This window comes from Anser anser (assembly GCF_964211835.1).
Source record: "Anser anser genome assembly, chromosome: 6".
Lineage (NCBI taxonomy): Eukaryota > Metazoa > Chordata > Aves > Anseriformes > Anatidae > Anser > Anser anser.
The window spans coordinates 35,308,173-35,373,476 of record NC_139726.1 but is presented as its reverse complement, the minus strand read 5'-3'; the positions used below and the strand labels follow the sequence as shown (position 1 = coordinate 35,373,476).

The window sequence follows — 65,304 nt, the reverse complement described above, 5'->3', positions numbered from 1 at the left end:
ATTTTATGATCACATCTAACGCTGGGAAGCGCTAATAAAGGAAAATTTGATGTGCTTATATTAGTCAGAATCACATAATTTACAGAGGCAGGCATGGCAATTCTGGTGGGCTGAAAAACAATATATTCTCTGTAGAAAGTACATAGATTAAAACACTGAACACTTCCCACAACTTTTCATATCACTAGGCAGAGGTCTGACTTTGTGATTTGAGGACTAAGCAGCAAACCCCCCAAATCTGTTCATTCCTACTTATTTCCCAACACTGCGTTTAAACAGAGTACGCTAAACTGGTAAGAAACCACACAAAATCATTTAGTTTATTGTTGGCTGGCCATGAGAAACTGTATAAGTGACTGGATTTTAAAAGTAGTCATTAGTTTCACCAAAATGCTGCAGCTTAACATTCTGTCCCTGGGAAAATGGGAAAACAGGCACTCTAGGACTGAAAAAAAAAATAATAATAATGTTGCTTTCTATGTACTTCTAATGCATTCTTTCAACTGTCATCTTGGCCATTTAATTCTTTCCTCAACTGTTTGTGTGTCCACTGTCTTTTCTTACTTGTAGATTACAAACTTTGTAACACAGGGCTAGTCATTCTGTGGTGTGTGCTCCTGTGGCACAATGGATGCGGGGCCCGAGAACAGAGTTCCTAAACACCACAGTGCCATGAAATCCCACTGACAGTAAGTAGCTAAGCTGTGTCTCACTGATGAACACCATATAGTAACTGGGCTTTTAGTGAGCAACAGAACAGAGTTAAACTGAAGACTACAGCTCATCTTCAGTGTATTGCTTTGGGCTTTGATTTAGGTGTGTTGGGTTCCAGTGTTTTAATGAAGCAGAGCAACTGCATACAAGTTCTAGCAGCTTTGCTTTTACTGAAAATACAGACAGAGTAGCCATGTTGCATTGTGCGGTTCCCCATGAAAAAAGCACATATTTCAGCTGCTTCCTGAGACAGATTTACAGACTAGCATCAAGTATCCTACAATTGGAGCATTAGGCAGGAAGGAAAAAGCTCTTTCCGTTCTGCATGGTAATTAAAACTTAAGGTCTTCAGAGCCAGCCCAGCCTTTTCTGTGTGTTTTCTACAGTGCCAAGCACAATGAGCCCCACAGTCTTCAGTTAAAGTGCCTATGCTCCATCACAACAGGAATGAACATATATTGAATATATTCTATAGACATTCATTTATCAAGTAGCTTAGGGTAATGTTTCTGTTCCCTAAAGAAGGAGGCGGCTTGAAAGGAAGTCACAGCCTGTAAACAGGAGTTTATCATATCCCACTTCCTTCTGAATTGTGTAATGATTTTTCTTTTTATGGCTACCTGATTTATGGTGCCATACAAAGCTCAGCTGCAAACTAAAACTGAATCTCAGGAGCAGCAGAGGCTCCTCTCCTAGATTTTATCTCCATTTTCATTAATGGCCCCAAGCATCCATATAGAAAACATTTGAAAAAAAACAAAACAAAATGAAACAAGAACAAAATAACAAACAAAAAACTGTTCTATAGATTAAATAAAGATAATAACAGCACTCAAGTATGCTTTCAGGAGAAAGACATTGACTTCCCACATTCTGAGGGTGTGCCTTCGCAATGAAACAGGAACACACCACAGAAGGAGCACCTCTAATTCTTTTCTCACTCAAATTCTATGGTAGGAAGGAAGATATGGCTTATGCCAGTGTATCTAACATCTGAACTTTAAACTCACACCAACGTTAAGGCACCTCTAGCCTGATCATCTGTATTTCTGTCAGATAATAAGAACAGATGGTGATATTTGATACAAAATATTCAGCTAACTTAGCAAAGAGTTGGGTGTACATTTTCATAACAAGGCATCTGATGAGTCTGATAAATAAAATTTCCCATGGGAACAGAAGACTAAAACTAACACCATCATAACAGAAAAATTATATCCAATCCAAAAAGAGCAAGTGAAGATATGTTTAATGATTGAATCCAGAGAGCCTGCATCCTTCATGCTACTATATTTGCACAATATAATTGCAAAATGATGACTTTCTCACAGCTAGTATATCCCAGCAGACAAACTGTTCTTGACTGTCCTGTTCTTTACCCAAAGCATCATTTTGCAGTAATATAAGTATTATCAAATAGTTGGACCTAAATCTGAATTTTTTAAAAAAGTCATCTTCTTCAGAAAATATGAATTTGTATTGGTATTAATACTGAATTTTTGGCAAAAAAACACTTGATTTCCTGGAGTGCACAAATTCTAATACATTTTTCACCAAGAATATTAACCCTTTTATCACTAATTTTAAATCTAAGGTAAATAATAATATAGAAAGTTTTGTGCTAACAGTAGTGAGTTTTACTTGTTGATTTTTTTTTTTAAACATAAAGAATTATTTCTCCTAAACTAATTTTTTTAAAATCATATTATAACCATTACACTGGCATATTAACTGTGCTGAAAATTAGGAATTAAGTTTATATAACAGAACAGGATATAATAAAACTTCTTTTGTTTTGTCTGATATGGAGTTCAGCTATACATCAAGTTAGCTGTTAGCTGTGTACATCTCAGGAAAATAAGCTTTTCTCCATAGTCTTTAAATGGACTTTCTCAAATACTCTTCAGTTTTCTGGACATGTTTTTTGTTTGATTTTTGTTTTAACTTTAAGTTAAATTATTTGCAATGAAACTTATGATTTGGAATAACTATCAGCAGTGGTTATTTTTTCTAACACTGGTTTTCTTGCAAATGTCCTTTTGGAAAGGGATATCCTGTATGCACAACTGTCTATTTTTGTAAAATATTTCAGTACATAACAAAATACTATCTTAATACTTGAAGAAGGTTCAAACCAGTAGAACTTCAACTCAGACCAACCTTCAGTATGTGTTGTGAATGTGACCTGAATAAGTTCTGAATCCACCTTATTCATCTACATACAAGCTACTTATTAATGCTCAGTACAAAAGAGTTTAAAGTACTGTGCATTCACTGACATGGTAAACTGTACTTCATTAGATATTATCACTTCAAAAACCTGAACAGCACACCGGATTTGGTTAATAACACAAAATCTTTATGAAATAATTCACATTAGTGTGTATCTCTATGTCTAGGTACCTGTCATCATTTGGCAAAGTAAAGCAGGCAGAATCTTTAAATCTTTATGACATTTTTTATAATACATTTCTAAGATATTTTGGAACTAAATGTTTGCTTGAGCTGAGGGAAAATGCACAGGACAAGAATAGATGTGAAGAAATACAGAATAATTATTAGCAAGGCCAAGTTATCAAAGGATTTATGAAGGCCTAACAGGAAGAAGATTAATGGAGAGACAAGAAAGCTTTTGGAGGAAAAACAAATGAGCAGGTTTTAGTAGCAAGGAGTACTTAATCAAGAGATATTACATATAGTGCAAACCATAGTCGGGAAAGGCAAGCTAGCTTGAACAGATATGACAGTAAAGCAATTTATGTCCTTTAGCCCAAGGAATGCACTAATGTGTTGATGCAGCTGAAGAACGGTTCTGAAATGTATAACCTTAAGAGGCTAAGAGCAAAGTGAGCCTTAAGTATTATTGGGCTGAGTCCAGCAAAGGGAATGTTGAAGGTGTAGTACAAATCTGACCAGCTATTATTTGATGACAGTGACAAGCCTTCAGGATCTACCTCTTATGAGGATCCTCTTAAAAGTGTGATGGAGAGTTAGCTCTAAATTCAGAAAATGTAGCCAAAGATGGAACTGTTTGAGCTAAGAAAGTGAGACGAAACCCTCCTAAAATGTAGAAGGAAAAGCGTAACTTTAACATTGAGGAGAACATTGTTTTTTCTTCTTTTTACTGGTATGTATTTTTTTTTCATTAAAGCAATGGCAGTAGAAGCATCCTGTTTTACTTTTATGCCTTACATCTGTGTTATTCGTATTACATTCTAAACCAGCATCTTTCCACACAATAACACAGCTTTGGTGTCAGTGCAAATTCCTTCGGTATTGGTATTCCAAACCTACAATTTCATTGTGCCACTTTGAATCTATTTGGTTCATTTCTCAGACTATAACGCAAACAAATTTCACCTGAGAATAACAAGACTCCATGTTGCAAGAGGTGCTCAGTTTGTACAGAGACCACCAAATGGCAACCTGAAAACAGTAACTATATAAGAGCAACAGTTGATGCCCCCATCTAGTCTCTTATCGGCCTTACCTGTCTAGGATAAATGGACAACTCATATCATAAAATAACTGCCTCCAACATAGAACAATCAAGTCACTCAGGCTGCAAGGGACTTGCAGATGTCATGTGGACCAACCTCCTGCTCAAAGAAGGGTCATCAGAGAAATGATTATATAGGTCAAACATACATTTGCCTTAAAAGATGTACTTAGTTCCCTGTTAACTTGCATGTTTGTTAGTATTTTAAAAATTGATATCTTGAAAGACAATAAGTAAAACTAACTGCTACAGTAGAAAGGTTTTCCAAACAAAAGTCTATTCTGCTCAGGCTTGGTAGTGTAGTATGACACCTGTTTCTTTAGGCTTATGATCTAATTTCTCAGCAAGAAGACAAGAAGCAGAGGTATGTTATTTGAACAGCTGAAGAACAGTGCAAAGAGTTTACGATGGGAAGACCATGACCTACAAGAACTTTCTGTATTACCAGCTGTTTTTAAGACCTGTTAACTCTGAACAGCAACTTCAAACTCTCCCACACATATAACAAAGAACTAGGGATTTCCTATATAGTAAAGCAAAAGATACAAAATCTCTACCTGATGTTCCAAACTGAAGTTTAAAATCAGAGTTATATCTTTTTGTCTCTCCGTGTCCTGTTCGTAGAGATAGTAACCCCTGTCGAGATAACAGGGTTCTGTTTTTGTTCTTCACATCTTTTGGACTGGGACCAAAATCAGAGAAAATAAGTAAGCTAAGAGGCAGTAAATGGGATTGCAGCATACAGTTCTTGGGGAAAAGGCTCTGCGAGTACCCTCACATTTCGAACTGCTAGTCACAAAAAAAGTAGTGTTGAAGAAAATGTGCATGTTCAGGCTGCATTCCTAAGCAAAACTATTGTTGAGAAAAAAAAAAAAAAAAAACAGTGGGTAAATTAAATGTAAAGAAAAATTGTAAATAAATGTACTTCTGACTTGAACAAGAGGAGAAAAGAGAATTTCCTCAGTTTACTGACAAACAGAATTAATGACTATCTTATACAACACCAGTTACAAGTCTACATCATATTCAAGTTCAAAAATACATGCCATTTTAAATATGAAACACCATGATGGTCATAAGCAACTACTATATTGATTCATTCAAGTGTTGGAAAAAGAAAAGTGTGGGAAAATGCAAATGGGAAGTGTAATGCAACTTGTGTTGACCTTTGTTCAAAGTTCCCAAGAGTAAATACAAAGTGAATTGTAGCTCACACTGTGACAAGTTTTTATGATGCTCTACATTTGATTTGTGCACTCTGCTATACTCAATAACAACAGTAGAAAAGAGTGAGGATACAATCTCTCTTTAATTCTTCAGTAATTGTAAGACAAAATCCACTTATGTGTAAGCTATTTTTTCAGCAGTGCAAAGCCCATGAGATTTTTTCTTTTATTGATCTTTTCTTTTCTTTTCTTTTCTTTTCTTTTCTTTTCTTTTCTTTTCTTTTCTTTTCTTTTCTTTTCTTTTCTTTTCTTTTCTTTTCTTTTCTTTTCTTTTCTTTTCTTTTCTTTTCTTTTTTCCCTTTTTTTGGTTGGGATTTTCAACAGAATATTGAAGTAAACTAAAGAAAACTAAGAAGAAAAAGCTGGGTCCTTTCCAGGGAAAGGGAAAAACTGGGCCTCCATAATGCTATTCTTCACAAAGAACGCATATAGTCTTCTGGTGTTTTTATACATGTTAGCAACATCTTAAAATTGTTTTTTCACTGAGTTTACATTTATTAAAGTAGTATTCCTGAAAGCATATGTGCTGTTGGCTTGAAAACCACTTTTTCCTAAAAATATAGCATTTTTATGTATTCTATTATTTTAATTCTAAGAAAAATCATGTAATCAATTTTCTTAGGGACTGAAAACACCGAAGGCATGAAATGAAAAAGCCATTGCCACCGCTCTGCAAAGCCATCAGTTGTGTGCTGAAGTTTTAAAAATCTTCAGTTGCTGCCAGACTTACAAGACTTGAAATCAGTTTATTGCTGCAAGGTGAGATTTTCTAGGGAAAGGTCCAACCCTCACGGATGCCTACAGGTAGATAATATAGACTATACAACACAATAGAAACACAAAAAGTGGTTAATGTACAAACGAGTGAAAGAGTGTTTCTAAGAATTACGGGTTTACAAACAAAATTTCAAAGAGAAATGACTAAGTTCTTCCCAGAATATGAAAGAACAAGGAGGTTTAGAGTTCCCCACAAGACAGAAAGAGGCTTTCTCTATTATTTCTTGCACAATAACAATTCACCAGTAATTGAAACAAAGTCTTTGCAGTCATTTAACATTTGAAAAATCTCTTTTCTTCTACAAACCTGAAGAAGCTTTTCCAAACCTCTTCTTCACCAGACATGAAAGACATCATCTGCCCAGTTACATCACCCTATTCCAATATGAAAAGTGGAGGCTTAGCCATTTCAAGGCGTGTTAACCTCCTATGCTTTTTCTCAAGCCTTTCCAAGAATGAAAAACTAATCTTGGATCTGCATGCTCAGAAGTTAATAAATGAGACAGGGATGTACAGAATCCCTTAACCTGTAACGTTAAATGTTACAGATACTTAAAGATACTTAAAATGTATCTTTAAAGATAATATAGAAAAAAGAAATGGACAAACAATGGAGTTGTTTGATCACTTTTTCCAAAACTTGTTTCCAGTGAGGATTCTGAAACAGGGTAATGATATTTGTCACTCTTTCACAAAATAAGAGAACAGCATGTACAGAGCATGCTGACATCCTACAAATACCAGCATAAATAGGGATAACGTCTCAGTTGTACAAAGCATCATTTCATTTTCTTTAACCTAGTTAGCTGATGACTTAGATTCACCTTGTGATGATGGTTCTCTAAAGGTATGAAATTTCTCATAGAGATTTCCACCTGACTCACATTCTACAAATTTCACTGCTTAACAGCATGACCATGCTCAAAAACCAATCTACCAATAAACATTTTACATCATGAGTTTTCCAATTACATATTTGCCGTCGAAGTACAAAATAAAAAAAACACTATGAAAATTGTTTTCATACTCACTGTTTTGACCTAAGCACTTCAACAATTTTACAAACTATTAATTAAAAACAGTAGAATAAGCCTATAACGAGAAAGACTTCTTTTACCCTCACACAGACACACAACCCCTTTCCTTCTTAAAGTGGAACATCAGCTTTTAAAAATTGCAAAGAACTGCAGCCCCCTCTTGTGACAAATGGTCAGAAACACACCCAGTTTCACAATGGAAGCTGCTTCCAACCGTGCAGTATCACATTCAAACAAAATTCCTTTAGAAAGATAATGGGTTTGGAATGAAATAACTTCGATTGAATTATTTATTGCTGATTTCTCCCCAACATTACAGTAGGTGCCACATAACGAGAAGCCTCATAGTACAGTGACACATTCTGTTCCTCCTTGCTCTCTGGGTAATAGTTATTCAAATTCCCTTAGTCATGATTCTCTGACTTACACAGGAAAGTAGCCAACAGATAAAAGTATACAAGATAACAAGTCTCAATTCATCCCACCCCTGTCACTGAAGGTGACAGGTGATTAGCAGGCATACAAACACAAGGAGAGGATGGCTTTATGCCATCTAGAAATTTTTCCATGCCATGGAAATCCTCAAATATAATGCTAATGACTTGTGACAAATTTATGATGTTCAACACTATCATTTTTTGACCAAAATATGAAATATTCATTTACTTTTATGGGAGTACTTGATGACATACTACATTAAACATGTTGATAAATTTAAAATGAAAATAGATAAATTTAATATTCAGTTCTGTAGAAGATTAAAAGGCATCTGATGGGAATTTTAAATTATTTTTGATCTTTTAAATAGGGTTCAATTTTTTTTTGCATTGGGTATTATCATCCAGAAAATCTAATCCTGCATTTTTCTGGAAAATGCTCTGATAAATACATAGCCTGTCACACAATATAAGCAGTCAATCCACCTGAAAAAAATCATCTCAGAGATCAGAGGTCCTCATCCCTGCCACAATATCCTTCGATATGTGCTGGAGCTGACAACATCTGACCAGAGAAGTAACTTCATGGGATTTCTGATATTAAAAGTCCTAAGTTATCCCTGTATCAATATTATTTACGTCAAGACAAGGTGGACTTAATGGCACTGTGGCCTCACAGTGTAGGCTTTAGCAAAGGAATCGTATTTGATGAAAGACTGTGTGTGTTTTTTTAAATATGCTAGTACCAGTAATGCAAAAAGAGGCACAGCACCCTGTGATGAGTATGCTCTTAGGGTATAATAAATACATATACAATTATGAGTCAGGGAAGAATCTCTTCAAATCACTGTCTCCTTGTGAAATATACCATCTTCTGAAACAGAGTAGAACATCCTGTTTCTGTAATTATCGATAAAGTATATTTAACCACCTGAATTTCCAGACATGTTACCAACATGCTGGTAGTCTCAGAACTGACAGAAAATAGTCCTACCCCAGATGTGTGAATTACTGCACTGGTTCTTCTCAATACCCACCTGCCTGTATAATACAAAGAATTAATTTAATCATGGTAACAAATGCATAGAGAGTAAACAGAACAAAAATAAAAGATGTGCTATTTCGTGGCTTTGGCATAGTTATCAAAGGAACAAAATGAGACTTCTGGGAGCTGTTGATAAGTAGACTGTGATAATCCTTACACTGACTATCAGGATGAAATGTGCCCTTTGGAACTAATCTACCTTGAAGCTTACTGAAACACCTGCTGTATAATACCAAAGAAACCTAGCATAAGTAAATGGTTTTCATTAAATGTTACTTCAATATAAAGATTTCAATCACTTCGCTCTAATCATAATTTCGACTTTGATTCCCTTCAAGATATATTAAAAAAAGCTTGCATACAACAACAGATCATCAAGCTGTTTCTAACTAAAGTCATAAATAATCAAAAAGATGCAATCTAAGGATGCCAACAGTGTGTTCAAGAGAAAAAAAAAAAACACCACTGCTAGAACAGAAATAATGATCTCAGATTTGAAAACATTACAGTTCACATCGTAATACTGTCCATAAATTAAACAACAGAAAAATAATAGTAAAAAACAAGCCTGGAAAGAAATATCCTAAATACTACACAGCATTTATCAAACTCCTACATAAAATCCCAAGGACTGACACAGGGGCCAAGACTGATTAAGGTCATCAGTGATAACCCAAAGGGCAGAACAAAGCACATCCTCAATTAAGATTAAGGGATTAAAGCACCTGTCATATGAATAGAGGCTGAGAAAGCTGGGACTGTTTAGCTTCAAATCCATTTGTACAAATACCTGAGTGGGGACAGGAGGGAGACCTTGTCAGACTTTCCTTGGTGGTGCACACAAAAGGCAATAAGCACAGACTGAAATACAGGAAATCCCATTTAACCATAAGATTATTTTTTTCTTTGAGAGTAGTCGAAAAGGTTTCCCAGAGAGATTGTGGACACTCCATCCTGAAAGATACTCAAAACCCAACTGGACAACCTCCTGGAGTCCACACTGCTTTGAGCAAGGGAGTTGCCATAGATGATCTTCAATGTTCCTTCCAACCTCAGCCACTCTCTGGTTCTGTGACTCACAAATACTCTGCCTTATGCACTGTATACTTACAAATATTTTGATGATATTTATGCCATAGTGGTTGAGTATACCTATTTTAATGACAGCTTTATCACTTTCACACTATTAAGAGAAAAAACAAACGAAACAAAAACCACACTTGAAATCCTTAAAGCTCTACTGGAAATTGGCAGACAGCAACATTTATATTGCTCTCTTTTGCCCTTCCCAAAATGGATAGTTAGGAAAATTCAGAGACATCAGATGTGTTTGGAAATCTTTTTTCTTCAGAGCATCTCCAGTGCCTCTAATTTGCAGGTATATATAGTTAGGAGCTTCACTGTAGGTTACAGAGATATGCATTAAGCAATTCAAACTTTTGAGGAGTACTGTATGACTGAAGTCTGCAGTAACGTTACAGACCATTATATCAATTCATGTGAAATTGTTCAAGCACTGTCACTCATTTCTGGAGTAAAACAGTAGAGACTGACATGATCTTAGCAGGATGGTGAGTAGAGGGTGACTATGTAGATATGTACGGAAGTGACTCTGAAGTGGAACAGCAATAGTTACTTGCCACTATGGACCATTTCTCATAGATGATGAATGCAAAATCAAGCAACTACTGCTTATTACCATTATTCTCCAGCCAAGGGCAGTGACCTAAGGGAATGTTTAAACCCAGTAGGCTTTAGGGACAGCCCCTGACCCCAACTGGTGCTTTCCCTCGGGTTAAATGAAAAGTTTTACCACGGCCTCTAAGCTTCAGTTGCTGCAAAACTAGTTTCCTGTTCTTGGTATCCTCTGCTTGACAGATTGGCAGACTAGGAATTCAGAAGTTCAGTTTTGAAGTCCTGACATAGTCTTATCTACTAATCCATCATGTGTTCACTAGACTTTGATATCTGCTTACTTTGCAGATAGGATTCCAAAGTGCCTGGAATCTGTATTTCTGGATGGTTAGAAAAGAATTAGAAAAAGGTTAGAATCTGTATTTCTGGATGGTTAGATGAAAGGTGCTGGATCTGTATTTCTGGATGGTTAGAGCTGAAGTGCTGGTTTCACATTTAAATTAATCTAGAGATCTCAGTAGATAACGTGGCCCTTTTAAGGCCCTTCTGAAAGTACAGTAAGCTCTAAGCATCGCTACTGAAAGTGTGAAAACAAAGATATAACAAGCAGAGAGAGTGATGGGACATATTGCAGTAGGACAGTTCACTGAGGAAGTACTGCACTCACTTTATTTCCCGTTCGTCACTTTTTTCATGAAGGTGTGAGCAGTAGGCCTAGCTCTACTTCTGTAGCCCTCTCTTCCCACAGATATCCTTTGTAGTGTGTTATTTGTGGTGCGGCCTACAACTTCCAGGTAGCAGCTCTCCATTGCAGCAGAGCCTCAGCTAACTGGTCCTTAGAGACGGGAGTTGGAACTCAGTGTGCCTGCCCTGATTTGTTCTGTGCTGAGCAAAGGCCAGGGGATGGGAACTCACATAATGTGTTGGGAAGACTTTCCTGAAGCAGTAAACAATGTACCGGAAGCAGAAGACAAGCTGCGAATGGATCCAAATTTAGCACTAACAAACAGTTCCAAAATACTCCTTATCAGTGATAAAAATATAAAGCTCCTATTAAGCTGATTTCATATTCCAAAGTTACAGAGGAATGGAAAACTCACTTTTACAAATTCTAAGATGATACCAACACTGAGAGCATTTCATGATATGAGCTTGCTGACATATTGTGTACCACTTTCATCTGGATATGCAGCACACTGTATGTTAAAAGAGAAATCTAGAACAATTTTTCAGGCAAACAGCATCCTCTTTGTTAAGTGGCAACATCAAATTTTACCTATTAAAATGAATTTTATATTCAATTCATTATCAATTAATCCCATTGCAGCTTTGCTCTTTACTGAATAACTAATTATTCTTTTAACATTATGCCCCAACTCAGGATATGCCTCCTGTAAAAGGGTATAGATGGATACCTACACTTTGGCAATAGTATTATTAAACTAATCAACAATAAGTAACCACCTTACCCTGATACCGAACCATACAGTATTGTTGGATTATAATATTATTAGCCAGATTCTACCTTAGCAGAGCTCCATCAGCTTTTAACTAACCTTATGTTCTTCCTGTATTTGTACTTTGTTGAACACAAGCAGCCTCACAGCTTCCTGTGTGATGGTGATAACATATGTCTGACTTTGTTGTTGGCAGCTGGACTGAAGAGGAAGACAATGCCCTTTGACCTGTGAAAAGTGGTATAAAGCTTATCAGATCCTCTCCAGATATCACTGAAGGAAATGGGCTGGAAGAGCTGTCCCCACATAGGAAATATATATAAAAACCTGTCAGTGCTAATCTTTTTGTAATGCCGTTAAAAATGTGCTTTTGCAAAAAAAGCTGCTGGACAATGTCATTTGTTCAAACTGATCTGAAGTAAAAGTGGAGAGGAAGCACTATATCCCACACATTAAAATTAGGTTCACATCACTTGAAATGACTCAGTAGTTAGCAGTATCAAGACTACTTCACTTTACAGTGCCAAAATAAATTTTTCATAGCCATTATTTCTCTGCTCCAATTCTGAAATAGACCTTTAAAGGTCACATATTGTATCAAATATTATACACAACTTTTCCCACTAACCAGTTCATTTAGGGGTTTTGTTTATCTTCAAGGCCTTCTAAATGAACTGTAGTGAAGTAAAATTATAACCAAATTCTTCTTTCTGAGGTACTCAGTATACAGATCTGACAGCACCAGTTAAACAGTCATTTTTCAATATTTCCACTGACATAACAAGGAACATTTCTAGTCATTTCAACAGGAGTTGGATGCAAGAAGAAAATAAATAAATTAATAGATCTCATCCTTCATCCTCATGTTAGGTAACCACAAGAAAAACAAAACAAAACAAAAATAAAACCAACAAACTAAAAACCAACTCTGCAGTTGTCAGATGAGGTCTCAGCAACTTTAGCACAAAATCTTTCATGGATAAAATTTCAGTTTGTATTGGCTTTGTTACATTTACACCACCAGCATATACCACCACCAGCATACCCAGCAGCATATAGTAAAGTTCTGTGTTCCACACTCAGCACCCTAATCCTATTAAACAATGGTACATTAAGAATGGTTAAATCATTTAGTAGTCAGGAAATCACACTGGGTATCATACCAATGGTGTCAATATTTAAGAATGTAAATAAGAGTAAATATTATTCCCGTATTATTTAAAAATAAATTAAAAAAAAAAAAAAAGAGATTGTTGGCAAGCTGAACATGCAATGTTCCACTGCTGATCTGTCTCAGTTTATCAAGGCTATGCTCCATTCCAGTATCTGTCAGAAACAAGCTTCATATTTCTGGTGGACAGGAAGAGGGGAAGTAGGTTTTTCTGATTTGTGTCCTCCTCCCCTTCCCCTTATATTCATAGTTTCTGATATTTCTACTATTATGTGGAAAGAATGCAGCTAGCTGATCTGCCAGAGATTGGTGCCTATGTGGCTTTACTCAGAATCTACTCTTTGGTGCCAGGAGATCACAGAAATCAGTGTTCTATTGAAAAAATTTAATCCCAAAACCTACAATCATTGCCTATGGTAATTAGTAAAGTAGAAACTAGCTGATCAGTACTCCACCGTGTCATTACCAGTATATACTGAGAGAACTGAATAAACCCATCACTGTCAATATTTAGTGAGATAACTTAATATAGAATGAGGTAACTGAACTCACCCTCCCTATGAGGGAGAGTCATTCTAAATAGACAAGGGATGGAGGAGAAGAAAGGAAATGTTAATGGAGAACTGAGGCACAAGGAGATTTTGCTCAATGTCACGTAGGAAATCGTAGGAAATCTTCAAAGGAGCCAGGATTGTTAGATTCTCTTCAGTCGTGGTCTACCATTAAGCCACAAGGTCACCCTACTTTTTGAGTCCTAAAATAGTTAGTTTTTTTTTTTTTTTTTTTTTTTTTTTTACCACTAATTTAATAACTCTGACAGGAAATATCTTCTGGTTTCAGGATTTGCAGGACAGTTCACAGATCTAATAACTCTCTTTGATTCTTTGATTCCCAGAATCTTTGATCCCTTTTTTCCATCAAGTTGTCTTTTTTTTTTTTTCTGTTGTTGTTTTGTTTTGGTTTTGGTGTTGTTTTTAAGCAAAGAGCTTTTTTTGAATAAAATTTCTTTCTGTCTTGCTTCACCATATTTAGAGGTTCCTGGGATAAAGCGATTGTAAAACATGCTTTGGAAATAGATACGATTCATTCTTAGCCAAGGCAGGGAGTGGGATCATCTGTCACGCAGGAAAAGAAATATCTATCTTGTGAATTTTATGGGTCTAAGCACAACGTAGGCATGTATTTATTGAACAGAACCAAGGCATATAAAAATGAATACCTAACCCCAAGGCAGGCACAAAAACATTGTTCTCTTCAGAAATAAGGTCAGTACTTCACAGGGTGTTTCAGTGGAATGGAAGGGGAGTGGTGGAGGCATTCTCCATTCTTTGTGTCCAAGTGCTGCAAGTACACAGAAAAGATGACAAAAATCTCCTTGGAGAAGAAAAAGAATAAACCATTTAATTTGCAGTTAGGATGCTTACCTTAAATAAGAAATGCGTAAGATCACATATCTGTCTTCCACTTATTTGTTGTTTGGTTAATGAGTATTTAATAAAAAGATTATCTAAAAAATCATGAACTGTAAGTTGCATGGATCAGTATGCCAACAAGCAAGATAAAAAGATACTCTCTTGCTCTCTGGCCCACTAAAATCTTGACTTAAAACATCATAATTTCAACAACAGAGAACATAGTACCCTTTCCTTTTTGATTTCATGTAGCTTCAGTTCTGGATATCAGACACTTGCTATGTGTGTAGGAAAACACAGATTTGACCTTCTAAAGAGGTGAGAATTGAAATTGTCTTTAACTTTTCCTCAACTTGGAGTTCAATTCAGAACTGGCCTCTAGCAGTATTCAAAACTGCATCACATTAAGGGGGAAATAATTCTCTATTGTTTGGACATACCTTGGTAACAGTTCAGAGAGATGAAGATGGATGATGCCATGCATCTGTACCTCTTATAAAGTCAACAAAACTCTCAAGAAACCTTTATGTAATGATGTGGGAGATGAAGCTCTCGTTGCCTTAAAATACAATAAAACAAAATGAGAGTCACCCACTGTCTCTAAGAACATTAGAAAAAAATCCCTATTACACAACAGTTATTTCTAAAGACTATTCATACAGTTGGATCCTGCCACATAGCGTGAAGACTGTCACACTATGAATATGCTATTCAAGATGCCAGGCATGCTGGCCAAGATCTGTACAAGCTGATCTGCTTTGAAGATGAAGAAAATGGTGTCATTTTGCCTTTTGTAACACTTCAAGAGGAGAAGGATTGAGAACACTTCCACAGAACAAAATGTGAATCAGTATCAGATGGGCTCTAGAACAGGAATAGTTCCGAAGACAATCACACCTTGTAAAATCAGAATGTCACATGTGGTGTGGTGACATAGGTTAGTTTGTATCTGCAGATAGAAAGGGTCTGTCACATTGTATATGTAATAACCAATTTTAACAATATTCCTCATGTGCTAGAACTCCCTATACCATGACTTGTGAAACCTGTGTCCAAAATATGTATATTGTGTCTACTGATCTGTAATATTTACTATAACAGTTTCTTTTCTAAAGTTTGCTGTTTAAACAAGTTCAACCCCCCCCCAAAAAAAAATTAGTCACATTTAGTCACACAAAATATTTAGTCACACGTATTTATATATATATAATATTTAGTCACACAAAAATATGTGCATACATTATCATGTGAGTTAGGTATAGGGGTAAAGTTACTGAGAACACCAGTAGATCACTTACAGGCAAAGGGCGTAGCAGGATCTTTAACTGCAACAACAATTTAAGATTGTATAAACCACAAGACAATGCACTGGGCTTTGCCATTCTTAAAATTCCTCTTTCCACAGGTAAGGTATTAAAGATTTCTGTATAGCTGTTAATGGTATGACATCTTAAGTTTACTGAAAAGAAAAAAAAAAAAAGGTTGGTTGGTTGGTTGGTTGTTAATCTCCTACAATGTCATTCACGAGAGATGATGCAGTGGGAAGGATAAAGAAAAGATGTGAACAAGCTGATCCAGAAGATTTCACAAAAAGTCTGTGACATCTGACCAAAAACTGCACTCAGGATTTACTAAGAAACACTACACCATCTTTGTCACTTGGTCTTCTTCCAGCTCCCTACCCTTGAGCCTTGACATGCTGGCATAGGGGCTTGTGAATTGGTTAAAAGAATAAGGTCTGATGATTATTTTACACGTCACTTAGTTCAATTGTGTGGTTTTGTGTTTGTGTTTGTTGTTTATTTTTTAAAAGCAAGGCCTCAGCCTTTGATTCTGAGTTCTGACCACATGCACTTCCAGACCCCATTTCCTACTTACCCCTTCAGCCCTTCTGGTTTGACTTGTCCACTTGAGCTCACTCATCACTCTTTTGACCAAGCCACCTGAGTGGCTGCATCATGTCAGTACCCCAAGTCACCCTGTAGTCTTCCCTGTACCCTTTACACCACTCACCACAGTTCTTTCTGTACCAGGTTCCCTAGATGTTTCCTTCTCCAAGCTAGCATTCAAGAAATAAATAAATAATAAAAAAAATTCCTAAGCTTCTCACGTCTGCACTGATCTGGATCAGGGTCCTGCAGCTAGATGAGCTTTCCTTCATAGACACTTTCCTCCACTGCCTGGCGTGAGGGAAGGCTTCGTTCTGAGGTGGCGCAGCCTTCCCCTAACATCATATCGCCTCCATGGCCCCCCGCTGCCTCTGCCTGCCCTCCTGGGATCTCTGCAGGCCCTGCTGCTTCCCAGCGGGGCTTAGTCACTTCTGAAATAAAAAAGGCACTTCAGCAAAGCCTCCCACATGATAAAAGGACCCTCTGATGCCTTTAACAAACATCGAGAGGGAGTTGGACCCCTATTACTCTGTGTGTTTTACTTTCTGGGGAAAACTATGCAATCTACTTCATTATCAAAAGAATTGTAACTATCAGCTGTTTGAAGAATTGATACAAATATTTAAAGTAAAGTGAAAAAACATGAGTGAAAAAAAATTTTTTTTGGAAAGCCTATAGGGACAGTGACATCTCTTGCTAGTGACCGTGACACAACCCAAAAACCCGCCCCTTTCGGTGGTAAATGTTTTCAGAGCCGTTCTCCTCACAGAAAGCACGTGATAAACCAGGTGGATTTCAAGCGCGTCGAAAAAGAATCAGCGAGTACCAAGGACGAGGCGGCAACCCCCCTTTTTCTGAGAGGATGCTACTACCATTGACGAAAAGCACAAATAGCAGCCGATACTACAAGAAAGGCTGAGGGTTTACAGCTCCAGCCCCGCGACACCGGCGGGCAGAAGGCGGCAGCCACCACTCCGCCCGCCGGCTCCGGGGTCGCCTCACGAAATGGCGGCTGAGCCGCCGCCTGAGGCCGCGCGGCCACGGCGGGGCAGCGGCAAGAGGCGGGCGCTGCGCGGCACCGTGCGCATGGTGCGGGAGCTGGGGCCCGCCGCCTTCCTGCTGCGGGAGGACGGCCGCCGCGGGCCGCCGCTGAGGGGGGGTGGGTGTGTGGGGGGACACACCGCGTGGTCCGGCTGCGAGATGAGGCCGCCATGGTGGCTGCTCGGTGATGTCCTTGCAGGTGCTGCTCGGAGCGCCGCACTCGTGCACCTGCGGCACCGCTCGAGCGGGAGCGGGGCTCTGCGAGCACCTCTGCTGGTGAGGGGGCGCGGCGTGAGGGAACTCAAAACGCGGCTGGAGGGGACGGGGGGGACGGGAGGACAAAGATAAAGCTGGTAGCTGGAGTAGTCGAATGACAGCCACGGTCACATCTGATAGATACCAGGCTGGATGACAGATATCAGGAAAGGAGAGATGGGTCCCAAGCACCTTACAGCCCCCAGAAAGGAATTGCAAAGCAGTGCTCAGCCCCATCACTGCAGCAAGCCAGGGAAGGGATAGGAATATATACGCAGAATGGGACTAACCTTTGTATTTTAAATATGATTTTACACCAATTGATATGTATTTAGCTGAATTTACTACAGCGAGATGACTCAGTGTCTCACATCACACACACTACTTGCTCCGTGAAGCTCTGAGGTTCTTACAAGGCTGCTCCAATTATATTCTAAAGTTGAACTAACAACTAACTTGATATCAATGTTCTTACGTACCAGATACTTTGGTTATAAATTGTAGGATTCTGCTGAAAAAATACCGATTACCAAGAGATCATGAATGTAAGTATTTGCATCACTTTTATGGCTTGCAGGTAGTTTACTAATTTTAAATGGATGAAGCATTGTCCTCAAGAGTTTCAGTCTTGTTCTTCCTCCTTTCCCACCTCCACTTAAAAAAAAATAAAAAATTAGTGCTCTTGGACATTTTCCCATTAGTTTCCATTTTCCCCTGATACAGAAAACTTTGCATTACTTCTTTGATTACAGCTGCAATCTTGGGAAAAATGAAAACGCAGAATAGCTAATCAGTTGCAACAATTTCAGAGACAGGAAAGAAGGAATTAATTTAGAAAAACACCTTGTACCGAAGTTCATCCGAGTTAAACCGAGTGTTCTCAAGACACTCTTAGAGAGCAGCCACTGACATACTTGGTGCTTCCCCTAGTCTGAAATTAGCTACAGAAGTACAGCTCATCTTTTATACCAAAATAGCTGTAATAACTTCTCTAGGTTACTACACCATTTCTACTTTTGCAGCATCTAAACTGTAGTATTTGCAGCGTGCATGCTGTAAACGTCAAAAAGATTTTGTAATCCTTTACTCGTTTTGATATTTATCACTTTCACCCAAACCACAAAGCTTTCCAATACAGACAGTATAAACTGTATGTTAAGAAGCAGATTCTCAAGTACTTTATTAGACTTCCTTTTCTAGGACTTGAGAAACTCCAGTAACTTCAATATCCCACAAAATAATTGGTGGAAAGATCTTTTCTCAAGTAGTAACCATAACAAAGCAGCTAAATACAAACCAACCTTAAAGAATGGCCACTATTACAAAAGATACATTCAAAAAAAAAAAAAGGGAAGAAAAATATACATATGAAATCAACCATTTCATACATAGAAACTGGCTTGTTTCTATCTGAACTATATTTTTTAGAAGATTTACTCTGAGGCTTTGTATAGGCAACATAATTTCAGTAGACAGTTGGATTTCATCTTAACTCACAGAAAACTTCATACCTAGTTTCTGGCTGTGGAATTATAGTGGCATGTGGTATCAGAACTATATCCAGACTGTGTTTCAGAGAACAGAGTAATTTGCCCAAACTGTCTGTTTGCAGAGGAATGCCTTACCTTGTATCACTTCCCCCTCGCAAAAATAAGGAAACTTCAAGGAGAGAGCCCTTCAGTGTTTTACTGAAATGTCAGCATTTTGTTGAGATAAGCCTCTTGAATAAAATTGCATAGACAATATTGTAAACATTTTCTGTAGAAGCTGTAAAAAAAACAATTTAGATCATTTTGTAATATATACAATATGTTTCAGCCCCCACAGAGAAGGTCCTCACTGCATTTTATAGATGGAAAACTATTAAAAGTGAGCTAAGTAGAGAGTTCTGTCAGAAAAGCTAAAACTGTGTTTACTTTTGCTAGATGCTTCTAAGTTGGGTCTTCTTGAAAGAGAAATTGAGGAGATACTTGAGCGATTGCATCAGAAACCAACACAAAATGCAAAACAAACTCCTCTCACAAACACCACATGAAGAGAATGACAGATGCATTCATCAGAAAGAAATTGACGAAAAGGATGTTTGTCCCATTTGTCAGGAGGAGTTACTAAAGAAAATGCTTCCCATCACTTACTGCAGGTTAAGTACACAATTTGTTCTTTGTCTTGCTATATATATCTAATTACAGAATTGGTGTTACAAGACCTGCTAATACTGCTACCATCAATACACAAGTAAGAATATCTGACTGTTACTGTAGCCCTTTTCCAATCTTAAAAATTTAGCAATCATAGGAGTTGAACTGTGGCTAAAGAATGTGGTAGAGAATGAGGAAGAGAAAAGGAAGACTGCTTAGTATTGCTATGTGATTTTTCTTACACGTTTATAAAAGATTACAGAAATAGCTGTTTGTTTTCTGTAGATACAGCTGTGGTAACAATGTACACGTAAAATGCATGAAAATTTGGGCTGACCACCAAGATGAAACCGAGAAAGATTCTGTAGTGAAGTGCCCACTCTGCAGGGAAAAATTTGCACCTCTAGAGCTCATACTAGAAGAATTTAGAAACTCTAATCAGCTTGTGACTGCAACAGAGAAAGCAAGACTGGATAGGCACCTTGGAATCCCTTGCAGTAACTGCAGAGTATTTCCAATTGTGGGCAAGTGCTACAAGTATGTATTTTTAAATCCAGATTTTGACAGTGTTGTGTCTTTGAGTATCTCTCTTAGCTCACTGCTTATTCCTCTGTCTTTATTATAAAGAAGTGACTTCATCTACAGTGTAGAGAGCCCATCTCCAAACAGTGCTGTATGTATTTGGGATTGTCCTTTTCCGAATCATAAATTTACCTACTACTTTATCAATGCATTGACTGTTTGCTATTCTAACTCCTTGTTCTGTTGATGTGGTTTTCTTTTTTTTCCTTTTAGGTGCACTGGATGTGCTATCACCTATGCCATGAATGTTTCATTGGTTTCTGCCATTCTCCACATTTTTCTTTTTAGACAGGTATCAAACAGGTTTTCTTTGTTGTATCCTATGCTGACCTTTATATTAATTGATTTCATTTCCTCTTATGCAAATCATGCAGACACTGCATTAAATTAAACTTACTTTCCTACAAGCGAAGTGGCTACAGAAAGATACTGAACTAAGAAAAAAAACAAAACACCACCTTAAGCTATGAGCTTAGTTGCCCTCTGCCTGTGTATGTTGCATAATGGCACCCTCATATAGGCAGCTGCAAATGCATCCTAGCTCACTCAACCACCTTTCTGTTTCCTCTAGTTAAATAACCCCTTCCAGCTGGCAAAGTAATGCAAAAAAAAAAAAAGAGCCAAAGGAACCAACATTAAATGAATAGATTTTGGAAGGGCTTTGAGCTCTGTTTGTCCAGGGCAGAAGCACAATGAATCAGCACTAGAGTTCTCCCTAATTAAATTTAACTATACCTTATTAAATCCTCAGTTGTACTACCCGGAACACCAGTTACCTTCTGTAAGAGGCATACCTGAGACAATTACAGGCTGGTGGCAGTTTGCAGCACTTATTTGGAGAAAACATGCTGACAAGATAGTTGCTCAGAGTCCAGGAATAGAACAAGAGTACAAAGCCCACAAAAATAGCTATCAGTGAAAACGTATATATGTAGTTCTACAGATAGTGAATTTGGGGTATAGAAGAAGCAGCTATGTAGCATCAGAGCAGTGAAAAATTAGTGATCATATTACCAGAACAACCATAATTGGATATAGTCATGCCTTAAAAGTTAATTTTGCTGCCACTTTGTCTTAGGATTTCCAGAAAAATCAGCTCTTCAGGTTTGCCATTCACAAAAGACAAACATTGAGAATGTCTCCAAGTTCTAGCTGAAGTAAATCTTTTCTGTTCCAGCCTTTGGCAAAGGTCTGAGTAAGAGGTTTCACTTAAGACAGCTAATTTTATTTGCCACACCAAAAATAGTTAGGGAACATATTTGTTGTACAACTTGTTCTCTGCCGTTCTTTGCGTTGCTTATAAGTGTTTACATCTTGAGTTCAATTTATCTCAATCCTTTTGCATGTTACAGAGGAGAAATAAGAAATGGAGAGCTCCTGAACAGCTTTCAGAATTATCAGCCCAAGGAGCAATATCTAAAAGCTTTAACTCAGCAAATAATTCTAAAGAAAAGCTATTTTATCTTTAGAAGTCTAAGAACTTGTCCTTTTCTCTACTATCTAGTACGACAACCACGAAACATTCAATAACATTTTCTTTAACAGTATCTGAAGCAATTTTAAATACTATACAATAAAATATACAATATAATATACAATTATATACAATATACAATAAAATATACAATTTTAGCAATAAATGTATTTTAGTGAGAACATATTCTTCTAATACTTCTAATGAAGCAACAAGTTGCCTTAGCATAGTTAAAATTATATATATCTGGCAAATGAAGTGATTCTCCCCATGTAGCTTAGAAAAATCACAGCACAATACTAAAAAAAATACATTTTCAAAGTGAAAATATCCCTTGCTTAATAGTATTTTTTAAAGTACCATCAATTTTTCACTCAACAAATTGGGATAACAAATGCAATGAACAAAATTCAGCTGACAGCTTTATCATACAGAAACAAAACAGATGATACAGAGAAACAAAATCTTTTGATCATCTCTGTTACCTCAACATACAAGGATTCTTATCAGAAAAACAGCACAAACTGATGTAGGTAATGCATGCATAGAAGATTAACATTTTAAAAATTTGATAATTCTAGGATCATCTCAGAAATGACCCAGTACTACCCAAAGAAATCATTTCTGATATTCTGATATTTCTGTACCCCTGTATTATAAACAACTGTTCCAGGTAGTAGTAGTTCTATACCATATAACAAGTGTCACATCTTAGAAGATGATCATGTTCTTATCCTTATCTTATGCTTTTATCAAAAATATAAAAGTTAAAGCTACTTAAAAGGACTACCTATTGAGATACTCATTCAGACATTATTTACTTCTAATTCAAAACTAGAACCACCAATTATTACTAAAGCAGACTACAGGATTAAGTTTAGTCTGATACCACAATTTCAAGCCAAAGGTAGTTTTGCATGAGAATATTTGCATTATGAATTCTGAGCTTGGATTTCAAAAGCTCATAACTCATAGCTTTTGTTCGGGAAAATTGATGTAGAAATTATTGCATGAAATCCAATAGCTTACATTATGCAACTGCTCAGGCTAAGTGAACATACTAGTTGGTGTCCTGAGAGATCCAAGTGTCTGTTCATGACTGTCATACTCAGATCAACATCACTGGAATGACTTGCACAGCAGCTCTGGTTTAGCAGACTGGTTAGACTATCTAATTATTAGAGGTATTATTACAGAGAAGCCTTTGTCAAAGCCAATTTATCGTTCTGAAGTATTCATCTTTAGTTGCTATTTTTCTTAATTCACTGTGTTGTTTTTTTGTTTGTTTGTTTTGTTTTAGGACTACTTGTAACCCAAAGAACATTGTGAAGTCTTTACCTGTTATTTTAGTTAGCAAACATAGTAATTTACTTGCCCCAGGTATTCAATGTAGACTGTTTGAAGAGCTTTCATCCTGGTCAGTATGTAAGACTCCTACCATGTAATCACAAGGCAAGAGGTTAAAACAAGTGCCTTAAATATTAAAGACCAAAATCTTCACATAACTGTTAACTTGTAGCACATCAGACTGTGCAGTTGACACTGATGTCATCCATAGCTACGTAATTTGGAAGTATGTAGGACCCAGCCAGCCTTTTAATTTCACCTTTGTTAGTTTGTACCAGCAGCCTTAAGCAAGCCCACAGAAGATAGCCCTTTTCAGATTTACCTCATTCTAGTTTACCTGATCAGAAGTATTTTCTTTCATTGATAACCTGACAGGAATAATATAAATCCAAACTTGCAGTCCCAGTAATTACTACTGCCCTTTAGCCCAGACTTTAACATGGAACACAGTCAAAAGGGGAATTAAGCTCAAAGAGAAAGCTACTAAGGGTCACTGCTGATTCCCCATTTTAATGAGCATGTGTAATCTTATTCTCTGACAGTAACTTCATTGTAGGAGCACCTTAGGAAGCATGATCTAAATACCCAGTTTATAGCAGCCTGTAATTTTTTCATTAGCTTCCTTTAGCCTGATAGCACCCCAAACTTAGAATGCATTCATTCTATACATCAGCAGCGTAGCACTCAGTGAAGTTACTCTTGGTTTGCATTCAGAACACTTGAAGAAGAGTCTTCTTAGAATCACTGCTACATTGATTAGCCCATATATAGTTAAGAAATATTATGCAAGAGGTGACCTTTGTCTTTTAAGTTTCACAGGGAATGTATTGACAGTTGGCTACTATACCTAAAAAACACATCCCATTGATGAATATGTTGTATACAATCCTCTGACTTGGAAGGATACACCAGCCAAACAGGAAAACTTCCCAACAGGTTCTCATACAAGTGTTAGAGAACTTGTAAAACAAAGGAAACCGGAAATGTGTCTCTCTGGAAGTCAATTTTATCTCAAGCAAGTATCATCTGAACATACGTCAGGAAGTTCTCAAAGTAGCTTCAAAAAACTTTCTAATAACAGCGTGCCAGAGACTGAAAAGGATTTAAGAAGTTTTAGCGACCTCCATCTAGGTGATTCTGATCATAACAGCAGCAGAACTCTATGCAATTTTTCTAGGCACGGTGAGGATATTTCTCTAAGCTCTTGCGAGGCAGCATTTTCTGCGAAGTCCAGCACCATTAGGAAGGCTGACATTCATAATGCTTTCAGAATCCCACATCGGTTTGACTGCAGCAAAACAAGCAAAGCATTTCCTATTAGAAAAGATGACTCTGATAATTCCACAAATGAAAGATACCCCAGGGAGCTGAATTTGGAAATCAATTTGTGTGCAACAAGCCATTCTTCAGAAAAAGGCAGTAAAGATATGGGAAACACCAGCCACCAACAGAGACTCCTAAGAAGGCGACTGCCTAAAGGTAATCATCTTAACTTTAAACAAACAAAAACAGATTTATTATTGGAAGGAATTCCACTGCGTGCCAGCTCACGATTTTCTTGTTTTAAATAACACAGCTATATTTTTACTTCTATAATCCATACACAGGATTTCTTAGAGACCAAGATACAAGTTAATAAGTGAATAATCCCATGGCATGAACTGTAGATACTACAAAAACTAACTCACTGCTGTTCAGTACTGCAAGAAATGTTTGCATTAGATCATCTCAAACACAGGAACTCATCTAGCTGGTGTACACGTTTCAGAAAATAGCTACATACTTGTAAAATTGTCACCGTTTCTTATTGGCAAGTTTTTAAACTTCAATAAGTAAATTACTCAAAAGAAATGTAAAATGCAGAGAGCTTTTATATTCTTAAAGACCAATTAGATCAAACTTCTTATTTAGAGGTGTAATAAATGAAGCCAGACTGATTTTAACATTATTGCTGAAAGAGTCATATCAAATCTGCTGTTTTCAGTGTGCAATAATAAAAGCAAGATAGACAAGAACCTATTTATAGTGTCAGGTACATTCTGTAAGATCTGCTATCGCTTACTGGTGATTAATTCCTCAAAAGAGGAGCTAAGCCTTGAAACAGCATACAAGAACCACAGCTATTTTCAACTGTGTATAGATGGCCAAGCCAAAGAACTACCAAGTGTAACAATTATTTCCCAAATGGCAATATAATAAATTTTAATTTTAGTAATTTCAGTTTTCTTTAAGGTCTAGGTTCCCAATAAGCATAATGAAAATTTACATATATTGCAGGCATTCAGGTTTAAATATAAACGCGTATGGAATAAGAAATACTAAGTTTAAGTTAATTACAGTTAACTTTTTTTGGGAAGCTTGTCCAGATTTGAGATTTGACTTTTTCTAATTATATTTCCTTGTTCTTAACAGAAATCAAAACCAATAGCAGCTTATTTAGAATATACATCAGTATCATCTACTCACACAGACTTTAACTGATATTTAAATGAGTAGTCTGTACAGTTTGAGTTCTGTGTGTTTTTGGCTTTTTTTTTGATGATACAGAACAAGTTGAACCTCCTGTCCATTTTTTATATAATTTGCACTTACAGATTATCTGATGACCCAGATATTTCGTTTACACACTGAAATGAAATATGTCAGAAAACACAGTGTTCTTTTATTGAATTGGAAATAAAATTCATGAGATTTCTTTATTTTCCTGTAAAGAGAAAGCAAACTCCACCCATTTTGAAATACCTAGCGAATTTTCCATGAATTTAAAGAAAGCAAAAGAACTTTTCAGGAAGGTTCAAACTAAATTATTCCGTGAGAGTAAGAATGCCAGGAATTTCCTAGAAGACTGTGGCTTCTCAGAGCATTAGAGAAATGATCACAGAACACATGTAAGTGTCCCTTGTGGCAGGAGAACCTTTGCAAAGTGCTTGCCTGCAGTCTTGTAGGGTTTCTGAACAATGATTAAACTATTGAAATATGGCTTTCGGGAAGTTTAGAAAAGAGAAAGGCTTGAGAAATACTAGCAGTAGATAAAATTAAAAACAGGACATTATACCCTGGAGTTCCATTTAAGCTGTTCTATATCACAGAATCGTACTGTTCTTCTACCTGGATTCTACTCAGATAATCTACTTTGAGATTATTCGTAGTTGGAATTGATGTCTGTCTTCTGCATTGTGCAGACATGCAGAAATCTTTTATTTTTTCCTCAGATACACAGAAAACATCTAAATGGAAGACTGGAGAAGAAAGATTATGAGCAAGAGCAAAACCTGAAATAATATTCTTGTTCTCTGGATACCTCTTTCCAATTAAGCAAAATCAATTTACACTGTAATCTTACTTGCACTAACCAAGGAACAGTAATCAGATTTAACATGGATATAGAAGCCTTTCTTAACTAGAAATGGGACAGAGAATATGACTGAATTAGAATTGGTAAATTTTTAAGGACAATAAGTCTTTTATCATTAGAATTATGGTGATGAGAAATGCAGTCTTTTAGTGGTATTTAGAAAAGAAGTGTTACACGAGACAAATACATTCCTAGACAATGTATTATTTCAAAGACATTCAAATAAAAGTTAAGGGACTGATGACTTTTTAAAACTATTTTATTATATTGCATAAACTATGACATTTTACAAATCTTAGTTACATTTTTAGCAATAGACACACTGATACTGTAAGAGATGAAAATACACCTCTGACAAAATATAAAAAGGTAGAAATACTTAAAACCTGGATGCTGAATATCAATAATGTTTTAAATGAACCGTACCTGCTCTCGAGTGTTTCTGAAAAAGACTGTCACAGTAATGAAGTGTCTGGTGATTGTAAGGCTCCAACATGCAAGGTGGTGACCACGGCCAGTGTCATCAGCTCACCTACGTTTCAGCACCTCAGTAATGGTCTATGATCTCCATGCTCTGGTGTGCACGAAAAAGTGTCTTTTTACACAGTAGCAAGATGATGTAAAAACAGTACTGTTCTAACATGGACTGAAGTGCAACGAGTGCCTCAAAGGAACGGAATCAGTTAAATTGAAGAAAAAAGTACCACTGCACTTTTGGGGAGGTGCAAATATAGAAATGTTTGATAATCTTAAACTGACTGAAAAAAAAAAAAGTTATATTTGGTAAAATCATTTTTAAGCTGAGTGCTAATGCTAAAAATTATAAATACAGCTTTCGCCCACCAGTCTTAAAATAATGTGAAGACATCTTTTTTTCTTTTAAATAAACATAACACACAAAGACTGCTTTTAAATGAAAACAAAGCTCAAATTAAAAATCTCTTAACCAACCTTTCATATGAATTCTTTATCAGAAATGTACCTGCCCACAATTAGAAGTGTGGCACAATTTAGTAAGAATTCTATAAAAGAAGGCTCATTTTTAACTCTGTAGGCCTACCGTTGTGTTTTGCATATGTATAATTCCACCAAATTTTAAACAAAGAGAAGCTTGGGTTATGTACACAATGCAAGTTACGCCCCAAAATGAGATACAAATTGGTTCTAGAAAACAAAAATTAAATATGTAAGTTGGTATAGTTTCTGCTTCTACTGACAACAATGGTTAGCAGCTAAAAAAGGATTTTTATTATAATAATAATTTGTACATATAAACTTATATTAATTTCATTTCTGGAGTTAAAATTCCAGTCTCATACCTGTAAATCCAGTAACTTCAGGATGCTTACTCTTAACTTACGAAGTTGAATTGGATCCCATATGTGGATTTTTAAAAGATACTACTATTCAGATTGCTAAAGATATACTTTAATTTCTTTTCAAACATAAAATACAAAAGAGACGGTGTACAATCATCATCATCATGCAGGAGTCAGTATTCCAACATAAAAACACTATATCTGCCTTTGAAAATACTATAAAAGCTACAGAATTGCAAGTATGAATTAGTTGGTTTACATGGTTGGTTTTTTTTTTTGGCTAACAGAAAAAAAAATACCTGTGCTTTTCCGATAGTCAGGTGTTCCACTGATAAAATAAGTCTGATGAAAGACAAAGGCACTTCAGCAGCCTAACTTCCTTTCAGATTTTCCTAATATGCAATGTTTCGTACGCAGTAATAGGCAACGGATGTAGTTTACTGCATTTTAATTTGTACACTGTTATGAGTAATACTGTTAACCTGTTTTGCATTTTAACTAATGACAAGAGTTTCAAATGCTGTCCAATCATTTCATCCTCTTTGGTACAAATTACTGCTCAAAAACAAAGCATACCACTAAACATTTTCATTCCTGCATACTAGATTATCTTTTGTGCATCATCTCTAGCTCTGCATTGGTAAATAATGTCCCTAATCATCAAATCAGTTGTGCTTTCAGGTTTTTAAGATATCAAACTTACAATTTTCTGACAGTACTATGAAGATTTTTCCTGTTAAACTAATGGAATTTTTAAACCCCCCCCCCCCCCCCCCCTTTTTAATACCTGACATTTGATAACAATATGAAAATTACTATCAATTAGCTTATTCTAGGGAACATATCCAGTCTAACACACATATACATTATTTCATCTGATCACTTCCATTATTATACATCAAAGTACTGATCTGTGCCACATGAATTAATCTGCAGAAGCAGGCCTTCGCTAACTCCATTAACCACCTCATTGAAAACAGGTGACACCTGGAACTGGTACACCCATCTGCAAGAAGAATCTCAAAATCATGATAATGTTTTGTCTTTTCCACCTATGTGCATATCGTGTACAGTATCTGGAATTAAAATTTTTAGAACACAGTGTAGTCAAACTTTTTTTTTTTTTTAAGAAGAAAGGATGAGAAAAAAAGAATTCCAGTCACTAAGAGGTAATACAGGTTTCTAGTGCATAAATTCCAACATACAACTGGAACATGAAGACTCAGACAATATATTCTGTAAATACTGAATATAAATATGAAGAATTCTAAGTATTTTAGAGTATACAGCTTTTAAAATCCAAGATTTAATGCTCATGATAGGGCCAAGGAAGAACTCCCTGTCATTGTGTGCTTAGGGGCATTAGCAATTTTCACACACTTACCTTCCCATATACAGCTATGGGAATAATATCTCTCTACAGACTAGCTTCCCATATTCTGACACAGAAAACAAGTTATATGTTTATTTTGCATATAAAACTAGACTTTGGAAAAGTCTTCTAAAGTGTCACCAGCAGCATAAAACATTATGTGATAAATGCCAGCAAGTTACACACATAAATGTTGGTACGTGGGATCTACAAAGCAAGGAAAGATAGCTAGCTGGTCCTTGCCTGGCATGGATAGAAGCAACAGCTAAAAACAGCCTTGGAAATGGTATTATCAGAACTGCAACGTGCACTCCCGAGAAAAATTTGAATACTCTACTAAAATAAATGCTCATTCTCTCGTTAGCAAGAGAAGGGCAACAGTCTAGTAGAGATGGCAATCCACAACGAAGATGTTAATAGAAGGTGTCCTACATGGGGGTGCTATGGCTACTCTACAGCCTCTAAGGACATGTATTTACATACAGCTAAATCATCTCTATTGAAGATGAGAATATATAGATCGTTATTTCAGAAAGAAATTTGTCTTGCTTCCTGCTACCAAAAAGTCTAGCAGCAAGAAACTCTTTCAAGAACGTGTTCACCTCTGAGTTGCTTTGCTGCCTAGAAGCTGAAGTGCATCGCTTACGCACGGTCTCTGAAGAGGCCATTCTGTATGTCCATTACCTGTATGTCCAACGTAAAATTGTGACTAGATCTAGACAACCAAAAAGCTCATTTAGACTTGATGGTTTGAAAACAAACTCCACTTTTCGCTCATGACCCACTGGCATAGCAGACAAGAACCTGCACCAAATCAGTACAACTTTTGGTACCGTTCTTTTAAAATCTCGTACTCATACATACTTGTGTTGATCTTTTCAACATTTCTAATCCTTTTTCTTTGGTGCCCAGATACCTACTCTGATGCAGAACAGGAACGCTGGAGTGCAAAATTTAATTCCTCTGAACTCACATGAATAAAGCCACGTACTGTAGTCTTTATCTTTTGATGTTTTAAGTAAGTTTAAGGAATTAGGTGGTCTTGATATCTTACAATGAAAAACAGCATTAAAAACAACAAAAAATCTGCTATATATTTAATTTACCGGATCTGAACAAAATTAACAGACATCTCACTTGAATTTCAACAACTTGAAATCATTGTCAGGGACCTTCTGTTAATTTCAACAGAATATATGATGCTATCTCTTTGAAAAGGAACTCATCAGCACTGATGCAACTCTAAGGAAAGTATTACTAAGCCTCGAAAGCCAAAGCTTTCAAATCAAGTGTGCATCTATATGAAAATATAGATCTGAAGATATATAATGGATAACTAAAAGTATGTAAACAAAGCAAAGGATGAGAATATCACCACTTTGGGCTAGGAAGTTAGTCATACACCAAATCCAGTGAAACTGAATACAGAAAAATGTGTATTGTAAAAAATCATTTGGTACAGGAAAGGTGAATTACAGTTACCTAGCGAAAGTACCAAAGGCATGCTAATATGGCAAGCAATCTTAACATCTAAAGTAGATGAATGGCATAATTAAACCTAAGTCTTCTGGCCAAACAAAATCACAGACACCAGAAAAGGTTGGACTAATGTACTGCTATTAACATTCTGGTTACCCTATGTGTTCTTCTACAAACAACACCATACAACCAACAATCCCAAAAGAACAGACATAGCTCACAACACAGTTTCCTGAGTCAATGCTCCCAGAAGTCCAGCCACACAGGACAGTTCCTGAGTCTGAGCATCATGCTGCCACATCCTGACTGCAAGGTTGGGATGGATCTTCATATGCACCACCACCTTTCACTCCCTATTTTTCCTGTAGAAAGAAATCCTGAAGCACAGGCACCGAAAAAAATCAGGGTGTACTTCAACAACAGTAGATAACTAGCAGGGGAATCAGTACTACAAGACAGACAACTCAGTGCACCTTACCTCACAATTTACATACAGGCATAGTATGCTTGGGTCTCAGTATTGAACCTAAACGACTACAAACTACGGGAAATATTATTATAAAGCTTTTTTAGGATGATTTGTTATCAAACTGCCAAAGCCAAAATGCTGAAACTTATTTCATCAGGGAAGCATCTTAAAAGCCACGGAAAGACATCCTATACACCATACAAAGCACATTGAGGTGTTGTGTATGCTTTTCTGTTAGCCAAAGCTGAAACTATCACTTTGACAAAGATGAACATAAAAATAAAGAATATTCCAATGGCCTTTTCCTTCCTCTATACATATCATAGTTACATTTCATGCATTCATGACTTTTGGTACGTTTAACTCTAAGATGAGTCATAAGTAGTATTTATATTGCATTACAGACCAAATTTTAAAGTCTGCTTCTCATGCTCATAAAAACCCCAACTTTTGAAAGCCTGCTTAGCCCCTCTACGATGCACAACCTGGGACAAAAGTAGCTCAGACTAGCAGAATGTAGGCACATAAGCCTACAATTATCATCATCTTTCTTTTTTTTTTTTTTTAAATCATAAAATAAAAAGCAACAGCTTTCCCATTAAAGGGAACTATTACAAAGGCATAACTTGTCTAAACTTACTTCCTTTTTCATTATGGGCCGAACTCTTAACATATATCTGCAGGAATTCAAGACAGTTCTGGAGCAAAACTGGTTCAACAGTAGGAAAGAAGAGATTTTAACTGATAAATGAAGCCAAAACAAGCCACTAGGATCAGCAGCTTCAAATGCTAACAGAACCAGTCCTTTTCTGCTGAGGTGGACACTTCCTAGCAGATGCCAATCTTCAACATCCACAGCTTGTATCAAGAAGGACTAAAACAGATGGGCAACATCTTAAGACAGCAGAGACCGTGAACTGAAGTGGCCACACAGCTTGTACATGTCTCCCTGCTGGCACTGCTGTTTGGAATGGTAACCTTTTGCACATGGATGGACACAGAGAAAGGGCAGTGATGCTATAGAGCTCTGGTGATAAATCCAACAGAGCTCTTGTGCTGGTGTCACGGGACTACATGATGAAGCGTTGTACATCATACAAAGTAGCAACAGATACCTAGAAAAGTTCACATATAAAATACTGTACAGATGGTCACATTTATTAGGAACAAGGCTGAGGAATGGCTTCAACCACTCTGCCAATGCATTAGCAACAAGTAAAAAACAAAAGATGTGCCTACATTTCTCGCTGTGCATTCTGAGAGGTGCGTCCAAGAATGACAGGCTAATTAAAATGTGGGCCTTCCCTATACTGCCATCAAAATTAGGAACTGGAGAGTTTTAATTTGTCTTTTCCTGTAATCAATTCATATTGAATATCAATTGCCCAGTTGAAGTAACTCAAACTGTACATTAAAAAAAAAACAACTTTTCTTGATACTAGAAAACAACATTTCCCTTGTAAACCCAACACTGCAGAATTACGCAAGCAGCCAAGAGGTCAACAACCAGCAGGGAGAGCAACAGCACAAAGCACACTGTGTTCTAATTTATAGGAATAAGTGGCCTCTCTTCTCTTTTCTTCCAAATATTTGTTTTGCTATCTCTTTTGGTGATAGGTGGTCTATCCCTTTTTTTAGGTGAAGGGATACTGGATTCCTGACTTCCTGACACAGTTTTTCTTCTTAGACCTTCTTCATCGTGTTGTTCCATGACTGGCCCATTCCCACCATCCAAAATGTGCCTCACAGCCTGGTCCTCTGGAGTGCACACAGTGGTCCCACTTTCACTGCTACTCAGATCCAGATCTTCCAAGTAAAGGATCTTTGAGTGTGGCATATTTTTTATGAAAGTTTTTTCTCTCTCCAGTTTCCTACTAGGATGATGCTCGTTCATGTCCACACCAGAGTCCAGACTGGTATCATTACTCTCTGTTTTTCTGCCCTTTTTCAGATCTATAAAGGAATGCCTCACTTGAGCTATTGGCTTTCCATCCAGGGACACAAACCACGCTCGAGGGTGCGGAGATGGCTTTCCTTTAGAGAGCTCCAGTAATGTTTGTTCTGAGATGCCTTGAAGTTCAGATGAAAACGGAGTCATTACAACTGCTTCATTCAACGTCCCAGGAACAGAGACGGATTCCAGTAAACTATTAGTGTACCGGCCCCAGCTTGACGTTTGAGAAGGTAAGCCCTGTTCACCATCTAATGTGCTTTTTTCATCTCTGCAGACAGAAGGCTGTGGATGAGAGTGCACCGGCATTTTCGGTAATGTTTGCATGTAACCGTCTCGATTCACGGGTTCCATCATGGGGTTATATACTAACTGCCCTTTCCTTGGCAAAGTTGCTGATTTAGCAGCATGCAATTGTTCTGGGGAATGGAAAAGGTCAGCAGTTTGAAGAATAGCAATAGGTTGATTGTAAATATGCATTAGATGTTCTGGGATATGGGAAAGCCCATACATCTCCTCTTGCAGCGTAAGATACCTGTTTTGGTCTTGAATGTCCCTAGGAACTTGGGAAATAGCACTGTTGCTATGCTTTGGCTGCTGTAAGTGTCTGATTCCAGCATTAGGCTCCAATGAATGTTCTGAATTTATTGACTGACCAGTTTGACAGGCTGACTGATAAGAAGCATCCTCGTTGTAGATTTTAAAGTTGTCTCTTGATTTTCCATCTTCTGTGTCTATGGATATCCTTCTTTGAGGACTGTATGAAGAGATCTTCGGTGGATATAACTGAGACTTATCCTCTAACTTTAAAGATCCCTTGGCTGTATTGACGTGATTTATGTGAGTTGTTGACGTTGTCTGGTCTTTTTTCACAACATCCAGCTTCGTATTTTTTTCCTTCTTTTGTGTCCGACCACATTTGTCCCTAGGCAAAAGAAACGCAAAGTGACTGCAGAGCATGCTAGGAAATACTAACTGTTCACTACCATAGTTGAACATTAGATGTTGGTTAAGAAGTTACTAGTCACAAACTTAAAATGAAGTTCTGTAATCACCAAAAAAAAAAAAAGGCTATATATATTGGACCTTAGCGTATAGAGCAAACAAACTGAAAAAACATTCATAACTTCTTTTAAATTATGTTAAGAAAACCAGTCTCAATATCAAGAAACTGTTTATCATCCTTAAATTACATTCATGCTGAACTTATTAAAGCCTCTCTTTTTGCTTACCTGCAGTAACAAAGAAGAACAGCAAAAAATCCAATGATAATGATAACAGTACCTCCCAATATGGCCGTAAGGAACACTGTGTGATAAGCTGTTATGTCCTTGGAAACTGCACTAATTATGGATTCTAGATTTTCAGATAGAAAACCAGACAAGAATTAGTCGTCAAAACCACGTAATTCTACTTGATACACAGAGCTGAAACTAACAGGTCATGTTCTACTTCTCCAGTCATTTTGTGTTCCTATAGCACTATGTTCATCTCTCCTCTTCACCTTGCTATTCCAGCAGACTAGAAAATACACAAACAGTAGTTACAATATAATGAATCTTCTAAGATTCATTTCAAATACTATAGACTTACCATGACATCCACTCAATGCCAGCCAAATGACATTTGTATCCACACTGACTTAGAAACAACATCTACATTTTCCATTTAGTACTTTTGTTAGAAAGTGCTTTTCAGTGTTTTTTAATCTTGACATCACATTTCTCCTGTAAGAAGCTCTTAGTATGAATATGCAAGATCCAAATATGCAACAAGCCCACATAAAACAGGTTCCACTGGGACTTTTTACCTATGCCCAACTTTCTTGCATTTCTTTGTCATACATGATCCTCAACAATAAGGGACATAAGCCCACTGATTTTTAAGTTGCCATAGTCACAGTTCCCTTGAAGGGTTCTTGCAAGAGACAGCAATACTATAAACACCTACCTCCTAATGCTGCTGTGGGAAAGTCCAGGCTGCATTGAAAGTCCTAGGAAACACTTACATGCATGAAGGCACGCTATCAGAATTCAAACAAGCAAAAGTTATCCAACTGTTGAAATGTTATGTCATTTTCCCTTGCTACTGTTATACAAAACAATCTGACATCCTGATGATACATTGGTACTTGGGTTTTCAGTACTTTCTTTTACAGTTGTTGCAATACCTCTTGTTCCAGGCAGTGGAGCTGCTATCCAGTACCCTAATTGTTGAGCAGTGTATGTCCATACTAATTGTCCATTTGCTTCCTTTACCATTCCTAGACCACGGCTTACCCAAGCACCTGAAAAAGACAAAATATTGCACATGCCATGCAGCATTCCTCTGTATCTAAAATTGTCAGCAATCTAACTAGGATCAAAAATAGAAGTTTACAGGAAAAATTAAACTTCTGTCCTACGTACCATGTGTTAGACAGCTTTAGCTAAACATGCAAACTTTCTCTTGATATTTTCAATGAAAATATCCCTGTGTGAACACTGAGTTTGAAACAAAGTAGCAAAATCAATTACTTCAATTAATTTCATAATACATTTTTTAAATTAATAAATGCCTTGCATAGATATGCCTGTAAATAATTTGGGAAAAAAAAATAAAATCCTATTATATGAGCTTAAGCATGTATTAAGGCCAAGCCCCCAAATGAACAGGCAGGTAATTTAAACATATGAATAGAAGTTTAACATTAGCTCATACCACTTAGTGGGAAAGCAACATAATCTAATAAGCTACAATGGGATAAACAATGCTTGTCATGAATGTTCCCTTTCCTCCTTCCTCCCACAAGACAAGAACAGTTCAATTAGGCCAAGGAAGGTCTATTGTTAGGCCACAGATTCCACACCATCTGGGAGGCAATGCAAAACACAGGTCTTATGGTATGCCAGCTTCTACAGTTAATAAAGTATGCAGTAGAAGAGACAGAATTAAACCGTGTATTATTTGAATACATTTATTATGCGCCACCTGACATGGAAGCACTGATTCTTTATGACAAATTACCCAAGGACTTCAGAGTTCAAAAGTACATCTCAACATTTGCTGAGGGCATCTTGCATGCAAGATGGTCCATGCCAGAGCCTATTATTCAGTGTGGTGGTACCTCTCCATGCAGCTCAGATGGGGCCCTACTGCTACTCATGGGTGCTCTCCAATGTGTGCTGGAAAGCAGAGGTATTCAGCTCCCTCAGTTACCAGAACTCTGATTAAGGAATACCTTGCTAGTACTCAGTTACCTGAGAAACAAGTCATATTTTGTACATGTCAGACCAAAGGTAAAATAAAGGTATTTAAAAACAAACATGCAGAACAACAAATGCAGTTGCAAAACCCTACTGTAGAGGAGACGTGAGGAAGCAGAATGAAGTGGTAGCTGAAGTTTTGCCTGAAAGATCTCTCTCCTTGCTCCCAGCCCTTCCTGTTCTTTCCTCACCAAGCAGCAGCGAGGGCTCCAGGTTCCATAACAACATGACACTTTAGTCAGTGCCAATCACAAACAATTCACCTTTACAGAACCTCTACCAGAGAACAACCCCAAAGGTGAAAAGACAACTATTATTACTTTTTCTTGGTTTTGGGTTAGTGCATCACACTCTTGCTCTACCCCCAAAGACAACATGCCCAAGCAGGCACATCAAGTAGGCTCCTCAACACCCACATATGCAACTCACACGAGTTTATTTCTCATCTGCCCTGGTGCTGAAATGCAATACTTCCATCAGCTTTTTGTTTTAATAGCACCATTGACCTAGTTTTATTAGTTTTGTAAGTTAAAACAGCTCAGCATAGGTACAGATGACCACAGGAGCTGAAAAAGGTAGTTGCAGCAACGAGAATTTAAATCCCTTAATGCTATTTTACCATCACAGATTATGACTCTTACTTTGATAAAGAATGCTGTCTTTAATCACAACTTCCCTTTCTGAAGTCTTCCAGGTGTCTAGACAGATTTCATCTTTATGCCAAAACTTACTCTATATGCCATTTTTAATTAGCATGTTCTCATTTCAAATCAGTATTCTTTGGTTGTTCCTAATTAATATAATCATTTTATTTCTCAAATGTGTAAACAAGAATTCTTTAGAGTTGGTATCCCTTTCTCTACTTCCAATTATTAACAGCTTTTTATGTCGGTAAGGAGTAAGACTCTCTTACTTCTTCACTCACATATTTCAAGATGAATGTGTGATGGAAAGCGTAAGGTGCAAGGTACATGAGTACACTAACACACACGCACCTAACACACTTATTCCGCTTAGATGTCCTGTATGCAGCTCATTAGTCTTGACTAAAATTAGACACGAAGGGATGACAAAAGAGGTTTACAATATCTAATCCCCAGCCTCCCACACACACTTAAAGAACTTTTTGATAACCCTTTGGTAACTCTTACCTCCCCCCTTCATTTCACTTTGTGAATTGTTTTTGTTGACTAAATGAACATTTTATCCAGTTTTTATGTCAAAAGGATTTTGAGAACTATACCCTAGAAAACAAAGCATTCATGTTTTCAGTTCTGTTCTGCTGTCCTTTAAAAAGGCACAGAAATTCCACGCTTTAAGTTTGACACCTTACAAAATATATGTTCCTTGAATACTTAGTCTCCATGAAATCAAACATCAGTTACACTATGGATGTGTTCAACAGGAATGCTAATAAATTTTACCAAGGCTTTTGGAACTAACAAAAGGGGGCATGTCCCATTGAACAATTCAAGCTGGCCAATCAAACAAGCAACACAGACCCCCTAACATAATTCACGACAGCTTACCACCACCCCCCATACATTAGTGCAGTCAATGCTTCACAACAAAATACCATGCACCCAGAACTATAAAAAAAAATTAGCCTACTTACCACTTTTCATATCAAATGTCCATGCAGGTACAGCATCTCCTGATTTTACAGTATTTGTAGGCAGAGGAAGTGTAATCTGAATAGGACCATTTACTTTCAGCTCTTTCCCAGCCAAAAGAACATTTACACATATTGCAGCAAGAGGAGTCAATTCAATGCTTTTGAAACCTGAATTTGAGAAATATCTTGTCTGTAATTCTCTATTCACAGTGTACTTTTTAAAAAAATATTTACAATTAAGAAACTGTCCTCATAGTAAGAGGCAAGCACTCATCTGCACCGAGCTACACGTTTCTATGTCACTAACTTGGTCAAACAAAATGAATATTTCTAGCATTTTAGATCTTGTACTTCAAGTGAAACACACTCATTTCTCTACCAAATCTGATAGAAAGGAACATACTTCTGACACAGAGATTCAGCACTAACTGCAGAACCAATGATTAGGCAAAACTTGGCTTGGGGTTGAAGAAAGAAAGGTTTATCATGTACTTTGATTTCAAAGTAGCTAGTCAATATGAAAATATATGATGAAAGACTATTTTTTTCATCCTTGCAATATATGCAACATTGAATCCAACTGAAGATATACTGCAAACATATAATTGCTACATTTCTCCTCTTAATCAAACAGTCCTCTTAATAAACTTTCCTGTAAGGATTAATTTTAACTGCCAAATTAGAAAGTTAACTGAATAGTTAATCTTGAAGCTTGTCAAAGCACTCAAAGCCAACTGCATATACAAAGCTTACAGTGCAGCTTTTAAGTTCTTCCTTTGTTTTCCTTGCATTTGCAATTATTTCAGAGTCCACAATATGACAAGATATAGAAAAAAAAAGAAAAGAAACTGAATCAGTAAGTACTAGAATACCATTAAATCTGTGCAAGCTGTTAGAAGCTGCTTGTGAGAAAACTCCTGGCACATCAGATATCAATTAGCTTCCACCTGCCCTAAAAGGAAGCTTATTCCTCTAGGAGCATATGAATAATTTAAAACACATGCTAGACAGACTGAAAGAAAAACCAATGAGGAGAAACACTGCTTATTTTCTTATGCTTTAAATTTAAAGAGGTGAAATATAGATGAGAACGGTTTTAAAATAGTCAAATCAATATTGAGTATATGTGATGATTGTAATTCAATGAAAATTGAAGAAGAGTTGGTTGAAATAAACCCACTAGTAGCTTCCTCATGCAATGCAATTAAATTAAGAGCCGCATGGCTTCAGACCCACTGGGAATAAAAAGAAAAGAACAAAAGAGACATGGAATTGTATACCATACAATCTGCCAGAGATTACTGTATTTATGTAAATAAGAAATAGCTAATAGAATGACGAATGCTAAAAGATCCAACTGCATCTCAGAGGAGTTACAACGACTAATGAAATCACTTACTGCTTCTCCTGTGAAACAGAATCACAGAAAGCATTACAACAACTGTGCTCTGTATACATACAGACTATTTGGTCTCAAACAGGTTTACACAGATTAACTGTCTATGAGCCAAAATATAGCTTCCATGCCATCTATATGCTAGGAGTAAAGCTCCAACAGCAAAGCAACAGAGTTCTAGTCAAAATGCAGAAAAGCATTGCTCAAGTCAGCTGCTGCAGTTCGACTGACTTCTTTAGGTTCCCTCAATTCACACACTGCCCATAACCGTATTTTAATGTGTTTATTAGACTAGTGATACAGTCTCATGAAATCCTAAACTTCTTGAAATGAAAGTAATACAGAAGCCTAATTATTGTGCATTAGAACTCCACAGCTGTACTTCAGCACTACATAGAACTATGGATACATAAATATGTAAAGCAGAATGAAGGAGTATTTCTGTGTAGTCACATATTATATTCTCATACTACATGGAACAAGTTAAAGGGTGACATGACTTCTCAGATGCATTATATTTAAAAAAAATGTATTTAAAAATGTAAATAACATATTTACTATACCTGATCTATTTAGAAGTATTCCTGTTGTATAGAGAAAACTGTCCACTTTCAAAAACTGCTCTGGCACCGTCAGATAAGCTGTAACATTTGTAACATGGTGATTTGTTGGAAGCTTTATTAAAGATTTTTGAAACTGAACACTTGGTTGAGATTTGGCATCTGCAAAAGAGTAATATTTTGTCTTAACAAATGGTAAAAAACACAACCACTGGTTTTTTACTGCCTAGAAATCCAATCAGCACAGCAATCTGTTTTCACCCACTTTCTCCAAGGTCATGTATTTCTAGTCCAGCATCTGTCACAAACATACAGTTAAACAAGTAACTGAAATTTTGACCCTGAGTAGATAAGCAATATCTATCTCTTCTTGTGGAAAATAGTGCTCAAGTAGCCACTGCCTAAGGGGCTTCTATTTCCATAGAAGATCAACAAATGCTGACAAATAACCCTTTCCAGAGACTATGAAGATGCTAATTTTGTTTTGTATGTGTACAGATTGTTATCACAAAAGTTAGACATTTTTTTGGTCCATATACAATTAACTTACCAGACAATTTTCCAGTAATTAGAACAGTATCTTCAAACAGCCATATATTTGCTTGACTTTGTGGGAATAATGAAAGTGTCACAGACGAGTATACTGTGGAAAGTGATAATATCTGTTACACTGTGCAACTGAAAAAAAAAGACCCCATAAGCTCTCTGATTCTGAAAGAACAGGGAATACAGCAGTTAAAAAAGGACTACATGAAGATTGGATAAATAAATGAGTTCTGTTGTCCAGATCAGAAATTTTGTTGGTTAGACCAGATGGCATATGCTGTATGTTTGCTAGTGTTGTGCATTTTCTATGGTATACGAGTGGCTAGAGTTATTAAGAGTCCACCTCTTTTTTGTTGTTGTTATTTTCTTAACCTTTTTTCAGAGACTTAAAAAAAGGAAAACTTGAGAGGAAATGCTGCTGAAAAGAAGCTGTAAGTACTCAAAGCACTGACACTCCAGGAATCACTGGAGAAACGATGATTTTTGTCAGAAACAAAATATTTCATCAGCCCTTTGCTGAGTTTAAGTAAACAACTGCTGAGAACATGCCTGCAAAGTTGCAGTATAACCTACTTAGTTAACAAGGACTACTATCAGTTTTACAACAGTATGAATTATTGACAAATCTATCAGGTCATTCACCCTTACATCTGTATTGACAGGCATCACCTCCCTTGACCAGCTTCAGTCATTTTCAGTTGGCACTAAGTACACAGACTGCTAAGAGAAAGAAATTTAATTACCAGTAGACACAGTTTAATAATAGGACTATAAGAGGCTTACGTACTTGGCATTCTCCCAGTCTTCCAAGGCAAAGGTGTTAACATGTAGCCATCCTTGTATGATACGATAGTTAAACTTAATCCTAATTTGTAGGGAACTTTTATTAATACTGCTCCATTGTTTCCAGTAAGAGTAGAATTCGTCTTCGTGTAGTTAACAAACACTTCCACAACTGCTTGTCCCAGGTACTGGTGACTAATGATGTCATTTACTTGAACCTTTAGCATAAACACAGATCCTATTAAAAAAAGGAAAAAAGGAGGTCATGATATATTGTAACTAAGTTCTCATTTCATTACTTATTGCAGATCACCGAAATTACTGGTTTTCAAACTTTGTCACGATCTGGTAATGAAACTTAATAAAACCGGGAAGCACAAAACACCTAGCTAATGCATTCTAATGCTGCAAATGTTAGACTGTTGGTTACTTTACCCTTGAATGATTAAGTTAAGCTTTTCTTTGCGGAAGTGTGGTGAAAACGTACTTCATCTGGCCTCTTAGTAGCTCTTGTATTATGTGTGCAGATCTCTGTCAAAAAAAAGACTACCTTTGTTAAATTATTTTCTTTGATGGATATGCCGTAACTCCCCATATAACTAACCTAGAAATGAAAGTCTTTTCCTTTGTCCAACAGCTGTTTAGCCCTTAGCCTGAGACAGAGTACTAAGGAAGTCCAGTTACGGTAGCTGTTGCTATTAGAGAAATTGTTCCTTAACTCATGATAATTACCCAGCAGCTGCCTAGTTCTGGCCCAGGAGTGGTTATGTTAGGTGCTAGCAAACCGCTGCTCTTGCCATTTCCGCAGCTGGCTGGCGGATGCGGTGCCATGCCCTGGATTATGGTGCAGCTTGGGAAAACACCACGCGCAGAGATGTCAAAGTGATGTGTGAGCATGGCACAGCAGACCCCATTTAGAAGGAAGAGTGAAGAACTGCCAGAGCAGAATTGGTGAGCCTGTGGTTGTTGCGTAGAAAATGAAGAAAGAGGCAGATGCCCAGCCTATCTCCAGGCAGCCGGTACCCCTCCCGTCCCCCAGCCAACCACCCCACATTAATTGTCCAGCACAGTACGGAATACCCCTTTGGCCACTTGGGGTTAGCTGTCTTGCTTCTGTCCCCTCGCAGCTCCTGATGCGCCCCCAGCCTCCTCGCGCCCCCAGCCTCCTCGATGACAGGGCAGTGTGAGAAGCTGAAAAGCCCTTGACTCAGTGTAAGCACTGCTCTGCAACAATCAAAACAAGTAGGAGACATTTCTTCTCAGAAAGAGCAGTCAGGCATTGGAATGGGTTGCCCAGGGAAGTGGTGGCGGCACTGTCCCTGGGGGCGTTCAAGGGAAGGTTGGACCTGGTGCGTGGGGACATGGTTTAGAGGGTGACATTGGTCGCAGGGTGATTGTTGGTCCAGATGATCTTGAAGGTCTTTTCTGACCTTAATGATTCTGTGTTACACTGATGAGAGGCTAGAGCCTGAGCTGGAAAACGTCATGTACAACACGTGGAACAAGGTAGATAAGGCTGCAATTTACTAGGTCCTGCATTTTTGCCACCTAACCTTACCCATAAAAGTGACCTAGAAGAAAGCTGGAGAGGGACTCTATCAGGGAGTGTAGCCATGGAACCAGGAATAATGGCTTTGAACAAATGGAGGGGAGATTTCGATTAGATGTGACGTGAGGAAGAAATTCTTTACTTGGAGCACAAAGCGCACATGGGAATTAGGGCTGAAGATGCACCTTGCTTCTGTTCTTTTCTGTAAAGAACAGAATGAAATTACCTAAAAACCAGTGTTAAAAATAAACCCAGTGGACAGGATGGGAGGTGCAGGGCAGTCCCTGTGGCCTAGGGACAGCCTTTCTCTCTGGCAAGCCAAATGGCCCGGGGGAGCCAGCCCCAGAAAAGGGGCCCTCAGCTCCCCCAACCCTCCTCCTTGTCCACGTGAGGGCATCTTCCAGGCCGCTCCCAACACAGCCGCCTTTGGCCGCGCATGGGCCACTCCACCACAGAGGCTTGCTGAGGTCACAGTGGCCACCACTGCCCCGCCTTTGCTGCAGGCCCTATAAAACAGGCCCCCTGCAGCTGGCCCACCATTCGCTGAGCTTCTAGGCCCTCTGACTGCCAGCTTGTGCGGCAGGAAGGAGACTAGAAGAGCAAGGCGAGCAGCAGGCCTCCTTGGTGTGCGAGGACGGCCATGCAGTCTGGTGAAGCACCAAGAAGGAATGCACCTGAGCAGAAGGAGATGTGTCGTGGGCAGAGGGATAGCGCCGGTGGCACAAGAGACACCAGTGCCCAAGAGACCTCTGGCGCCCAGCCCACAGACAGATACATGCGGTACCATTGGCACAGGCCAGCCCCTCACACACCCAGCGACAGGGGGCCTGGGCCTAACCATAGGAGCAACGGTGACGTGGGGCGAAGGCGGGAGCATCAGACAGACAGCCACGGGGAGCAGAGGTGTGCCCATAGTCCGGAGCACAGTGTGGGACCGTAAACCAGATGGCACCATCTGACCCATGCATGAAAATCAAGCCGACAGTGGCATGGGACTGAGCTGTGGAACTGGACAACCCCCTGATTCAGCACCCTGGCCTGAGACCATTCCGGCCGGAAGGCATCCCGTTTGGGCAGTCCCGGACAAGGACTGGCTTAGCCTTCTGCCCAGCACCGTGGAGCCCATGGAGCTGGATCCACCAGATGTAGAGGAATGGATGGAAGTGGATCCACCTCTGCCGGAACAGACCTGGGACTACCGTGGCATGTCTTTGTGCTCTGCCATCCGAGAGCACCAACAACGTCGCAGGAGCGCTCGGTGAGCCCCCTACTCGTTGCTCAGGCTCCATCACAAGCATTAGCTTGGAGCCACCAAACACCACGGACATCCCGCAGGCTTGCCTGCAAGATGTCCTGGCAATAAACAGCTCTTGCTGATTCTCAGGGGTTGTGTGAGTGCTTCTTTTTTGGGGGGGAATGGGCTAAAGTTGAGCCAGGGGAGGTTTAGGTTGGATGTTAGGAAGAACTTCTTTACTGAAAGGGTTGTTAGGCATTGGAATGGGCTGCCCAGGGAAGTGGTTCAGTCACCATCCCTGGAGGTCTTTAAAAGACGGTTAGATGTAGAGCTTAGTGATATGGTTTAGTGGAGGACTTGTTAGTGTTAGGTCAGAGGTTGGACTAGGTGATCTTGGAGGTCTCTTCCAACCTAGGTGATTCTGTGATAATTTTTTAAACAAATCCTTGAGTTCATGCCTTAGCTGTTCATGCAATGAATGGTCAGTCTGTCTCACTGTAGGGTAAATTCTGGCCAAAGGGAGTTGTACTGATATGACCTTACCACAGAGAAGGAAGCAAAAAAACTCGAGATAGGGCATAAAGATGCCAGCGTATACTCAAGTTAACCAATACATTACTTGACCATTTAATAACAATAAGTAAAACCTCCCTAAATTAAGAAGTAATTCTTCCCATTCTGATTTAAATTTTGAAAAATGTAGATGTGACAATACGAGATTCAACATGCCTTCAACATGCCCTGTGATATCACTCTGATGCTGCAGCTGGGTTTGTTATCCAAGTGTAAACCTCAGCTCGGGTCTCACCTTTAGGGATGTACCCCTGTTTTTTTTTTTTTAGAAAACACAGAACCGAAAATTTACAGACTGTGGAATAACATATTTCTTTCTACACGTGTAAAATGATCATAAATAACCAAATGCATTCATACACTACAACCATGTTTTAATCCATCTCCCACTGGATTTACCCTTCTGGTCTTGTTTTAGCCTTTCTGCACTGCAGCTTGTAGATAGCACTTGTCTCTTGCTAATTAGTCGGTCTGACATTCCTTTAGGATACCTAGTGTCTTGCAGAGATGATAATTACAGCAACAGAGCAGTATGCTGAAAATATTAAGTCCACTTGGATGATGTTCTTTAGATATACTGAATTACAGACAATTTCTCTCCCACCTACATAGCAACTAAACTATTAGGGAAGCTTTTTCACAAAGAGCAGGTGCATTAAAGCAAACCAAACAAAGAAACAATTCTACCGTACTTCCAGGGTGAAATAAAGTTCTCAGCATAAATCAAAATATTTACAGACCCCTATTAAAATAGGTTATGCCACAAAATATCATCGATTTCCCAACATTTTGATTACAAGCTTACTATTATTCAGTACCGCTGTGCTGCTACTACACAAATATTTTCATGAGCATTAATTATGAATATGCATTTCTATTTAGGTCAAATGCCACGCTATGTTTGCTTGAAATTTCTCTGCCTAAAATCACAGTTCAATTTCACTATGCTGCCTCCCTTATCATCAGGATTGACACCACGTCAAAAATTACTACCACTGACTTTGATTTACATCAGAAGACCTTGAAAAGCTGGCTGTACTCTACCAAAACAGTATGCATGTACAGAAGACATCCAAGTGAGGCCTCTTTGAAATGAGTACTTGCTTGTATCTATTGTATGCATGGAGCATGCCATATATTCAAACAAAGATGACCTGCACACAGAAGCTACCTTGGCCTCAGTTTATTACTATTTATCACATGTAGCAACACTTGGAACAGCTTTGGCAGCCTGATCCTCTGCAACATTATGAACTACATCTTCCAGTGCAAATTAGTATCTGCTTGCAAAGAAAGAAAACAAATGTACTCAAGCATATTTGACAGAATTAAACAACAAAAATTAGAATTTTTCTAAATCTTTTTTAGTCTTTTTTTTCTTATTCAGTGTTTCAGAAAGAAAGCTGTTCTTAATCTGTTGTTCATAAGGGATTTTTAAATCATCTAATGATTAGAAACATCATCATGTAAGCAAATTATGATTACTCAACAGATTTTTCAAGCAGTAGTCTATTTACAGATGTACTAGCAAGATTTCAGGGGTCTCCGAGACTTGGAAGACAGTTCATTTGCCCTTGCTAATGACTGTTGAAAAGGCCACTAAGTAGGGAAAACAGGCTGTGTACAATCTTGTACATCTTGTTGCCAGGGGCCTTTTGTTAAATGGTATTTTAAAAGAAAAATCAGTAGCATATAATTCAACCTCATACCAGTAGGAATGAATTTTGTTTGCCTGGAATAAACTGATATTTTTAACAGCTTGATTCAAGTCAGGAAAGAAAGATCCTAGAATTAACAGCTGAACTAAGCCACAAAAAAGAAAGCCTAGAACACACTCAAAATTCTGACACTGTCTTTTAATCATTTCACTCAATGCTTATTTTTCCATTTCCTGCTAATAACATAAAAAAAATAATAAATGGAAACAGGGGTGTGGGGGAGTCATTACATTCCTCCTGCAGCCGTTAGCACGTGCAAAAATGGTTTCATGCAAGAACATTTCTTTTTCCTCATCTCTTCTGGTGCACCCAAAATAAAAACCCATTTTTCTAGAAGCTTGTAGTTGAAAATAATGGAATGCAGAATTCTTTGGTACCAACAACAGTTTTCCTCCTCCCTCAGCCACCTTTCCCTGCTGTTCTGATGGAGCTGGTTGTACCGGAGCATCCTCCAGCAGGCCAGCTCTAACAGCCTAGCACAAAACAAAGCAATCCTATGGAGCTAAGAGCTCAGACTGCGTGCACTGGTGGTGTGACATCCCCAACTGAGGTCCACCGTTCCCAACCTGACATCCCTTGACCAACTCCCTTCTCCAGTCAGCTCCCTCAAATGCCTTGCACGCATTTAGTGTGCAAATTTATCAGACACATTTAATGCCACTGAGTTACTAATGATGCTATTTTAACACTGATGATCTCAGTTCCAAATAGAATTCTGGTTTTGCATTGGTTCCTCCCCTCTGTAAAAGATGTTCATGTACACAGCCTTGAGGGTACTTTTGAGTCTCAAATAAATCCTACCACAGTCCCCATGATATATTTTTTAATCTGATAGAACATACTGAACCAAGCGTTACAGACAAAAAGGGAACTGCTGCTTAACTGTTTCACAAAACCAAAGTTCATAAATTAAATGATTTCCAAAACTCCTGCTGTTTTCTGGTCACTACCACTTGCCACACACAAGTGGGTCAGCTATATCTCTGTATTAAACAGATTTGACAGAACCCCTACAGTTCGGAAAAAGAGCTCAGTCTGAGCTAATTTGGTTTGTGCTGCCTCCAAGGAATTGAGACTTGTCTCTTGGCAAGAGCATTGGAAGTGCCAGTTTACAAGACATTTAAACGTTTGCTGATAAGTGTTCACACAAACGTAGCTGTTACTTATATAAAAAGGAAACAATGCCTTCTACCACATCGAGCGTGTTTCTGAAATGGCCCAGCCAATAAAATAACATCTCACTTCCAGCAACATCATCCAGTGCCTGGAATTTGGCTTCCCATCTCTGTCCTAATTCCGAAATTGTATCACAGCACTGAGCCAAGGAGCTGCTTGGAACTGAAAGCTGGGTAGAAAATAAAACAGTGCAAAAAAAATCTGTCTTAATAATATTCCTGATTACCATGTTGTTAACTCCTTACCTGCGGATGTTATCTGGTCACTGGATTTATCCGTGGGGCTCTGCCATCCCAGTACAGCCCCAGCCCTGCCGCCTTGGGCATGGAGTTAGTGGTGACCGCAGCCAGAGACGTGACACAGCTGCTCCTCCACCCTTACACATTTTGAGACCCGGACAAATTCCCTCTTCCTATTTACCACCAATTTCCTATAGGGAGAGAGCTTCCTAACCTCATGGGAGGCCATTGCCCTTCTCAAGCAACTACCCTCCAATTAAGCTATTATCTTACGGGTTGTAAGAAACAGGAATGGCAGGTAAATTATTCATTAGGTCCTTTCTTAGGAGGAGACTTTTCTTTGCCTAGAGAATGTTTAAACTAATGCCAACAAGTCCCCAGAAGGAATACACTTGAATGTGTGTTATGGAAACTACCTACAGTCTCATGCTCTCAGCTAACCAGAGACGTAAAGTGTGTGACGTGCAATTTGCTTGGCCTTAACTTCCTCAATAGTCTTTTTTTACCTCTTATATTTGCACCCCCCCATACTTTTTGGCTTAAGATAATTAGGGATATGAAAGGTGCACTGATCTGTAAAGATGCTATCACATGTCCTAAGAACATCAGCCTTCGCTATCCATTGCAACACTTGATGTGCAGCACCACTGAAAAGGCTCAATGAAATAACGTCCACAGTTAACACTCATCTCTGGCTTTAGTAAAAAGGTTATATAAAAACATCCTTTCTGCCCCAAAGACAACTGACACTACTTAAAGTCTCCTTAAAAACACAATAATGACAGTGGCAATCTACAAAGGCACAGCTATAGACAGTAGAGGCCTGTTATACCCTTCAAGCTCATTACAAACCCACGTAGATGAAGGTGAGCTGTGGCAGCAGGTACCTGACCAACATGGTGCTGGAGCGAGCCCTCCCCACGGCAGCATGCCATCGGGCTGCGGGAAGCTTCTGTTCTTCAGTGCAGCACAACATGCCAATGGAGCACGGGTTTCACTGCCCCGCGTAGGGCGTTACGACGCCCTAACGGGTGAGCCCTAAACCCTGCCAGATATTTTATGGCTATATTCTGACCGCTACTGCCAGATAGTAGGATAAGCTCTCTGGCCAGTCTTCAGTTATGCTTCATAGCTATCAAGTAACCTACAAGGGTGATAAATAGCCTCTACATCCTAAATAGTCTTGGTTTGCTGTCAGCATACTTTTGGGCTTCCTTACTCCTAAGCCATCATCTATAGACCCTATACACAGATGGGCATGTATGTGTATAAGTCATTGTTAACTCTACACAAGTAATTTTACATATCCCCAGTTGGTAACATAATATTTAACCCAGTAACTAATTCTGTGATTCTTTACAAAATATGTTTACGTGCTATTTATGTGCTGCTCCTCTAATTTAAAATATTAGCATAAAACAGAAGAGAAATGGTTTCATTTCCCCAGATTTAGACGCTAACAACATACACACATAGGACAGCAAATACAATCTTCCTACCTGGCTTGACAACCAGCTGACCCCGTGGGGTTCGGGCACTCGGTACCAGACCAGAGGCTGTACCTGATCCCTGTTGGATTGCTGGCAAACGGCCACGGAGCAGCCAGGCAAGGAAGCTGCGTGTGTAAGGCCAGAGCTGGCTTATCACAGCATCAAGTCACCCGTGTTTCATGTGATCCTTAAGCAAAACAGCAGCACAATTACTCGAATTGTAAAGCAAGTGCCGGCCGCTTCTTGAGATAGGAAAAAGCAGCTACTGGCGTTTCACTGCCATGCACCCATGCTGCTTAACAGCGTTCCACTGCAGAGACATACAGACAACTGCTCCCAGGTGATGCAGAGACGTCATTAAAAATAAATAAAGTAAATTGGTGCCCTGATCTAATCAACATCTGCTCCATTTGAACATGAACAGACAATTCCATGCAGGTAGCACCACAAAACCTACACTGTACTGTTCCATAGCTTAGCACTCCCTTCAGAAAATATTTTAATACAAAACTGAACAGGAAGATTTATATTGAAAAGAGCATCTCTGGCAAAAAAAACCACGTATGCAGCGGTGCAGAAAACATGACTGATTTCCAAGGACAAAGCAGCAAAACGGGGGCTGGGAAAGTAGGACACCACAGTATTCACATTGCCCTATTTCTGGTCAACCAATTTCCACAGAAGCCATCAACAAAATCCCAATTATGAAGGAGCCAGGCCAGATCCTGAGGGGAACAGCAGTGCCTTTTACACAAAGAAAGGCATTTACATTCATTTTTACAGCAGATGGTTTAACCCATTCTAGTCAAACCTAGATGTTTTCAGCAAACATTGAATATTTAAGAGAGACTGTGAGAGAGAAACTAGAAAATATTAAATAGACTATTACTTAAGTGGGGATTTGAAACCCTTAGACTACTTGGGTGAGCTTTTGCTAGTTAAGAAGTAAAACGTTCTGACTAAGGGTTTTTTCAAACATTCTTGTACATTTCCTTCAAATAATGCTTTTATTTCAGGTACAGAGAAATCCCCTGACTTCTACAAGACGTGCTGTTACAGGCACATGCAGACCCCAGTGCCCGAGCCCTTAAACATCTGCAAACCAGTAAGAAAAAAATGGAAGTTATTTACTGCAAGTTCATTCATGTCCACACATGCATTATCTCAGCGTATACTACAGCATTTACAATGCACTTCTTTCCACCTTACTAGAACAAACCAAAAATACTTCAGAAAACATTTGACTCGCTATCCTGACTAGTCAATTCCACATGAAGCCCAGGTTGCACCTCCTAAAACTACTAGATAGGTTTGCTTTTAAGAGCTGTACAAACTGGCAGTGTAGGAGAGAGATAAATTCAACTGTAATCGCAAACAAATCATCTAATGCTTGTCAGCCATTCACTATTCCTATTTCTCCCTTCCTTCCATACCACCCTTTTGCCTGAGAACCTTGGCTCAGCCTCCTTCATCCCATCTTGGGATAATCTCTGGGATGACTCCCCCATAATATTTTAGCCTGCGAGAACAATGACTATAAAAAAAAAGATCATCACTTTTCTTAACATGAGTTTTTGCCCGTTTCTTCAGCTTAAAAAAAAAAAGTGACAAACATATTGCATAAAATCAGGCGCATTGAATCAGGACTGCCAGGATGCGTACTTCAAATGGAGACTACAAATCTCGCAGACTGAAAAATATCGCATCACCCAGGGCAAACTAGCCCGTGATCCACAGCAAGCTTCAAGGCACAAATAAATTAGTAGGTCAAGGAATAATTAATCATCTAGTTCAAAACTGACCATCTATTGAAATAGTGAAAAAACTGTTATATACCTTACAGGTAAGAATAAGGCCTACTGCCCTTCTAAAGGGCATTTTACTAACAAAGAATAAAAAGAAACAATCACACCGCTTAAGGAACAGGCTGTTTTCCTCAGCCGTTCCTTCTTTTTTTCCAGCAGATACATTTATAGACTTAGCACCATATCTTCACAGAAGAATTAGCACTGAATTTCGTCAATCCTTTTATAAAAAAGTTACTCAAAGAATTCACACCAACAACAATTTTGTTTCACTTAGAAACTGGATAATTATTTTCCTTTCAAACCAACACATTCCTGTTTTATATTTAGGATGTGCATGTGCATACATAAACACCAGTCCTGGGCAAACAAGATGAAAGGAGGCTTAGCTGCTGTTAGGGGGTAGGGGTGTACTTTGTGTGTGTTTGTTTTTTTAAAGCAGGAGGGTAAGAAAATTACATAGCTTTCCAAATGAAAACGTTGTCCTCAAATACCAGTTCAAATTCATGCCTCAGTAGTACTTTGCCACTCATTTCCTAAGTGCCTAACAGTCATTAGGTCAGTGCAAATCAATGTTGATTTCCCTACGGCTTTTGGAACCGGTTCCTCCAAATTCAGAAGTAACTTAAAATAAAATGTAAATTTAATCAGGACTAAATAGGACCAGCATTCAAAGCTGGCAAACTTGAGCTATCACATTCTGATAGAGAATATACTTGCCTAGTGTGAGCTAATTCCTCAGAGAACTCGAAGAGTTTAGAACTTCCTAGTGATTTATCAAAACAGACATTACCTGACATTCCAGATGTTACTTGTGTGATGAACGTGTACAGGTACAGATTGCAGCACGACTGTGAGCTCATATTTAAAAAAAAACAAAAACTTACTTCTAACATGCAAGCTTTCAGCGCTTGTAGTAATTTTATTGGGGTTTTATACGTAGTGCAATGGTTTATATAATAGTCGATGACACATGTAATGTTTCTTACTTGATGCAATCCAGTATTTTATTGATTTAAGCATCCAAGAGTAGACACTGCAAAGAAGCTGTTGGTAACTTGTAAACAAAAAAGTAGGGCGTAATAGTAAAATCTTAGAAATAATACCAAAATAAATCTTACCATAATACTTCGCAGCTGTGTTTCAAAAGGTTAACTATTTCAAAATCATGATCTGGCCAGGCTTAGTGTTAGAAATCTGTTCTATTGCATATGTAAATTAGTAAAGTCACAGAATCACTTTCAAGATCAGTTGAATATATGGACATTTTTAATCATTAGAAAAAGAAAAACCTCACAGCAGCTGAGTAATACTACTCTAAGTAGCTACACTTCCAACCAACCTCTCAGACCAAACGCATAACAAAACTGCGTAAGCATGATATTCATTCCACTGTTGTTGACAAGAACCAAATATTGATGAAACGAAAGCCCTGGAAAAACTAGAAAATAAAACAGATCATTACAGGCTGCATCTTTTTTGATTACTACTGCATAATCAATAACCACCTTCCCAGAATGATCATGCTTGTGAAAACTAGACAAGAATGTCATCAGGCTAATCCATAAAGCTGCTAACAACTCACTCATTTCTCCGGTGGGAATATATCCCCAAACACTTTCAAGCACACCCATTACGATATACGTAAAATGGAAGAAAAACGAGCATTTTGCTTGAAATATTTTTATGGGCTACATGAGTAAGAGCTTGGAAATTCAGACATAAAAGCAGCCACAAAATTTAAATGTGATTTTTTTCCTGTATTCATTAAACAGTGTGCTGTACACAGAAGTCAATAAAAAAGCAGTTGTTTTACATGCGTATCATGCACTGCTGTAAGTTACTCATTTGGTAAGTAGCTGAATTTTATTTCCCCCTCCCCCAGTAGATGCCTTCTTCATTCAACTTCCACATAAGAATCCGAATGTTTCACCAGCCAAGACAACACATTTAAACTCACAGAATATACGAAGCCAGAAATTTCATATGGAATTTGTTTCATACATTTTGCCGTATCAGCATATTACCATAAAAGCATATTACCATAAAAAACAATAATTTCAATAAAACTCCAAATTGACACGTGCTAATGATGCTATGACAATTACAGTTACCATAGCAGCTTTGCACTTTGGTGTGCTGCAGTGCTGTTGCATCAGCCAGCCACCCAGCCCTGTCCTCACAGCTGGGGGGAAGCTGGGGGCTCACCTTCCTGGAGCAACGGAGATGGGCAACACAAGAAACTGCTGGGGTCTGCAGGGCTCCACTTAGGATTCCTTTCTTTATTATAAACAACTTATTCTGTAATCTTAAATAACTGAAGTAAGTGGTTAATGTTACAATATCAAAATTAAATAAAACATACTTTAAATAAAGATAAATTTGTGAGTGGAAGATTTAAATGAACAAGCAAATGCTACTAGTAACTCCCCAAACCTCCAGATCAGAACACCTTTGCACATGTACTTCAGAAGCTGGTCTAAGATTTTTCATTTCAGTTTACGTGGTTGCTAATAGTGAACCTGTAATGCTGTTCTTTCATTTTTAAAGGCTGCCCATGCCATTCTCCTTGCATCAGAGTTGAGGGAAAGAAAAAAAATGAGTATTGAAAATGTACACTTCATTACACAATATTGGGAAGAAGATACAGAAGGGAAACATCAAAATCTACATAATAACCTACTTTAAATACACTAACTTGAATACCCACAGTACATTATACACAGTAAAAATAAAAATCTGCAAGTGCCTACTATGCAATATGAGAACTCTATGCATTTCCCACTCACAAAATTCAAAATCAGACCTCTGTTATATAAGCATAGAAAAATTATTCAGCATCATCTCCGTGATGAAATGACATCATGCCTCATCAAGAATTTCTAAGGATTTGTCAGTCCTACCTCTTCCTGATCTATGTACTTGGACAGAGGAAGAATATTCCAGTAATCCTGGCATGAATCATCTGATTTTAACCTGATGGGTCTGGGACCGGATTTGACTGGTGCAATTCTCAGTGGCAGTTAGTGAGAATTAGCTGGTAAAAAATCTCTGCAAGTTCAAGCATACCATTCATTTGGCAGAAAATGGAAAAAAAAATCACAGAAAAACAAAGCAGTGCCCTCTTCAGATATGTCATTTAATGCCCTAAAGGATTTAAGCTTAAGAGATAGCCTATACCCATAATGCAATGACATAACCTACAAGCTAATAATTCAAACATCAAGGCATTTTAGTCACCAGTTACCAAGGAAAACTGCTGACGCATTCAATTATGTTATTCAATAACATACTAGTCGCTATTTGTTGCTGAAAAGACTTTTCTTCCCCAATAGCTGCAAAGTCTCATACCACTGCTTGAGGAAAAGATATTTTATCTCTGTTACAAAAGATATTTAAGCTCTGCGTATCTTTTTCTTACAGGAAAACATCCCGTAGCCCCTTGGTAGGAGCCCGGTGTGTAAAGACATATATGAAGAAAATGTAGAGTTGGCAGATGAACATTTCCTAATTGGCTGTAGTCCTTACATGTGGGAGAGGAATTCATTAAGGCACTGGTTAGGAGCTCTGTACTGCAGCAACCAAACAAGAGCACCCAACAAGCCACTCTTTCATATACAAGTTTATAATAAAGCTGAGTTTCATACAGTGAATTATAAAAAATAAATATGATCCTAACTTTTAGAAAAATGACTGCAGATCACAGTAAGTCAACTTGAAGATTCCTGATTATCAATTTCATAAAGTGAAATTCCACAGATGTCATAAAAAATCTCAAAACAGAAACAGCTCCCAAGTCAAATCATAAAGCAAAACAATTGAATCCAGTTCAGTTTAGCAGGATCCAGTTTAGCAACAGCTGTTAGAGATGCACATGCAGTTATCTGCCCAAAGCTGCGCCTGCAACACAAACACCAAGAGACAAACAAGTTCTCCCATCACAGCAAGCGGACAAATTCCAGTAGGGAGTAATCAGAAAACAACTTGGCACCATGGAAACCTTCCTAAGGTGACAAAAAGATTATTATTGACACAGAGACTAAAAATGGGGCATTAAACACTGTTTTCTCCCCCAAAATACTCAGAGTGATCTAGCACCTGTGATATCGTGCCGGCTTTTGAAAGGTTGACAAAGCTCCAACTGGACCAGGGGAATAAGAATTCACTTAGGTCTTTCTGTTACATGAAATATTGGGGAGGGGGAAAATAGAGACAGAATTGTACAGGGGTAGCTTTCCCACACTGTGCTTATAAAAAGGAGCTGCACAAGTGATTAACAGGCAAACAGACACGACAATCTTCTGCCCAATACCGCACAAAACCTGTGTGGCACTTCACAAGTGTTTTGCTGGGTCTCTGTTTCAGTCCACCTAATTACACAATTTTCTGCATGCCAGTGATCCGTAATCCAAAGAAATTCTCTCCTTCAGCCTGGCGGGAATATAAATTTTCTCCCCTGCTCTCACAAACAAGGGAATAAGCTCCGGTGATATTTATCACAGGGTATTATTTGTGTTATTAGCAGCTTCCATTGTTCCCTGCACATGCTTTACTGCTGTTCGGCATTTACCCAGCATAAAACTAGTGATCTACCCTGCTCAGTCACTTAACGAAAAGCTTCAGAAAGATAAAAATATTTTCCAGAACGACATTAAAAAGCTTTTTGTAATTCCATTTATGTCCATAACAGTATGAGGGGGCAAGCATCTCCTTACTCATGTCAGCAAAGTGACCTATATTTTCAAATACCTTGGCAACATTGACTTTTTTTCCTAGTTTAGCTCACATTAGTGCAAGCAAATCATCACAGGCAAATTATCAACCAGCTTTGCTACCTCAGAAAAATAACTTAGATGGGAATGTTCTAATTATCTTCATTTGGGAACCTTGCCTATATCAGTCAATAATAACTAATAATTTATAAATTTGGTGTCTTGCCAGATTTTATAACCAAAGAAATATTCATCAAGAGGCAGTACGTCCGTATTGCATGCTAGTAGTCATTTCAACAGCGAAGAAAACCAAGCCCCCAGTCTGAATCAAGCCTGCTTTAAGCAGGTCAGACCACAGAGCTCCCGATAGCCCTGCCTGAACACTTCATGATTTCACATCCTCACGGTTACTTCTAAGGCACAGAAAACACTGAAAGGAAAAAAACAAAACAAAACAAAAAGTGGGTGGCCCACATTTCAGCTCCTACCCTAACACACTCTGTACGTCTGCCCGAGTGCCTCAGGAGTACAGCATCACCTGACAGTTCAGGGCTCAAAGCTTAACACAAATTCTACACTTAACGAAACGGGATGAAAACAAAGTATACATTGTGTGAGCTTGCTGTAACTTGCCGTCAGTGAACACTGAAGGCTTTTCCTTTCAGAATCATCAGTGCCTCTGTTTGACTAATGACAAGGCTGATTGAACCTGCAAATAAAATACACTACAACACAAAGCCCAAAAGCTACATGCACACTCCAGGGGGAAAACTCAATAGCTGCATGCAGGCTAAAAAACAAACAAAAACAGATGACAGAGAAGCAAAGTATTTGTTCGACCACATGAAAATATTTAAGAGGAGGCAGATGAACTATTAATGACCATCTAGAAACTTAAAAAGCTAAATCCCATTCTTTCCTCCAAACTAGGCTGGGTGATAACGGGTCAGTGCTCCAGTTCATCTGGCTGTGACTCCGCTGTTTTCAGTCAGAGCACTCAGGCGAACACAGACCCATGGCTGCAGCACACGCTGATCCAACCATGCTCCACAGACCTTACAGCTCTTTTGGGGTGCAGCGGTCACATCAATAGTGCATTTCATCAAGAGCACGCTGGGGATGTGTTGAAGCATTTCTATGATTCCTCATCCTAATGCACACAGCTCAATATCTGCCCCACACTCGTACCCTATAACCACTGCACCAGATTCGATATAGAATAATCACCCCCCACCACAGCTACTAAGCCACTACTTGCGGATTAACCTGCTACAGCTGCCAGGAGCTCAGGTAAAGCCCACATCAAAAGCATCCAAATCTATCAAAACAGGACAAGAAAAAAAATCAAATGGCAGAGGGCCAATATTTCTTTTTTCCTTCTCCCACCCAGAGACACAATTTATTTCCACGTAATCTCAATGAGAGGCCACCGCTTGCCTCTTCCATTGGCAGGATCACACTGCCTTGGGTACCCGGCACTATCAAGGGTAGGTGCAGAATACTGAAATGAGGAGGGTCACAGGGAAAAGCCTGGCAGCAAGATCTGACCCGGTAACCCGTCACCTTCTAATGTCTTATTTTCACACTGAAAAGGGTAAAAAATGTGCCCTGAAGTCTGACCATTTCTGTCTTTTAGTCAGTGGAGGCTCTTCTCAAGCCCACCTAGTAAAGCTTAATCACAGCCTAGAGGGAAGAGAAAGAAGGACACAAAAGCAAGGGGGAAGGAATATGGATAACAAGGGAACCTGACAGGCTCAGTGTCTGCACTTGGCGTGCCTCGGGGGCTCGAGCAGCACAGACAGTAAGGAGCCACGCTCCTGGCCCCATCAGTCCTAGCAGTCAGCAGGATGGCTCCCAGGAGCCACATCAGGCAAGAACACGCCTGCATCACCAGCGTCATGCCACCTGCATGTACAATAAATGGCAGAGCAGCCAGCATTTTGTTTACAAGAATGCCTCATGTGCTTACACTCAAAGGACAGCAGAATCGTTTGGAAATCACCAGGTAAAGCAGCTGGCCCAACTGAGATGGGACGAGGAGGGTTTGTTGGTATCATCTGCAGATACAACTGCTGGCACAGTTCATGGCATATGGCAGTTTGTTGCTTTCAGACCTCATGTTTCCTCTAAAGCAATTACTGCCTGAAAAGCTGTCCTGGTTTCAGTTAGGACAGAGTTAATTTTCCTCCTAGTACCTGGTAGGGTGCTATGTTTTGGATTAGGATGAGAAGAGCGCTGATAACATGCTGATGTTTTAATTGTTGCAGAGCAGTGTTTACACCAGGCCAAGGACTTTTCGGCTTCTCGCTCTGCCCTGCCAGCGAGCAGGCTGGGGGTGCAGCAGGAGCTGGGAGGGGACAGACCCAGGACAGCTGACCCAAACTGGCCAAAGGGGTATTCCATACCATCTGACGTCATGCTAAACAATATATAGGGGTGGCTGGCCGGGGTGGGGGGCCGGCTGCTCGGGGATAGGCTGGGCATCGGTCAGCAGGTGGTGAGCAATTGCATTGTGCATCACTTGTTTCGTACACATTATTATTATTAATACCATTATCATCATTATTATTGTTATTATTATTTTCCTGTCTTAATAAACTGTCTTTATCTCAACTCACAGGCTTCGCTTTCCCATTTCTCTCCCCCATCCCAGAGAGGGAGGGGGGAGAGTGAGCGAACGGCTGTGTGGTGTTTAGCTGCCGGCCGGGTTAAACCACAACAAAAGCAAAGCACAAAGTGCAATAACTCCTTCACAGCCTGCTAGATACAGCTTCTTGTAGACATGTGGAAGGCGCTGTTTAGGAACAGCCATTAGGTGTGCTGAAATACAGCGGGCAAACTAGGATGCAGTAGGAAGAGCTAGATTGGGTGACTCCATCCTAATGAACACAGAGGCATAATTCAGGAGTACACTAACCTCTGCGGGACAATGGAAACTGCCGATCAAGGCATCTGGGTGCTCTTATGGTACAGCAGATTGCTAGGCCTCTGAATTAGGAATTAAACACAAAGTCAAGACTAACACAGAAGACTCATCTGTTCTCTCACAGCATGCCTCGAATCCCCATTCATTACAGCAAGGTACAGTGAAAATAAAATTATGCAGCTTTCAGGATGACAAAGTAACCCACTTTATTTATTTATTTATTTATTTTTTTAATATGCCAAACATTAGGTTTATTCTGAATAAGCTTTCCTCTCAGATCTTTGCCTCAGTCTTCAAAGAGTTCATCAACTCAGCTAGTTCACAGATAAATCATACTACGGGTCCCCAGTGACACAGATCGCAGTTGTATTCCAGATCCGTAAACAGCTTTTTTTCAGCGTAACAGCAACTCCGTGAATGGTTTTTACACATCAATTGGTCTTTGATGTGTTGTGTGCCAACAGATTACGAGAAGTAATGAAAAACTTGAGCAAAACAAAGAAGTGCAATAACTACTACTGTGCAGTAAGTAGCTTCCCACCATCACTGGTTGCTCTCGCCTCCTGCCGCTTCTGCCAGGTGTAAATGTGGGCCCCGTTTCTGTGAAATATAAATCACATTCCTGCCCTTGTTTCTCTTGACTCTCTATAACAAAAGCAACCATCAATCCAAGTTCCTTGAAACTGGGTTTTCTGAGCTACAGAACACGATGCTGTATAATACATGCCCCTCAGTACCTTTCTGCTTACATCTCCTCACTTCCTGAAAGTTACAAAACCGCTTATTTTTTCATTTGTGCTTGACCATGGAAAATCCCAACTCCTCTTTTTCTTGTACTAGTAACTGCGTGAACTAAGCCATGGAATACATGGACAGAAAAGTGAAATTATCTTTTTTCATGACTCCTTTCTGTCTCAAATGGCAGATGCTTTATCACCTCCCAGTGTCCTAATGCCCTTCCTTGCATTTTGTTGCACTACTAAGCTTTAGAGCACCACAGAAAGCTAAGTCGATTAAGACCATCAGCTCTAATAAATCAGGACAAGTCTTAGATTCTTTCTCTGCTTTCTCACCTAGCTGAGAAACCGTTATTACAGAGCTCTGAAGGTGAGGAAGCTGAGCAAACTGAATAGCAAATAAAAAGGCGCTTTCCAAGCTTACTTCAAGGAGGTGTAGTTAGTTGTTGACATTTTCCTTGTTGCTTACACAAAGTCTTTTTGCTGGGGTGCGTATGTAATACTTCTGTAGTTCTATTTGATGGTGAATTAGTCTCCACCAGACCAAAACTTGGCTTAAGTTTCATGAAGGTTCTTTATATAAGCAACACACATTGATTTCCAGCAAAAGTTTACATTTGATATACTAGAACTATTAACAAAACTTACATTTTAAGGATCATAAACCATCTCCTCCAAGTCCAAATAGAAAACAATTACTGTAAGTTAACCCATATGCTTTGACAAGTTAAAAATAGATCTCACTGACACCAATTACATTCAAATTACCTATTGGATAAGAAAACCACATTGCCGGTTGTATAAAACAATTAAACCCAGTGCTGATCAGAACTGTCTATTTCAACAGCCCTGACTTTTTGAACAGAAACAGCATCTTCTGCGATTAGTCATTAAAGCTGCCCGATTTCCTTCTGTCTAAGAAGGCTACACAAACTCCTGTATAACTTTTATCGCCTCACATATTTTCTTCGGGTCTCCTTTAGACTGCAGCAGAAGCTCTAAAACAGAACTGGGGTTATTCCTGCCTTACGAGTGACTTCAGTGGCAGGACACCCTAGCGTTGTTCCACCAAGCAACAAACCCTTCACACAGCACTACATCATTTAAAGACAACAAACAAACAAAACAGTTTATTGTCACTAATTCAAACCCAGCCTGACAGAACAACCTATCAAACCCAAATGCTGCTCTGAATACCTAAATACCACCTACACATCAACATCTGTCATCAGGAAGAATATTTCGCAGCTAGAAACACTGAAAACAAAAGATTACAAATGCACTAAGACACACAAGGCTGTGTCAGAAATATTTCTGCTTCCGTATTTCAAATAAAAGGAGGCACAAGAAAGATCTGTCCTCTTTGAACGATGAGAAAGAATAAGACGACATACAAAAGAGCTCAGAAAAGCCTGGACTAGAATTCTCTTGTCTAGAGCACAGCCTAAAATTCGATAGCAACTCATTATCAGATGCAGATAATATAGAGAAATGGGCACAGAATCAAGTTGCACAGGCAGCATCCAGACATGGTATTCATCTTCAACAGGTATAACAGTAATCTCTTATTTTCTTCAGGTATCAATCAAAGTAGAGTGGCAAAGATCTGTAACAAATACGATGGCAAATCTTTTCCTATTTATGCTGCCATCTCAAAAGGTATGGCAAGTACCCACAGTGCAGATCGTGCAGTTGACATATCATTAAGTTTCTGTCATATTATGAAACTTACTTCCAACCTAATTTCACGTCTCAACATGGAAACAAATGTCCGTCGTTAAGACGATGGATGGCATCCTATGTGCTGTCTGTGCACAGTGCGATAGCATCTACTCACAGAACAGCTGCTTTCTCAGAGCATTGTTCATTCAGCACACATCAGACCTGCTATGGAAGGGACGCGGTTAGATATCACTCATGCAATTAATGGTCTCTCCTCTGTTTATTGCACAGCATCTGCATTATAAAGAGAAGAACAATGCACCACATCCACAATATCCTGTGCATCCCAAACATTAACAAATACAACTCCACACTTCTGCAAAGAATGCATGTTGATAAGCATAAGCAAAAAGGAGAAAGGAAAAAAATAAACAAAAGGATCTGCCTGGATGAAAGCCAGCACTATAATTTAGTGGCTCCTGGATTCTGCGCTCAAGCCTGCAGACCTCAAAGCTGAGTATTTGAAGCTCCCGCTGACTTCGCTTTGATCACTTCTGCACACCAGAATCCATATTTCTAGACTGCCACACAGAAAACAGAAAAATTCAGAATTAATAATGAGGAACTAAGACAGGTTCTCCACTTAAGCAATCAGCACCTTATCCACAGAGGCCTGGCTTTCTCTTCCAGAGTATTTTTTTCTGAAATTTGTAAAAATAGTTACATTCATAAAATAACATGGGTCAACTCTTTGAACTGAGTCCCTCTAGGGCATGTTTTTGCTGACTCATCTTTATTATTTTCTTATTTCTTCTGGCAGTGGTAGGCTTGTTGTTGCTTTTAAGAGCGAAGAAGGACAAGATAAACAAAGAAAAGCTATTAAATGATGTGCAACTACCTTTTTCCTGCTATATTTCCATGTTAGCAGTACAGTCTGCACCCCAAAACCTTTGTACACAGCTGCACAGACTCAAGCATCTCTACTTAAACGTTACAGTCATTACACTGGCAGAAGCCTGTTAAGCCAGAAGGGAATTGATCTGTAAAACTGCATAATTAGCTTCGACAGAACATGGACATCGATACATGAATGTCAAATGAGAAAAGGTTGCGAACTCCCACCTCAGCTGTGCACCTTCCCTCTATTAGGAGGTTGAGGTTCCTTCCCTCTTCTACGCTGGGTCACAAACAGCATAAATCCAAATTGAGTCAGCTTCCTCCTCCTTTCCAGGAGCTGCTCCCTGCCTGGAAATTCCCAGCACAGGGCCTGCAGCTGCTGCAGGAGTGGCCTCTTCAGAGCATTCCCCTTAGGGACTGCTCTGCTGCCAGTCTTCTGCTGGAAATGCAACAGCCATTTATCCTGCCTGCCCCTCGGCAGTAAGCCATCAAAAGATCGTTTCATGAAAAAAAAACATCATAAATATCTGATAAATACATACCTGGAATCAGGTCCTTACTTTTTAAGATTTCAGAAGCACCAAGACAACAAAAATTACCAATGGCACTTTACTGAAAAGAAATACCACATGAAATACAGTGGTGTTTAACAGTTTCTCCGGAATAATAAGTTTCATGATGGTGATTAGCTGGTCTTTTTTGAAGATTAATCAATGTAGGCTTCTTTCAATTTCACACTGAAATTACCAAGATCATTCAGAAAGCCAGCCCACTACTGAAATACAGCTCAAACCATGTTTAAACCCAACAAACAAATGCTGAGGATCAGCACAAACGACCATTTTTAACATCCGTAAACTAGAATTGATCACGAAAGCTGCATACTACACAGCAGCTTCAGGACTTGCATACAACAAAACCCATGAAGCACGATAGACAAATAAAGCAAAGCAACAGCAACTGGGCACGTGGATCTGCAACAGCACCAATCGTGCACCAGTAGTGTCCGCGTCGCGTTTGGTACCAACAAAGATTTTGGCAACACTGAACGTAATAAGGTAGCAGAGCTCTTTGAAGCAAAATCAATACCAAGAAAGACTAAAGAGGATCAATGAATTATAAAAACTGTCAATTTTTTTTTTTGCTTTTTTTTATTTTTATTGATGACCAAACGTTTTGTTCACTGCACAAGTTAGAAATGCTGACAATGCCCTTTAACAGGGGGATGCTGGTGATTAACGGTATATTCCTCTGAAAACAGGGCAAGAACCAAAATAATGAAAGAATCATCAGTTCAGAAGGGAAAACTAGAACCAAGCTGTCCACCAAATAGCCTTCTTTCAAGTCCTATGGTTAAGACTTTTTGAAAAAACACAAGAAAGAAACCAAAAATCAATTCAAGGCATTTTAAGAGAGTATTGGGAAAATTTAAGTGTGTTTATATTCAACCAGATCTAGCTTCTTGTTTTACGTGTTTAAGAATGTTTAAGTAGAGATGATAATTTACCTCTTTAAAAATTGATTCCTAATTAACACACATGCTCCGGTGGCTCTGTGTATTGGATGTGATTCAGCAGAAATATTAACCATATGTCTAAACCTAAGAATATTTTCTACCTTCTTGAAGTCAGCTAGAAATAGACATGCGTATACATGCCAAAACCAAAACATACGCTTCAGTGATATACCCAAATGGCGCTAAAAGGTCTTCAATAACTCATGTTTGAAACCGTTTTGAGATTCTTTGGTGAAAAGCAGTATGTCAGGATCAATATTAGTTTCCTACTTACTTGAGCCATTAAGACCTCAGGCTACGCACACAGATTTTAAGCGAAACGAGGGAACTGACACCTTACTGCTTGCCCCGGCTGTGCAAGGGGACAATGCACACCTTTGTGGGCAGCCCTAGGGCCTGATGCGGATGCGGGCAGGCGATTCACCCCTCCACATCTGCCGGATGAACGCCGCATCTCTCCCTCACGCCGCGGTGCGAACAACGGGCGGTGTGCCCGCCGCCAGGCAGAGGCGGGGCGGGCGGCTGCCCTCACCCCTCACGCCACCGGAGCTCCCCCCAAGATGGAGCCCGCTCCCCGCCGCAGGTAAGGCCCCAGGCTCCCCCCGGCACCCCATTTGCCGCCCCCGGGGGTACGGACCCCCGCCCCCAGGGCCACCTCGGAGCCGTCTCCTCAAGCGAGGCTGCCACGATTTCGGGGGGATCGTTACCTGAGGCCGCCGCGGCGGGGGCGCTCCCCGGCAGCGCCGCCCGTTGCTGCAGCTGAGGGCGGGTGGCGGCGGCCAGCAGCAGCAGCAGCAGGAGCAGAGAGGAGATGTGCCCGCGGGTCCGCGGCATGGCGGGCGGCCCGGGGGCAGCGGAGGCACATCGCGGGAGGAGGCCGAGCCGGCAGCGGAGGCTCCGGCAGCCGGCGGCTGAGGCGCCCGCCCCCGCCTCTGCGTGCCGGGGTGGGGCCGGGCCGGGCCCCGGGGAGGGGCGTCCGCGGCAGGGTGGGCTGGGGGGCGGTCCTCGCAGGGAACCGGCGGGCTTTGAGGGGCCTTCAAACCCACACCGTCTGTGACTCCCAGTCAGGCTCAGTAGGCAGTCATCTGCTACAGAGCTGGTGAGGGGCCTGGAAGTGCTGTGAGGAGCGGCTGAGGGAACTGGGAGCGTTTGGTCTGGAGAAGAGGCGGCTCAGGGAAGACCTTATTGCTCTGTACAGCTACCTGAAAGGAAGGGGGTCAGCCTCTTCTCACAGGTAACTAGTGATAGGACTAGAGGGAATGGCCTCAAGTTGCGCCAGGGGAGGTTTAGGCTGGAATTTAGGAGACATTTCTTCTCAGAAAGAGCAGTCAGGCATTGGGACGGGTTGCCCAGGGAGGTGGTGGCATCACCGTCCCTGGGGGTGTTCAAGGAAAGGCTGGATGTGGTGCTTGGGGACATGGTTTAGTGGGTGACATTGGTAGTAGGGGGATGGTTGGACCAGATGATCTTGGAGGGCTTTTCTGACCTTAATGATTCTATGAAATATGACAGGACCACCTGTCAGTGAATTTCATGCCTAAGGTGATGTGAGCACCCATGCCGTGATGTTGGACCCACCGTTTCCTTCAGCGTAAGGGCTTTTAAAACTAGATGATGTTTTCAGTGCGCCGCTTCAACAGTAAAGTTCTTTGAAAAGTATAAAACTGTTTTGAGATTAACTTCCCTTTTAACAAAATAAAAATTAGCCAAATAAAATCTTAATTTTACATAACAACATGTTAGGCCAACCTTTAGTTTTCAGATCTCAGAAGATTTTTATGCAATGGAAAAAGGAGTGGAACACACAAACTGTTAAAGAGCAAAACTCTTCCCATAGTCAAAGG

The 65,304-nt window shown here is 39.1% G+C and overlaps 2 protein-coding genes and 1 long non-coding RNA gene across 4 annotated transcripts; 1 reads left to right on the top strand and 2 right to left on the bottom strand.

Annotated features, from left to right (window-relative positions):
* Window positions 1-5,594: 5,594 nt before the first annotated feature.
* Window positions 5,595-17,526, bottom strand: LOC310902067. Its single transcript, XR_014586459.1, has 2 exons — window positions 17,481-17,526; window positions 5,595-16,730 (listed from the first exon to the last, which is right to left on the bottom strand). It is a non-coding gene; the product is annotated as an uncharacterized lncRNA (long non-coding RNA).
* On the top strand, window positions 16,725-31,700 carry ZSWIM2 (zinc finger SWIM-type containing 2). The gene is given in 6 exon segments (XM_083842919.1): window positions 16,725-17,616; window positions 19,521-19,735; window positions 20,529-20,607; window positions 23,948-23,994; window positions 23,996-24,615; window positions 26,349-31,700. Coding segments are annotated over 6 exon segments (1,320 nt in total). The 5' UTR covers window positions 16,725-17,304; the 3' UTR covers window positions 26,396-31,700.
* FAM171B (family with sequence similarity 171 member B) lies at window positions 26,733-64,413 on the bottom strand. Of its 2 annotated transcripts, none has more exons than XM_083842897.1 (8): window positions 64,168-64,413; window positions 41,231-41,464; window positions 40,448-40,540; window positions 39,901-40,059; window positions 37,942-38,109; window positions 35,252-35,368; window positions 34,314-34,437; window positions 26,733-34,006 (listed from the first exon to the last, which is right to left on the bottom strand). In XM_083842897.1, the coding sequence occupies exons 1-8, from the start codon at window positions 64,292-64,294 to the stop codon at window positions 32,674-32,676; spliced, it is 2,355 nt and encodes a 784-aa protein (XP_083699023.1). In that variant the 5' UTR covers window positions 64,295-64,413; the 3' UTR covers window positions 26,733-32,673. The 2 variants fall into 2 exon arrangements, with proteins under 2 accessions (XP_083699023.1, XP_083699024.1); XM_083842898.1 differs by lacking the exon at window positions 64,168-64,413 and adding an exon at window positions 41,662-42,243.
* Window positions 64,414-65,304: the final 891 nt, after the last annotated feature.

What these genes read in the sequence shown, in the direction of transcription:
- FAM171B (XM_083842897.1), bottom strand. Translation starts at nt 64,294, where the DNA reads ATGCCGCGGACCCGCGGGCACATCTCCTCTCTGCTCCTGCTGCTGCTG. An exon ending in AATTACTGGAAAATTGTCTG is followed by an intron (nt 40,060 to 40,447) that starts GTAAGTTAATTG and finishes ACTCTTTTGCAG; the next exon opens with ATGCCAAATCTCAACCAAGT. An exon ending in GACATTTGATATGAAAAGTG is followed by an intron (nt 35,369 to 37,941) that starts GTAAGTAGGCTA and finishes TGTCTTTTTCAG; the next exon opens with GTGCTTGGGTAAGCCGTGGT.